The 71144-nt window shown below is 40.9% G+C and overlaps 3 protein-coding genes across 7 annotated transcripts in view; all 3 read left to right on the top strand.

Annotated features, from left to right (window-relative positions):
* Positions 1–578: 578 nt before the first annotated feature.
* Positions 579–22155, top strand: CDC16 (cell division cycle 16). Its single transcript, XM_071573871.1, has 18 exons — positions 579–694; positions 2186–2240; positions 3121–3218; positions 3718–3756; positions 4562–4702; positions 6539–6698; positions 7347–7441; positions 8075–8208; positions 9837–9916; positions 11505–11554; positions 12207–12280; positions 14634–14759; positions 15514–15666; positions 16231–16294; positions 17489–17550; positions 19980–20115; positions 20702–20792; positions 21865–22155. The coding sequence occupies exons 1-18, from the start codon at positions 647–649 to the stop codon at positions 22131–22133; spliced, it is 1875 nt and encodes a 624-aa protein (XP_071429972.1). The 5' UTR covers positions 579–646; the 3' UTR covers positions 22134–22155.
* Positions 22156–26622: 4467 nt separating this feature from the next.
* UPF3A (UPF3A regulator of nonsense mediated mRNA decay) lies at positions 26623–51564 on the top strand. Of its 4 annotated transcripts, none has more exons than XM_071574196.1 (10): positions 26623–26819; positions 28949–29055; positions 35407–35513; positions 37450–37548; positions 37644–37754; positions 41125–41180; positions 41272–41430; positions 43287–43447; positions 46998–47292; positions 50080–51564. In XM_071574196.1, exons 1-10 carry the CDS (start codon positions 26658–26660, stop codon positions 50251–50253), a joined length of 1431 nt encoding a protein of 476 aa, XP_071430297.1. In that variant the 5' UTR covers positions 26623–26657; the 3' UTR covers positions 50254–51564. The 4 variants fall into 4 exon arrangements, with proteins under 4 accessions (XP_071430297.1, XP_071430379.1, XP_071430459.1 ...); XM_071574278.1 differs by having other exon boundaries at positions 46998–47236; positions 50080–50240; XM_071574358.1 differs by having other exon boundaries at positions 46998–47072; positions 50080–50219.
* Positions 51565–58129: 6565 nt separating this feature from the next.
* Positions 58130–71144, top strand: part of CHAMP1 (chromosome alignment maintaining phosphoprotein 1) — a 16874-nt gene continuing 3859 nt past the window's right edge. Inside the window, exons 1-3 of one of the 2 annotated variants that reach the window (XM_071573998.1) lie at positions 58130–58219; positions 60653–60746; positions 71140–71144. The exon at positions 71140–71144 is cut by the window's right edge and continues 3859 nt beyond it. The gene's annotated coding sequence lies outside the window, so the exon portion shown is untranslated. The remainder of the gene's footprint in view (positions 58220–60652; positions 60747–71139) is intronic. The other variant, XM_071574066.1, reaches the window with a different exon arrangement.

Genomic DNA, 71144 nt, shown 5'->3' on the forward strand with positions numbered 1-71144 from the left:
TTTTAATCAAACTTGCTCCTGCAAATAGATCAAGAGAGGGCACGGGGACCCATTTTCCCCAGACAGAGGCTGTTTGTGACCAGCAGCCATCTCCGAGGCCTTCTGCACCCTGAAATCCTGACACAGCTCTGACAGCTCTTCCTGCTCCATGGGGCAAACACAGGGACTGCTCTCTCAGCCGCTGCACGATGGATCGGCCAGCACCTCAATTACTTCAATTAGGCAGTTTATTGGTTTATGCTGCTTGGCTTCCAGTGCAAGCTGACATGCATCAGCAGCGGAAAGTGATTCCCTAATCCGTGCGGTACCAAAGATGCGCGGGGATGCAGGACCCGCAGTAGCCTCCTGACACTTCCATCGTGGCCGCCAAAGCCTGGCAAGTATTTGCACCTCAAGGCTGCGAAGCAGCCCCTCAGAATAACTTCGTCGGGGGATGGACAACAGAGAGGAGTCTCTTAACAAACTAATTCAGGGGGTGCGGGGCCAGCGGCGCAGGCGGGATGTGCCCTCCCGGCCCCGGCGCGCCCGGAACGCCGCGCTCGGGGCGCTGTTTCCGGCGGGAGGGCGGGGGGCGGTGTTGGGCGCTGCACCGGCGGGCGGCCCGCGGTCCCTCGGCGGCGCCGGGATCCGGGAAGGGCGGGAGAGGATGAACCTGGAGCGGCTCAGGAAGCGCGTGCGGCACTACATCGACCAGGTGAGCGCTCGGCGGGGGCTGTGCCGGGCAGGGGGCGGCGGCCCGCGGGCTTCCCCCGGAGAGAAGGCGCTGTCGGCGCGGCCCCGCGTGGAGGGAGCCTGGAGCGGGGCGGGCAGCGGCGCCGGGCTCGGTAGCGGCGGAGTGCGTGGTAATTTTGTCATTATGCCCCGTTTGCGCTGGAAGGGGAGGAAGTAGCAGCGGGAGAGGGTGCGGCAGGCTGGAAGCGCCGCCTGGGCGGTCTGCAGTGAGAGCCGCGGCCTCCTGGTGGGTTTTTCTGGTTCCTTCCCGTGGAGGAGAAGGTGGGGGAGGCCAGCCGGCTGCAGGGCAGCTGTGCAGCCAAGGCGCATTTGCAGGAGCCCACCCTGCCGGGTTTGCAGGCTGGGCCGTGCTCACCTGGGGCGAGGGCAGGCGGCCCCACTCTCACCAAGGGTGGTTCAGGTTGGGCATTAGAAAATCGTAGAATCATAGAATGGATTGGGTTGGAAAAGACCTCCGAGATCATCAAGTCCAACCCTTGGTCCAACTTCAGTCCCTTTACCAGATCATGGCACTCAGTGCCACGTCCAAGCTCAGTTTAAAAACCTCCAGGGATGGTGAATCCACCACCTCTCTGGGCAGCCCATTCCAATGCCTGATTACTCTCTCTGGAAAGAATTTTTTTCTGATCTCCAACTTAAATTTCCCCTGGCAGAGCTTGAGCCCGTGCCCCCTTGTCCTATTGCTGAGTGCCTGGGAGAAGAGACCAGCCCCCACCTGGCTAGAACTTCCCTTCAGGTAGTTATAGACAGTGATGAGGTCACCTCTGAGCCTCCTCTTCTCCAGGCTAAACAACCCCAGCTCCCTCAGCCTCTCCCCATAGGACTTGTGCTCCAGTCCCTTCACCAGCCTTGTTGCTCTTCTCTGGACTCGCTCCAGCACCTCAATATCCTTTCTGAACTGAGGGGCCCAGAACTGAACACAGTACTCAAGGTGTGGCCTCACCAACGCAGAATACAGGGGAAGGATCACTTCCCTGGTCCTGCTGGCCACGCTATTTTTGATACAGGACAGGAGCCCATCAAATCGCTTCACTGAGAGGGTGGTTCAGCATTGGAACCTTCCCCAGGGAAAGTGGCCAAGTCTCCATCCCTCGAAGTGTCCAAAACTCGAGTGGACAAGGCAGTTGGCGATGTTTAATTGTTGTGGTGGGATCTGTGCTTGCACTTGGTGGTCTCGGAAATCTTCTCCAACCTTAATGGTTGTATGAGCATTGCAAGGGGGAATGGATTCAAACTAAAAGAGATGAGGGTTAGGTCAGATATTAGGAAGAAATTTTTTGCTGTGAGGGAGGTGAGGCACTGGGACAGGTTGCCCAGAAAAGTTATGGATGCCCCATCCCTGAAAGAGTTCAAGGCCAGGTTGCATGGAGCTGTGATCAACCTGGTCTAGTCAAGATAATCCAGGAAAACTAACGCCAGAGGAATACTGATTATTTCTGTCATGCTTTTACAGCAGCAATACCAAAGTGCCCTGTTTTGGGCTGACAAAGTAGCGTCCCTCTCTCATGGTAAGTGGTTGCTCTCTACTTTGTTTTTTTTGTCAAGTTCTTTCTGATAGTGTTCTGTTTTGGTGGTTTTGTAACAAGTAGTTGGATAAATGTTGCCGTTTTGAGTTTGATGTAAGTTTTTTGTGACCTTCAGAATGCAATTTTTTGAAAATGACTAGAGCTCATCTTCCTTTCCTTTTGAGCTTTGTGTTAAAATTAATGTTTGGCCAAACCTTAAGGTTTGCCTACCTTAAGAAACAAAAAGCTAAAAAGCAAGAGCTACAAAAGACCATGGTGGTCTCCTACAGGACTTGTGGTTGCCCTGGGTCACAAGCAGACTGCAGGTTTACAGAGGGACGTGATGCTGATGGCCTGGGACATGAATGATTCAGGGAGCTTGATCCTACAAAAGCTTTGGTTGCCAGTAAAGTAGGAGGGTACTAAGCTGTGCTGCAATTGTGACTTCAAGCTGCAGAAGCCTAGTGCTTTCACTGTTGTTAGATTCCCACTAATCTTTTTTTTTTTTTTTTTGAGAAAGACAATTTTGGGTTGTTTTTTTCTGTTCTATGTCCAAGGGCAAGGTAACTTGCAACTGCTACTTTGTTGAATCTGTATCATTGTATCACTGCCTCCTTCTCATGTCACACCTCTAGGGTAACATTCTTTGTAGTCACTGTCTAGTGCACTGTCTGATGTCTTCAAAGTTAAAATCTGTTTATTTTTTCATTTGAATCTATCATCTCATTGATAGATAAGTTTATGCATATTTATATATAAAAATAAGACTATCACTCATTAGGGGAAAAATACTTCTCTAGTGAAGCAAAAGTGAATATTCTGTAAGAAAGAGTTTAAACATGCATTGTAAAATAATGGTTATTAATTTGTTCTTTTATTTTAGAGGAACCACAAGATATCTACTGGTTGGCCCAATGTCTTTACCTGACAGCTCAGTATCACAGGGCAGCACATGCCCTTCGATCACGCAAGTTGGATAAGGTAAGGCATTGTAGTCAAAGACTGATAGCCCTCCTCTAAACCTCTGCTGCTGAACACAGGGACTTCTTCACCATCAGAGCTTAATGTTTATGGGAAAAGTACTTAAAAACCTGCATGATGTAGTTTATATGGCCCTGTGTTCAATTGGTAAGATTGAACGTGTTGTCCCCAGATAGGGTTACAGAAAAGAGAAGGGGTGTGAGGATGTAACTGCAGCAGGTATGGGAAGGTGGAGTGCAGCTTCAGCTGTAGTTGTTTCCATTGTCCCTCCACTCTGATAAGGAGTGGTGAAGGCAAGAGTGAAACAACAAGTGCCCTTTGAAAGTTTAGTTGTACAGAAAATGTTACAGATTTAGTCATGTTGGTCAGGAAGGATGTGTGGTGGTGAAAGGGGTGAAGAAGCCATAGAAATGAAAAAGGAGAGAGGAGAATGGAGTCTGGCAGTGTAAGCAAACATGCTCTCTCTTTATAACTGTTATGTTTGAAACTTCTCTTCTAGTTGTATGAAGCCTGTCGCTACCTTGCAGCTCGATGTCATGTGAGTACACATTGCAAGCACTGTTGGAAACAAACCCAACCAAATCAAAGACACATCTTGGGAAAATTACCTGACAGGCAGCATAGATGTTTATGTTCTTTGGAATAACAAGTTTAAATTTCGTGACAATAAAGATTTCATTCTTTAATTTTCAGTATAGTTACTGTGGTATCCATTCTGATACTACTCTGAAGAAATCCAACTAACCTTTTATCCAGGAAATGCTCCTGTGATATTTTGTAGAAGAAGAATGTGAACTGGTTTTGTCTCATGTCTTCATGTTTACACTTTTAATTGGTAGGTTGTAATCTGACCAGAGGAGATGTGATTTATAGTTATATAATTATAGTTAACGGCTTTATACTTCTGTATGAATGTGATACATAAGTAGTGAAATGTGGTGCTTCCACAGTTAGCTGAACCAATTGGTGGATTAAATATAGAAATTTCAAATACAATAATGTGCAGCTTACAGATTAAGATGATGGTAGTTTATTAAAACTGTATTAACTGTTTCTAGGAGCATATCTGTTTTTCCAATTGCATAATGCTGAATAAGAGATTTTTCTGTAGGTGCTCATTTTATAACTTTTTGCATATTACGGGTGACCAATAAAAAGGTTGACTGCAATTATAAAATGACATGTGGCCAAATAAGAATATGCATGCATGAAAAACTTGCTGATAAAATTGTAACTGGTTGTTATAATCTATGCCTTTGAAACATGATGCTGTGTTTATTGGTGCTTTATGTACAGATTTTTCAAAACCCAACCTTGTTTTTCACATGTACATGTTTGGTTAGTATGCTGCAAAAGAGCATCAACAGGCCCTGGATATTCTTGATATGGAGGAGCCAATCAACAAACGACTTTTTGAAAAGTACTTGAAGGATGACAGTGGGTTGAAAGATTCTACCACAGACTGGGAGATGTCACAGTCCTCTGTAAGTGACATTATTTAAACAAATATTTTTGTAACTGAGAAGAAAATATGCGAAGTTAGAAAGTGATTTTACAGCTGTATGATCCGAAACTGCATTTAAGCTTTCTTTTTTTGGTTAACATAATTTTCAAAAATAGTGAATTATTTTCCTTTCAGTGACAAGTCATGTGTTAACTCGCCTGTCTGGAAGTAACTTGGTTTGTAAAAATAAAGAGTGCTTTTCAACAGCTTTCCATAAATCATTTGCAGACACTGCAGGAACTTCATGGTCTAGCATTGGTTTTTTAGTTTTTTTTATCTCTGTGCTGCAATTTCAGTGTTGATAGTATAAGATAACATTTCTTTCAATTGGGCTGCAGGTTCTGAGATAACAAAGCAAGTTTTCTTCTCCTCTGGTTATTTCTAATTAAATACTTCATAATCATGAAAGTGTTGTTTTTAGAGGAATGGTTTTTGATCACATTTGTGACCAGTACGTGACATGAAGGTGAAGCTTTTGAAGCTCAATGAAAAAATCCTGCATAGGCACACAGTTAGAAAGGGTTGGTACCACGTATGGGCTAAGGGTCTGTGAAGTCTTTAGTTTCAGAATTAGAAATTGAAATGTATCAGCTGAAATTACAGTGAAGATGATTAACTGGTGGTATTTCCTCTGTGAAACTGAAGTAGCAAAGTGGGTTAAATCATCGATGTGAACTGATTTTCAATGCTGATGTAATGGTCTTAAAGAAAAAGTAGTTGTTAAGACTAAGTGACTGTGGTACATCTATTTAATGCAAATACTTAAGCAAAGGAAGAAGTCCTCAGCTTTAGCTGTTCATTCTTACTCCCTGTTTCATGGTACTCTGGCCCTGGTGTTTGGATGGCTAATAATTGAAATAAATTTGGAAACTCTTCACTGAAAAATAATCCAGCCAAAACAATTGACTTTGTCAGTCTCTACCTTCAGAAATGCTTGTGATAACATAGTTCACTTACAAGAGAATGGGTTTGGCTTGCCAAAGGAGAGAACTACTGAAAGGAGTAGTGCCACAAGAAGTACTAGATGGAACTTTTCCCTGGTTTGCACAGGCGCCAGTTCCAGACAGAGTGACTGATCTCTGAGCTGGTTACAGTGTCACTGCCGTAGCATCAACTTGAGGTTTATTAGTTGGTGCAGCTGCTGTTTCTGGTGTGGTGACTCATCCTGAGAGAGTTGGGTCTGTGTATTTGGTCTGGTGGTAGAGATGTGTAATAGGCCCTTTCTCTTTTGCTGACACTTCTGGAACCTTCTGACTGACCTGAATTTTGAAAGAATATGTTGTGCTAATAATAATCTTTCACTGCTTTAATTTCTGGAACATCTTTTTTTTTTTTGATTGAAAGCAGAGATATTTTTTTGCTCAGAAAAGTTGAATCCATTGATTTGGCCTTTTTCGTTTCTGCTGTGGTCATTGTTGTCTTGCATTAAATATGTGGTTTAATGGTCAATGAAGAAGTTTATTGCTTTTGGAAGTGACAATTTCTCTCTGTTGACTATGAAGGGACTTTACTATGATTAGCTCACAAGTCAGTATCAGAGAGCTGGGTGCCAGAAGTAGAAAAGGTAAACTCTATCCTCCTGTTGCTTATTTCGAGCATGTGTTTCTTTGGCAGTGGATAACCTGACAAAGCATTCTTTTTGAAATTCTTCGAGAGAGCAGAGACAATTTTTTTATTTAAAGGCAGCACAAGAAAACAAAGTTCTATCGTGCATTAAATGCTTTTTACTTTCCAGTGAGCCTGTTTGATTAGTGCTCAAAACCAAATTGCAAACATTGATTCAAGTCTTTGACCTCCAGTCCTGCTTTCCCACCAGATCAAGAGCTCTATATGCCTTCTGCGAGGGAAGATCTATGATGCTTTGGATAACAGAACCCTGGCAACTTACAGCTACAAAGAGGCCTTGAAGCTTGATGTTTACTGCTTTGAAGCATTTGATCTTTTAACGTCACACCACATGCTGACAGCACAAGAAGGTCTGGATAGAAGTATTTCTCAAGTACAAATAAAATTTACCTGCTTTCTCAATATGCATTTTCCTTGATAAAAATTAAAGCAACAAGACAAGTAATAGACTTCAAAATAATAATTCAAATAATAGAAAAATGTATGGAATGAGTGAGGATCTGTGCAAATTCACATTTGAACTTTTATTTTTCAGTCTTGCAGTGCTAAGAGGTAAAAGAAACAAAGTAACCCAGCTGTCCTGTTTGTTAGCTCCTGAAGCTAATGCTCTTTGCCCAGCCTAAACAATGTTTTTTCCTGTGTTCTTAACTTCAAAAGCTTTGAATCCCTGAAACCCTACTGATGTTTGTTTAGTTATGCTAAGCGTTGGTTAGCAGAGCATTCTGAGGGATAAAATTTGACATAGAGTATATGAAAACAGTGGTGTGTTACATCTTCTTTATTAAATTTTATTTGAAAGTATAGAAGGAAAAACTTAAATTTTCAATCCTTAATTTCCATAATCAATAGTATTTTTTATTTTGGTGTATCTGTGCTATTATCTTCCTTGTAGTTGGGATGAGCATAAAGAAATTCTTTGCATTTTTAAGTTCTTAAAATGTTACATCTCACTGTTTTTTCTGTAATATGGCCACTTGATTTTTTTTTAATTCTTATAGAAAAAGAACTTCTTGAATCTCTACCTCTTAGTAGGCAATGTACAGAAGAAGAACAGGAATTGCTTCACTTTTTATTTGAGAATAAATTGAAAAAGGTAAATGTCAAAACTGACTAAAAGCTGGAGAATTGATTGAGTCTTGACTTTGGGTGTAAATGTTTTTGTATCCCTTATTGTGAACTTTGAAATAAATCAGGGCTTTGTAATTTCAGCTATTTTAAAATTTTTGATACAGTAGATACCACTCTATGGATTAGTATAACAGTGTTCTGTAACCTTATTTTCTGGTGTAGTGACAACTTGAAATTCTGATTTACGTTTTTAAGCTTCATTTCTTGAGAAACTTCTAGGTGGGGAAAAAGAACATTAGTAATATAGATAAAATGTCAGTTGCCTGAAAATACTAGGATATAGCAACATCATTCCAGGCTATTTTTTTGCCAAGATAATGTGAGAGTACTGAAAACCAACTATATTTGCTCAGTATTAACTACTACAGCCTATGCTTAAGATATTGACCCTGGCAAACATCTGTCATGTTCTAAATGAGGTTTTAAGTACATTATAAAGAAGCATTTTACCAAATACCCGCTTATGGACTTTCAGTTTAAAAATGTTAAGGACTTTAATGCTTCTTAAATATTCTTTTAGCACTAAAAGTATTAATACTTACACCATCTGATTTTTAGATTGGTTTTTATTTCACATGATGTTTCTTTTGTCTTTCAGTATAATAAGCCCAGTGAAACACTGATTCCTGAATCAGTAGATGGTCTCCAGGAAAACCTAGATGTGGTAGTATCCTTAGCTGAAAGACATTATTATAACTGTGATTTCAAAATGTGCTACAAGCTTACTTCAGTGTAAGTATACAAAGGAACTTGGAGGGAGATTTCCTCATATGGTGAAGTGTAATAATTTTTTCCTGAACTTACAGCCAATATTGTTGTTCAATGGATTGACATATAGAACCATGTCCTATGTATTTCAGTATATAGTTATATACGTTTTGGGTTTTTAAAACATGTGGTTTGTGTCTGGCAAGTCACATTATTTTTATAATTCGTAGCAGAGGTATCCAAAGCAAAACTCCACTTAATCAACACTGTGCTGCACTCCCCTTCATCCATCCTCTTCGTTTCTCTGGTACCTTCGGTTTTCTGTGCTCTTCACCTACTTCTTGTTTGGCCTTCAGAATGAACAGCTTTGAATCAGCTGGTTAGTTAGGAAGTATGATTTCTCTGGTGATTAAAAGTTATGAAGTTATTGATAAGCAAAAACGCCGCAAAAATAACTGCTAAGAGAAAGTTTTTTCTAATAGCAGCAAGGTACTTATGACAACGTTGGAGGCAAGCCAGTTCATACTGGGCAAAAACTTGCCTAACTTGTTTGTGTAAAATAAGCCATTTATAGCCTTAAGTTCATAGTTAACACCCTCTAATTTCCATATTAATAACTGGGCAAAATCTTGGGCGGAGCTTTTGGCTTCAAATTTGGGTAGTGGTCTCCTGACTTCATTCCTCGAAGTGGTCTTGAAGCATCTTCATCACTGTTGGACTTCTGCCTTTTCTTTGTTCAGTGACATGACCTGTCAAACTTGTAAAACCTTGGCTCCAACTTTCCAAAGTCTTGGATCTTTACCATTTCATCCTATTGCAATGTCTAGCTTAGTTTAATGTATGACTTCTAACTCATGGTACACTAGTTTATATAATTACTAGACAATTTGTCCTAGAGCAAAATGGCTTCTAGCACTTCATGCTGTTCAGCGACTTCACTGTGCAAACAACATTTTGCAAAGCATTGTTAGAAATCTCACAAAACTAGGGGGTTTTTGGTGTCTTTTATCTTTCAGTTACTACTACTAATAAAAAGATACTATTAATTTTTAAAGTTAGCATGTTATTTCTAATTTTGATGGGCCGAGTATTGTGCATCAGTTGTATAGCCTGGGCATACTCTGCTGCTTGGTTGTCAGGCGGGTCAGAACACCACCTTGGTTTGGTTCTGAGCTGTGGTAAATCTGAACACGTGGTTGTGTTTCTGAATGCCACAGGAAATGAAATTGTACAGCTGAGCAGAATGTGATTCCTGAGGCATACTGGCTGGTGCTAAGCTCAGGAAGTTAAGGACTACTGCTTGAAACTTGCTGTTAATATATATGAAAAAGATGAACAGAAATGTTGTTGCTTGCTGTCTGCTGGTTAAATCTGAAGTGACCTGCAAATAACAGTGCATTGTATTCTAATTTTCTAATTGTATATTCAGCTAGATACAATTTTCTGTTACCCTCTTTTGTTAAGCTAAATTAATTGTTATTTTTCTGGTCTGAAGAGAGCCTTTATTATGCTGTTAATAGTAAAAAATAGTTTTCTAATGCCTAAAGTGGTAATTAACTACCACATTGTGTACTATAAAAGCAGCTTCCATATAATACATTAAATTTTTTGAAATGTGCATTGGAGATTTTGATTTTTTTTTTCTTTTTCAGAGTGATGGAAAAAGATCCCTTCCATGCAAATTGTTTACCTGTACATATAGGGACACTTGTGGAGCTTAATAAAGCAAATGGTGAGAAACCCAACGTTTTAATATCAGTCAACAGGATACTGTAAAGCTTCAATTTTAATAAAGAATTAAAGATGCCAAGAAATCCCCTTTTGTACCATTTGAAACATTACATACATTTTTCCTCTTAACTGCAATTTCAAGAAAACAGGGGTAACTGGAAAACAAGGGAATTTCAGAGCTGACAGCAGGATTGGGGGGAAGTAGTTTTTGCAAACTGAATCCTTATTCTTTCATGGTCGTCATGAGTGTTGCTGTCTTTTAACCACTGCACTGTGTAGCCAGGAGGCCAGTGAGCTACACTGCCCATTCCTGTGCTTTGATTTCTGTTTCCAGGTGATCTGTGTAGAGTATCTGGCTGGACTTTTTCTGGTCAACAATAAGTTATATGAATTTAAACCAGAAAGGATTCTTCAGCAGTTGTGTTTGTGTAGGTGGACATGTTTATTCTGTGTTAGAAACAGTTCTAGTCTCTCCTTGCCTTTGCTGTTTTGAAAGCCTCACATTAGATCAAAGAAGTTAATAATCAAGCAACACCTTTGTTGGAATTACAGTAATAGCTTATTTGCAGTTGGGGAGTAGTTTTTCTTATTTCAGACTGCATATAAACCTCCAAATCAAAGCTTGAATACCCTTAAAACCAAATGGAAAATACAATAAAAAGAGCTCATATGATTTGCAGGCTCTCGGAGGATGGTGCATTATATGTATGCAAATAGATCATTAGGTGCACTCTTAATTCTTGGTGATCAGTGAATGTCCTTCTCAGTTATTTTACAGTTAATTACATCTGAAAATCAGGCCAATGATCTGATTGTTCTAAGTCTGCCTCAAGAAGCATTTTGCAAATAAGTTGATATTTTGTAAGCCAGTTTTAATATTTGATTTTTCTGGAGCTGAGACTTGATGCAAAGTGCTCCAGGACAATCTCATCAGTTTAAGAGCACTGTGCTCTGAAGAAATAGAAATTTTAGGTACCACAACGATATTTCTTTTGAAATTGCATAGGCAATAGAATTGTTACCCTGCATCTGATTAGTGCTGCTATTATTAGGAAATCTGTATTGTTATTCTAATAAGTAGAATTATTTTTATTAGTAAAGTAAGCATGTAGAATTATTCTAAATAATAAAATAATTTATTTGCTTTTGTCCTATTTTCAGCATATTAATGCACAGGACTCTGCTTTGAAATGGATCTAGCCAGTGTGTTATACCTTTTAGATGTAGGAAGTTCAATAGTGTTTTACCTTGACAAGATGCATTCAAGAGTAATACTACAGGCATTTATTTTATTGTATGTTAATGACCTAAGTTATGGCAGAATTCTTAAGGGGTGGAAAGTATAGCTGCTTCTCTGTGTACTGTGAAGACTTACGTGTTGTTTTGGCTGGGTATTTTTAGCTAATTGCAAAATTGAATCTATTTTGAGTCAGTTTGAAGCATTAACACTAAACAGAAAATATTTTTGTTTACTTGTGGATTAATAAGTTTGGATGTTCTGGATATTTTGTATGGAAAGCTAAAAGACTTGAAATATCTTAATGTTTTATCATGTTTTAATATTCTTTTCTTGTTTCTTCCCTATGTAGAGCTTTTCTATCTTTCTCACAAATTGGTGGACTTGTACCCAAATAATCCTGTAAGTTGTTCTAAGCTTTTTTAGATGAAAGCACATAAAAGTTGCAATGTAATAGTCAGTTCAAGCAATAGAATTCAAAATCTTTTTCTGGATGAAGCTTGTGAAAATGGCTCACTCCTTTTATTTTCTATGTATTGTAATGTTCTTATAGCAAGGTTCGTATTTTAAAATGAAGTAGCTGTAAAAGGATTTAATGCAAATTATTTACTTTAAATAATAATTTAAAACAAATGCTGCAGTAATAAAAATCTAAGTGTCTCAGAAGCCTTTTGTTTGATCACCTTCACAGTGAAAATTGGTTTTCCTTGACTTGATCTGAAGTTCTCATGTTGCAACTTGTACCCATTGCTTCCCATCCTATCCCTGCACCCCTGAGAAAAGTCTGGCTCTGTCTTCTGTATTCCCTATCATTAGATAACTGAAGACAGCAATAAGCTTTCCACTTCTCTCTTTGTAAGGCTGAACTCCCAGTTAGAGAGTTACATGCCAGCAGTTCTAGCTTGTCTGTATTATTAAATAATTTGAAGAGCTGAGTGCTATTTCAGGGAGAATGTTTTAACTTCTCTAATTATTATCTGTTCCTCTCTTTTGATGTTTCAATAGAATGACTGTGATAGTGCTAATAATATTCTGCTTTGAACTTAATGTGTAGGTATCATGGTTTGCTGTTGGATGCTACTATCTCATGGTTGGCCACAAAAATGAACACGCTAGAAGATATCTCAGGTAATTTTTTTTCTGTTGCTTTTTTGCTAAATAAATATTTAATATTTGTGATTGTTTGTAAGCTTATAAACAAAAGCCTCAATAACTGGTTATCAGTAAAATATTCCTTTTGTTGCCGCCCTTCTTCTGATATAGCAATTTTTATCTCATCTATCTACTTCAAAAATGAGGGAGACTTACGTGGCATGTCTTTTGGCAGTCACCTGCCTGTTCTGGTCAGGTGTAGTCCCTGCCAAGCTACCTGCAGCTGGGTAAGCAGGCCTCAGTTCTTCCTGTAAGGACACTCAGGCATTCTCCCAGGCCGGGTTTTGTATCTCAAAGGGAAGAATTAGATAGAAAATTCTGACATTTGGCTGTCTAGTTTTTTCTGTGCACAAGCAACCATGGACTCTTAAGGTTGGTCAATGCTCTTTTCTGTAGGTCTCCTGCATATGTAGTGAATATCAGCACTGGAGAGCAGGACTTTGCTGCGAAAGTAGGGCATTCATTTTGGTGCTGTAAGCTTAAACTGAGAAGGCATAAATCAACCTGTAAGACTTCCATTTTTATTCTTGAGACTTTTATAGTCAATAAAGGTAAAGATGGGTTAGTAGTTTAGACTTTTTAAATGCCTGGTTATTGTGAGTAAATTGTTTAAATTCCTGACAAGTATCACTGTGAAATTCTTTAAGAAGCTGTCCTGAGTGACATAGGTGGTTTTAGTGGTGAAATAAAAAACATCATTAGATCTACAAGCATCCTTAGCCAGGAATAAAGGGTCTATAGATATGTTGAAGAGAAAACAAACAAAAACCCTCACAAACCAAACGAATATCAGAATTCAGTGTAGTTCTGGCAAAAAGAAAAAGAGGACTGGCAAGAGTGAAATTGTAACAACAAGCTTAAATTTCTTGGAAAAGAGTGGTAGTGTGCAGCTAACAAGACTGGGACAAGTGTGGGCTGTGCAATGGTTTTTCAGAAAAGAAACTCGAAGACTCACTTGAGTACCCAAGTGTATCTTTCATTGCTGTCATGGTGGCAAGATGCAAATGTCTGAGTATGTGAAGTTTTGTCCCAGGAGACAGAGCACCAAACGTTCTCTAGGAGCTGTGATGAGAAATAATGAGTTTAACTGTGACAAACTCTAGATTAAATTTTAGGAAAAAATGAAGTGTCTCAGGATAGTTAAGCAATAAAATAGATTACTTGTGGAACACGTAGGATCTCCGTGTCAGAAGCTTACAAGAAAAGACTGGGCACATTTGTCATGAGCTATTTAATTGTCAATCCCCCTGCCTTCAGACTCAGAAATTAATCTGCACAGCTTTCTAATGTTCCTGTCAAGTCTGTCTTTCTGTGAAGACTCCAGGTTGCAGTTGTGATACTCAGGCTGCAGTTTTCAGCTTGAGACTTGAGTGACATTTTGTGTACTTTCGGATGCACGGCCTGTGATTGACAAGTACTCTTCTTCAGTGTTCAGTTCTGGGCCCCTCAGTTCAGGAAAGATATTGAGGGACTGGAGCACATGTCCTATGGGGAGAGGCTGAGGGAGCTGGGGTTGTTTAGCCTGGAGAAGAGGAGGCTCAGGGGTGACCTCATCACTGTCTAGAACTACCTGAAGGGAAGTTCTAGCCAGGTGGGGGCTGGTCTCTTCTCCCAGGCACTCAGCAATAGGACAAGGGGGCATGGGCTCAAGCTCTGCCAGGGGAAATTTAAGTTGGAGATCAGAAAAAAATTCTTTCCAGAGAGAGTAATCAGGCATTGGAATGGGCTGCCCAGAGAGGTGGTGGATTCACCATCCCTGGAGGTTTTTAAACTGAGCTTGGACGTGGCACTGAGTGCCATGATCTGGTAAAGTGACTGGAGTTGGACCAAGGGTTGGACTTGATGATCTCAGAGGTCTTTTCCAACCCTATCCATTCTATGATTCTGTGATTCTTCAAGACTAACACAATTATAAGGCAAAATTCAACACACAATACAACCTAAGTGTGTTCATTTGTTATTTTAATATCCTTCTTGAGAAACTTAGATTTTTTAGTTTATATTATTTTGAAATGTATAGCTAGGAGTTTGCAATACTTTGAGTCTCATTTTCTGTATTTCACTCAATTCATCTACTATATCATTGTTTATGTTCAGTAGTATGAAAATAATTGTGCTGTCTGTGAACAGTAGTAGAAATAATACAATAATAAATTCATGAAAATATGTGAAACTTCTAAGTCCTAAGTAGTTTGAACTTTTAAAATTAACATTGGTCATTACAGGTGATTTCTTAGTAGATGCCTAACTGTGTGGCATAGCATTGCTGTCTAAGCTGTCACCTGAAGCAGAAGAAATGTAATTTCAGATGTGTTTGCTTGTGTTTTAGCAAAGCCACTACACTTGAGCGCACCTATGGGCCTGCATGGATAGCATATGGGCATTCCTTTGCAGTTGAGAGCGAGCATGACCAAGCGATGGCTGCGTACTTCACAGCTGCACAGCTCATGAAAGGGTATGGATAGCTTGTCATGTTCAGCAATATCCGTATCCATAGAGAGTGTAGAATATTGACACATGTCCATTTAAACAATGCACAGCAGCAATCTATTTGCAATAATCATCTGTTTGAGAACAAGGGAGAAAGAAAACCAAAATAATTTAATAATCTGCACTTAGCTGCATTATTCATGATTAGTTTTGTGATTGTCTAAGTTCTAAAGTCAAGATTTATTTTTAAGTGATCTGTGAACCTGACAGTTCTCTGAAATATGTGAACCACAGTTATCACACCAGGTCATCAACTGCTATAAAGTAATATCCTGAACAGCTCTTTCATGCTGTGGGAGAAGATTGTAAAATGAGTCATGGACTAACTGTGTCATACTGCAAGTAAAACTATTGTATTTGATTGTGGTTGTTAGTAAATGTAGTCCCTTTAATTATTGCTTCTTCCATATTCTATTTGTAAATTAAATGTATGAAGGAAACTAGGAGGAAAAAACCTCAGAACTAACTTAAGCACTGAGAAAATACATGTAATTCCAGAGCAGGTTGTAATTATGTATTAAGAGTTCAAATTCTTGTAAATAACTAACAGATGTAAAATCTTCTAAACCTTCCCCATAGGTTAATAGTCCATTTAAATCAGCTTTTACTTAGATACATATACATATGCAAACACAATTGGCATTTCTTTTTATAGTTTGTGACTCCATTCCTGGTAACCACACAAAAACAAACATGCAGTTTGCTTTATGGTTTTTTAGGTGTCATTTGCCGATGCTCTATATTGGACTGGAATACGGTTTGACCAACAACTCCAAGTTAGCTGAACGGTTTTTCAGCCAAGCTTTAAGCATTGCCCCTGAAGATCCTTTTGTTATGCATGAAGTTGGAGTGGTAGCATTTCAAAATGGAGAGTAAGCTTGCAAAATAGGATGAAATACTATCTTAAACATGAATTATTCTGAATTATTATGTGCCACTATAACTGCTAAAGTATCTACTTTGAACCTGCTTTTGGTTCTAGTTGGGGTGGTGCTTACCCAAGCCTTTGCTTTCTACATTGTTCTTGTTTATGATGGAACAAAGACAGAATTTAATGCTTGCAGAGCATGCAGACATCAGTATTATCAGTGTGTAATTGTATGCCTGAAAAGGCATCTCTCTGCACACATCCTATAAAATTTTGTACAGCAAAACATCTTATAAGGTCAGAAAGTTCCGGATATACTCTGGAGAAAAAATTAACACATATATGAAATGTTTGGTCAATATTTTGATTTTTTTAACTTTGTCTTGGTAGCTCTTAGGACCACAATGCAAAATATAGCCAAATGTAAATTCCTGTCTTGTACATTGAATTCCACTCATGTGATGAAATAATGTCAAAGAACTCTTCCCTGTACTACAGTTTTCTCATACTGCTAATGAAAACTCTTCACTAACTTACTTTTCTTTTTCCCCACTCTCTCACTTCTTAGCTGGAAAACTGCAGAAAAGTGGTTCCTTGATGCACTGGAAAAAATCAAAGCTATTGGAAATGAGGTATTTTTTCTAATAACATACAGGATTATAAATTTGTAAAACTCCGGGGAATTCTGTAATATCTTGTGTCCATATATGTTGTGCTTATTTTAAGATAAAATATAAATACAATATAAATTTGACTTTAAAACTTGGACCATCTGCTTGTAATTGAGTGGCATCATCTTGTCTAAAGAAACATTGTACTGCCTTAATGAAAGCAGTACCACCTTGTGACAGGCTTCTTGTGAATTTTAAGATAGGTTTTCTTCATTTTTAGCTTAAATTTAGTTAATGAGGACACCACCTCATGCTTCTGTGTTAACAAAGCATTTCCTATCAAGATAAGGAAATAGCTTCTCAAAACTAAAAATCTTCATGTGGACAAGGCATGTATTTACTAAAACAAACTGCACAGATACTAGTTTATATGCTCACCAATATATAAAAGGACTTGCTCTGTTTTAATTAAAGCTGTAATGTCGTTCATGGAAATGCCATAAGCTTTGTAGATCAGACTTAAATTTACGTGTATGCATAAATTCTTTTCTGTGTGTCATTTTTCTTGTTTATCGAGAAGTAATAAATACCAGCAATCTGTAAACACACAAATGAACATTTAGAATTAGAGTGGGAACACCTAAAATTACTAGAGATGCAGAAGATAGTATTATATTATTATAAATCACAAATTCATAATCCCAAAGTCCAAATTATTTTTAATTTCAGTAAAAAACATTTTAAGGATTTTCTTGGCTTAGATTATCTTCTGTGTTCCTGATAAATGAACTAATTGATTTAGAGCAGATGAAGTTAGACCATGGAGAAGACAGCAAAAAGACCTTTGGTATTCATGACTACTTTACAAATACCTAATCTGGGGGGGGTCTTCAGTGCTCCCAGCAGAGACTTGACATGATGGGGTTTTTTTAATTAAGTGGAAAAAAAGTTTTGTTTGATTTGCATCCAAGTTTTAATATCATTGACCCTTTAAAGAAATTTAATTGGCTTTGAGGAGTGGATAAAAAAGTAGAAAAATGAGTTCTTGAATAAAGGTTATGAACTTAAAGTGTGTTTTGTAAAGAATTTAAAATGATGCTGATATTTTTCTTGGCCATTAATAAAATGCCTTATTTATTTGTATGTTTGATTTTTTTAAAATTTAGTTACAGTCTGAGAAGCTGCAAGTACTTGAATTGTTGCATTATTTTGCAGGTAACAGTTGATAAGTGGGAGCCTTTATTGAACAACTTAGGACATGTCTGCAGAAAACTCAAGTAAGCAGAGACTACTGAAGCAACATTTTTCTGCAGTGCTGCACAAATGTGTTTTCATTCTCATTTATATCAAGATTATGTACCACATAAAAGCAGTGTAGAAGTGCCCTATGTGAAGATTCTCTAAATCAGCTTGTGAACATAAATACATTAATTGCCCCTTATATCCCATGTACTACACACAAGTTAAAATCCTTAATATAAAAGCCTTTTCTTAAATATTGTTTCTTATTAGACAGAGAATTGGTCTTATGCTTTTAGGTCTTTGTATTGGTATGAATTTTAACTCTCTGCTGTCCTAGTTCCCACATACTGGAATATGTCCACTGATTTAATTAAAATAAAGGTAGTTTTGTGCTAATTAATTGCTTGGTTTAGTACTTAGTTTTCCTTATTGAAGTGAAATATTCCATGACATTAGCACAGCAAGGAAAGAATAATTTATGTTTTCTTAGAACAAAACTATTTCATATTTCCATTCCATGGACAGAAAAGGTGCAAAGTACCTATGCAAGCTTTAACAGCTTTAACATAGAGATGTATTTTCTCATTAATTACCTTCATCTGGCTTTCACCAGTGTTTTATTTTATTCAATCAGTGCCATATTTTTGTTGTTTCTTACTGTCACGCTTTTAATTGCCCAGTTGGTGTATACTGTATCTTTTTTTTCAAAGCTGCTAATGAGAATGTGATTATGATAGATGAAAGTTGTACTTCTGCTTTGGCTTTGGTAGTAATTGCTTTGTGCTCAAACTGCCAATTAATTTTCATTATGAAATAAGGACGTATAATTGTTACTCCTTGTGCCAAGATAAACAAAAGGCACTGCTTCTGCAATCTGTTTATAATTGCAGGCTTTTTTCAAATACTTGTTTTGTTTATAATGACTTTTGTATTTTTTTAAATTCCTTCAGTAAGTTGGTAACTGCTTACATCATGCTTTGTACAACTTGCATTGTAATATTTGCTCAGGCTCAGAAATCAAACCTAATATTTTTGCATTCTTCTAAACCATTTTTCAAGAAAAGTGAGTTGGGAATTTAGGTAGCTGTACATATGCTTTGAAAACTTAAAAAATTCTGTAGTAACTAATTTAGTAGTGTTTGTAATACATGATATGGCTGCTATTATGAAAAACTTCCTGGATATATGTCTACTCATGTGGTTACTCGTGTCTACTTAAGTGGCTGAAATTTGAAAGCAGCATATTAAAATACAGTGGTAGTCAATTGGACATGTGAATACTGTGAGTGAAAATAAAATTGCAGTCATGTGAAAGGTTTGTGCAGCAAGCAAACAGTTGCATGATTTTTCTGCCTCAGTTGTTACTTGATGCCCTCTAACAATTTCATGTGTTGCTGTTTACATAATTTCATTATCACTACGGTCATTAAAATTTGTTGTGAGTAGGCAGTTGCTATCTTTCTTTTTAACAATGTGGAACTTGGAGGTCAAATGTGACAATTTAATTTCTCAGTAATGTCATAGTGTACATTTAATGCTTTTTTTATAAAATAACAAATGTAATAATCTGTCTAAGGATGGTCCCATGGTGTAAAGGAGAGCACTCTGGACTCTGAATCCCAAGGACCTGAGTTCAAGTCTCAGTGGGGACTGTCCCCTGGCAGTTCAATGCCTCCCTGCCATCCCGTCCCGTCACATCTCGGATGCTCAGCAGGGTCAGCCCTGGTTAGTACCGGGTGCTGTGACAGTCCCGAGGACTTCACTGTCACTGTCCAAGCTCGCTCGGCCGTGGCAGATGGACCTCAGGACTTAAAGGGTGGGGCCAGTTCTGTGCACGCTGTGCCTCACCTAAAGAATCCACTGGGCAGGCTGGAAGGGCACACCCACGTGGGGAGAGCCCTGCCCAAATATGCATTTGCGAAGTCTGGCCATACATACATACCTACAATAATCTGTCTAATTAATAGATAATTTTCAGAGAAAGGGTGACTGGTATTTGGAAGAAATAACAGATACGTGTAAATCTCCTTTTCTGATAGAGAAAAGCAAAATGGAATTGACAAAAGTACCAGTGTATGCAACACAGGCTTGTGAAATTTCTGGCCAGAGAGCTTTTGTCAGTTTGAATGATGCATGATTTTGTCTCCTATTGCTCCATCGCTCCCTCAGGGAAGCAAATGAAAGCCACAGAAAGCACGTCAATGCTACAATGAGCAGCATTAAGCATCTAAAGCAATTTACCATATCAAATGGCTAAGATCATCTCCAAATGGGGCCTCCGTAGGCAGCTGTTTTGCTACATATGGAGAACAATGATTTCTCAATTATACTGAGGAAGAAAATTGTCAATATCCATGAATCTTTTGTACATTCTATTATGTTCAGAGTATAAAGCAGTAATTCTTAAGTTCTGGCACAATTATTTTCCACTTACTAATCAGTCTTCTGTATTTAACCCTAACAGGAAGTATGAAGAAGCACTGGAATACCATCGCCAGGCTCTAGTATTAATTCCTCAGAATGCTTCTACTTACTCTGCCATTGGCTACATACACAGCCTAATGGGCAATTTTGAAAGTGCAATCGACTATTTTCATACGGTATGTAACTGGCTTTGATTAAAGTGCTGGTCACACATTCTGTTGTTTACTTGTTTCACTCTGGCTTGGCTTTGGAACAGAGAACTAGCATTTTTTCCAGCCTTCAAACTGGTGTTTGTTTTGTAATCTTTTTTACAAAATATCTTCTAAAGTTTTCTGTTGATTAGGTAAAAAAATGGCCTCTTTGACAAACTTTGACTGTCAAATTGCAATTTACATTTTATGTACATAAGCTTGTCATGCAGCTCAAATAATTTTAAATACTCCCAACCAATGCCTTGAAGGAGAAATTTTACAGCAAGTAAACAGCAACATATCTTATATCTCATGATTTGTGAATGCTTCTCTCTCTGTATATATATCCTTTTCTGGTTTTGTGTTAGTGCTTTGCTTGCTTACTACTTCAGCCAGTTCCTGTGACAGTGTTATTTGAGTTGTGCAGTGTTCTGCTTTTACAGTGGAAGCCATGCTCACATAGCACTGTGGAACAAATAAGCAACATACTGAACCATTGCAGACTTAAGATGTAAATTTGCTACTGTTTTATTTGCTACCAAATACTTTTTACTGTTTTGTTTCTTAATAGGCCCTTGGTCTCAGGAGGGATGACACATTTTCGGTCACAATGCTTGGACATTGCATAGAAATGTACATTGGTGATTCTGAAGCCTACATTGGTAAGTCTTTAACTTAGTGACAATCATCAAGTCCTTTGAGAGGAGTGTTATTCTTATGTCAAGAAAGACTGACTATCACTAACTTGTTAACTTACAAAGTAGAGTGTGCTTTTGTTTGGGTTTTGTTGGTTTTTAAATGGCTAAATGATTCAGAATTTAACAGCAGTTGTAGATGACCACTGTTTTTTGTGAGCATCATGACAGTAAATTCTTACCAGCATAAAGAAAGAAAACACTTTTCATTGAAGGTGTTGGTGGGGTTTTTTTATTGAAAATACTGATTTGTGGCAGCTTAGACACTAAAGGCAAAAAAAAAATCAGAGATACAGAGTTAGGAAATCAGAGCACTAATGCTCACGCTGCTGTAGAGCAAGGCATGTTCACCATGTCAAAACTTGGCTTTGATAAATTCTTCTGATTGCAAAAATAGAGGTTTACATAGGGTAAAAAAAAGGGGCTTCATAACAATAAAACATTATATTGCCATAGTTTTAAATTTTCTGTGAAAGTTTGCTGCCCCTCCCAAACTACTTTATAGTGACAGATTTCTGCTTCATTGAACTTAGTTGTTTTATCTGTAGTGAACACAGTTGCTGTCCTGTCAAGCATGTTCAGAAGGCTGAAGCCTTAACAGTAAAAGCCATCTGTGTGCTCTAGTGCTTTTCCTGCAGTCGTTTTGCACAATTGAAGCAGATGTTTCTTCTCAGTATTGCCTTGCTCCATATGCAGCCATTTAACACATCTGGAAGAATATACAGCCATGTTATATGCATTAACACAAACCAAGCTGCGTGTAACTTAAACAGGAAAAAAAGGCCCTTGGAGAATTGGGAAAGGAATTGGCAGTTACTTCTCATAACAGGCTTTTGAATCTAAGTTCAGCTTCTTGTATTGTGCTTTTTTCAAAAAGGCAGCTGCTGGATTTTTTCAGAGCAACTCTATTCATCTTAAGTCATTAAGCAGCAACAGTTCTCTGATGGTCTGAAAAAGCAAAGGATTATAGTAGTTTCTTTGAGATACATTTTTTGGAGTGTTCATTTGTAATAAACTAATGGTGTGTCTGTTTTCCTAGGAACAGAGATCAAAGACAAATTAAGATGTTATGACTTTGATGTGCACACAGTGAAGACATTAAAGAACATAATTTCACCTCCCTGGGATTTCAGAGAATTCGACATAGAAAGACAAACTGTGGATGAAAGTAGTGGCATAGTAACACTAGAGACATCAAATCAAAGGAAAAGTAGTGATACCACTCGCCCATTGGAAGAAGCATTTGAGATTGAAATGAATGAAAGTGATATGATGTTAGAAACATCAATGTCAGACCATAGTACGTGACCATAAATACTGGTAGAGAGTTCATTTTGTCTAAGTGTATGTTTGTTTTAGCATTTTTGTTTTGGTGTTACACTTTCAAGAATTTGCTATTTTTTACATGAATTCAAATTACTGTATACTTAACACTGGGAGTTTTATACTTTATAAATATTCGTTCCTGATAGCACTCTGATGAATCCCCATCTGGATCAAGAAGACTTTATTTCATCAATGCAGGCCATATACATAGTGCTGTAGTATGCAGGGTACTGGCTATTTTGCACATGTCTGTGCATTACTGAACACGAGTTCAGCTTTTAGACACAGCTGCACTTTAAAATTCAAGGGTATCGAGTGGGGAAAAGCTCAGGGAGGAGTCTGTTTTTACAGCAATTGCACATGCTGTTGAAATCTGCACTCTTGAAATCTGGCTGAGTGCAGGCAGTCTCATCGCTTTCCTATGAGCACCAACACAGTAGTGTAGAGAAGTCTGGTCCTGTTCCAGTGACAGTGGGAATTGTGCTATGGCTTCACAGAGGGAATTGGAGGTGCCTGAGTTTTCCTTCTGTATGTTAAAACATAGGGATTGGGGTCTGCGTCGAGTGCAGAATTCAGTATCAGTCCTGTATAGTCTTAGACATTAGAAAGTGAGGTATACAAAAAATGTTTTACTTCGTAGTTCTGCTGAAGGACTTCACCCAAAGCTACATGTTCTCTTGAAAAACATGGGATGAGCCATGAGTCTTGGAAAAGTATCTAAGCAGACTGTTGGAAAAATGATTTACGAAGCATATGCATTTCCTGGCCAGAGTCAGATCTCTTCTTCTTCTGTGTGGCTGGCAAAAAAGTTCATATGGAAGAGTTTATTTTCTTTTGTAACCTGGTAATTTGTGTGTGGTTCAGGTGACTTCTTTGAGGTAAACTGGGGATTTTTCCTGGATACTCTTGAAGACTTCATAAAAATTTTCTCTCAACAGGTACTCTATTAGGCAGGTCTCATCCTCTAAAGGATCTTTTGATGGTTATTTTTACATCTCTGCTCACGTATCCTGAATGATTGTAGCCAAGACTATCTCATGCGTAAAGTGACAGCAAGGCTTGTTGCTGCACACAGAGCAGCCGGAAGGATATTGCCAATAGATTCTCAAAAGGCCAAACTCCTTTTTCTCTAGAACATTATTATTTTTAGTCCACTATATGTGAATCTAGTTTTCTAGTAAGATGTCATGGCAATGTTGACATGGAAGTTGGCAAAACAGTCGTCTTATCAAATCCAGCCTTTTGTCTACTGTCAGACACGGATATAAATCTTGCATTGTTTCCTTTTTTTCTATTTTCGTTGACAAAATAGTTTTAAAAATTGATAAAAATTCATATTTCTTCTTGCACTCTCCAATTATGACCTAATGGTATGTCAGCTGTGATGGCAGTGTTGGTTTATGGTGTTCTTGCCCTGCCTATAGGAATCTACTTACCCCGTGCTGCTTCCTCACTTGTGGTGATACAAGTATTTATGTGGTTATGTTGTGAATGAAATCAGGGAACCAGACCAGCATTTTAAAATATTTTCTAGATCTGATCAATTCTCAGGTTCAAAGACAGCAAGTCACTGCTGTGTTGTCATCAGTGGGGCAGAATGATAGGAGTGGCAAGAAAGATGAAGTAGTGACAATGGACATTGTTATAAAGGCAGCATATCATGACACTGTGCCTTGGCCAGTATCTGCTGGAGGCTTTTTGGATGGCTGTTGCTAGCCTTCATTTATTTGTATTAAAAGTTAGCTAGGAAGAAATGTGTGGAAAATGCCCTAGATTGTGAGTGACTTTCTTGTACATCAGAGGAATTCTTATAGCTTGGCTTGGTTCCCAACCCTTTAGGCAGCTACAGTTAAATTAGAGCTTATGGTTCCTGATGTGTGTCTCAGACAGGACTTTAGGGGAGGTTTCTCTCTCCTTATTTCTCTTCTGTTCAGTGTTTTGATCTGCTCTTGTTCTGCTCTAATCTTCTGCACCTCCCAGCACCTGCCCTGCTCCAGTCCTGCTCTTGCCTGGACTCTGCTTCCTGGATCGTGCTTTGTGCCTTTCTGGCTTATTATGATGTTCACCCTGGCTCTAGTTAAATTGAGTATTGTCTTTGTCCTCATGAGGTCTTTGGTTTTTATTTTGGCCTGACTTGACCTCATATTCTCAATTCTTGCTTCAAGTCATTGCCTCAACTTGGCTTTGACTGCTAGGTACAAGGGTCTGGGACTGTCAGATGGGGGTTTATCAGTATGACCCCAAAAGAGACATCCTTACTCTGTCCCATGACTTCATCTCTCTCTTGCAAGGATCAGTCTGGTCCTGGAGTGGGCAGACCAGGCTGTTGCCTTAAAAGTTTTCAGAATAGCTATGAAAACTCACAAAATATTTCTGCTGCAAATGGCTCCAACAGTTCTGTTGTAGGTACTGCTGCCTAAAGGATTTGAGGAGGAATAACACATTAGTTCAGTTGCTGAGAGCACAGTGCTAATAACACCAAGGGTGCAGGTTTGATCCCCATATGGGCCATTCACTTACAAGTTGGACTTGATGATCCATGTGGGTCTCACCAACTCAGAAGAGTGATTTCAGTTTCCTCAGCCAACCTGCTTTTATTATTCCACATCAGATCATGTATTTCCTTCCTGGACAGTCATTTGAGGACCAACAATGCAGCAGGATCTAAAGATTTGCAATGACCCTCTGTATCCTGATTAAATTGCAGGCATTTTTGTTCCTTCTTTTTAGTTTCTGTGGCTCTAGACGAGTCTGTCTGTTGGTAAATGTGTGACATATCCTTACTTTGGAGCTTGCCATACCTCTGCCACCAAGCCTGGGAGATGTAGTCCAAGATACTCCAACTCACACAGGAATTTCAAGAAACTTCTTGAATCTAGACATTGCAAAATTTGTGATTGCAGTCTAGAACTGAATAAGCCTTAGTCTGATTGTTGGGTCAGTACTTAGAATATAGAATCATAGAATGGTTTGGGTTGGAAACAGCTTTAAAGATCATCTAGTTCCTGCTCCGCTGCCATGGACAGGGACACCTTCAAATGGACTGGGTTTCTCAGAGCCCCAACCGTCCTGGCCTTGAAACTTCCAGAGATGGGGCATCCACAACTTCTCTAGGCAACCTGTTCCAGTGCCCCACCACCCTCACAGTAAAGAATGTCTTTCTTATATCTAATCTAAACTTACCCTCTTTCAGTTTGAATCTCTTCCCCCTTGTCCTGTTACTATATGCCCTTGTAAAAAGTCCCTCTCCAGCCTTCTTGTAGCCTCTCTTCAGGTACTGCAAGACTACAATTAGATCACCCTGAAGCTTTCTCTTTTCCAGGCTGAACAATCCCAATATTCTTAGCTTTTCCTCACTTCCAGACCAGCCACTGGGAAGACCAGTTTCCCCTGGAAGGTCTCAATTCAGGGACACCTTGCAGGTGAGAGGTTATTCTAATGCTGTATTGGGATATGCTTCCCATGGTTTTGCCCTTGTTACTGGTGACCTCCCCAGTGACTTGCCCCCACCAGAGACTGAGTCTGCAGCCACTCATAAGGCCTTATTTGATACGTTTCTCATACTTAAGATAAATCAGATGTCAGACATCTACCAGGATTTCACAAAAGCTGTTTGACAAAAGCTATTGGGGTTGATGCAGAAGACCACAGAGATAGGAGCAAAAGCAGCAGCTAAAATTTGGGAATCACAGAATGATGTTAAGGGTTGGAAGGGTCTTTAAAGATTATCAAGTCCCAATCCCCCTGCCATGGATAGTGACACCTCCCACTGGACCAGGTTACTCAAGGCTTATCCAGCCTGGCCTTTGACCTTGGCAGGGATGGGGCATCCGCAGCCTCCCCGGGCAGCCTGTTCCAGTGCCTCACCACCTTTGCAGGGAAGAATTTCTTCCAATTACCGAGACAAAATGTTCCCCTCTTTCCATGTGTACACCTTCTGCCTCGTCCTATCCCCACAGTTCCTGATGAAATCCGTCAGAAAGGCCGGGAAGTCTCGTCCAGAGCAGCTCCTGCTCCTCCTGCCCGGCCGCGGGGCTGGTGCGGCGGTGCCTCGTGCGGGTGCTGCTCCCCGTTTGGACAGAGACAGCGGAGTCGAGCTGAGGCAATTAATCAGTAATGGTCCCCTCCCTTTCCCCACTTTTCTCCCCAGGCCTTGGCTACCCCTCAGGCCCTGCATCCCAAGAGGGAGGATAACGCATCCCGGCGGGTCTGTGCCTATCCCGCCCTGCGGTCTGACAAGGCACCCCCGAGCATAGGGCGGGACGGTTAGAGGAGGGAAAGGGGCACATTTCCCCTCCTCCCCTGTCCGCTGGCACAGTGGGAGCCCCGCGGGGCTGCGGGAATTCCGCGGACGCAGCCCAGAACGGGAGCGCCCGCCCGGCCGCGGGGCGGTGCGCGCGAGCCTCGCGAGACGTCGGCGGCGCTGCGGGCAGTTCTCGCGAGGGTTCGGCGGGGCGGCCGAGACGGGCGGAGCGGGGCGGGGGCGGTGGCGGCGCCGGGCGGGCCATGGACATGGACACGGACGCGGCAGCGCAAAGGGAGTCGCCGCGCCGCGGCACCGACACCGACCCGCCCGGCCCCCTGCCCCCGCCGCCCGACCTGCCCTGCCCCCTGCCTCCGCCGGCGCCGGGTAAACAGCGGGAGGAGAAGAAAGCGGCGCTGAGCAAAGTGAGGGGGCGCGTGGGGCGAGCGGCGGCGGCTCCGGGGGCAGGCGGGGAGCGGGGAAATCGTCACCTTTAATTCTAAAGAAATCAAGGCTGGCCAGTGCTGTGGCCAAGCAGTTCTGCAAGGCCGAGAGCACGTCTCTCTTCCCAGGTTCTATTCGACCGTTTTTCAAATAATACTTGGAGAGTATAACAGGCTGCACAGGGAGGTCATGGAGTCTCTCTCTCCAAGGAGAGACATTCCAAACCCACCTGGATGCCTTCCTGTGCAACCTCCTCTAGGTGACCCTGTCTTGGCAAGGAGATTTGACTGAATGATCTCCAGAGGTCCCTTCCAACCCTGACAATCCTGTGATTCTGTGAGTAGCTTAAGATTTGATTTATTCCCATTTTCTTAAATTGGAAAACTGAAGCACTGAAAATCACTGTAACTTAAAGCTAAATCAAGTTAAATTCATATATTAAAATATTCAGAAATTAAAATGAATTGCCTGAAGCCACTGATGGCCATTTTACTGCTTTGTTTGCCGGCATCGTTCTCCCAGAGGCTTCTCTGCAGTTTCCTGGTCTTTATTATTGGGCAGTTTTCCTGAGCATGGCAGGTTGACGCCGGGTGGCTGCCACGTCCCCAGCAAGCTGCTCTTGCACTCCTTCCTCAGCAGGACAGGGGAGGAAGGTGTGATAGGAAAAACTCGCAGGTTTGGGATAAAGGCAGGGAGATCTCTCACGAAGCGCCATCACAGCAAAACCAGACACAGCTCAGGAGCGACCTCATAACAGATTCCTGCAGCTTCCTCATGAGAGGAAGTGGGATGGCAGGCACTGATCCCTTCTTTCTGGTGACCTGTGGCAGGAGCCAAGGGAGTGGCCTGAAGCGGTGTCAGGGAAGATTTAGATTGGATATTAGGAATGTTTTTCATCCAGAGTGTGATCAGGCACTGGAAGAGGCTCCCCAGGGAAGTGGTCAACAAGTGGCTGCCCAGGGACGTGGTTGACAGAGTTCCAGGAGCATTTGGGCAGCGCTTCCAGGCACACTCTTGGGACTGTTCTCTGCAGGGCCAGGAGTGGGACTCACTGATCCTGATGGGTCCTTTCCAACTCAGAGTATTCTATGATTGTAACTTGCTGAAAATAAATTTACTTTATTGCAAATTTAACAAAATAGAGTCAAATGGTGAGAAACAAAGATTAAAACTCCTTCCTTCCCACCCTCCCCCTCTCCCAGGCACTACCTCTTCTGCACCCAAGGAGTGCAGGAGGATGGCAAATGGGGGTTGCAGACAGGGCAAAATAGCTCCTGTGAGCTGCTCCTTTCTCCTCATACTCTTACCCTCCAGCCTGGGGCCCTGACGTGGGATACAGTGGGATACAATCCTTCATGAGTTGCTTCAGGGTAGTCCCCCTGCATGCTGCAGTTGTTCATGACCTGCTGCAGCCTGAGTCTCCTTCGTGGGCTGCAGTTCTTCAGGATAAACCTGCTTCAGTGTGGGCTGTGGGATGGGTCCTCCGTAGGCCGTGGGGGGACAGCGGTGCCCCACCATGATCTCCTGTGTGGGAATCTCTGCTTTGGCACTTGGAGCACCTCCTCCCCTCCTCCTCCTTTTCATTGGTGTCTGCAGGGCTGTTTGTCACGCTTCTTAGCCCTTACTCCTCTGCATCACCCACTGCTGTGCAGCCTTTTCTGCCCTTCAATTTTAAATACATTTCCTGGAGTCATCACCATCTTGGCTGAGTTGCTCAGCTGTGCCCTGGGCTGAAACCACTGGAACTGGCTGTGCCCAGCATGGGGCAGCCCCAGCGTGCCCTCAGAGGTTGCCCTGGAGCCCCTGCTTCGAGCACCTGGACAGAGAGACCTAATACACTAAAATACCACTGTAATAGAAGACTTAAAAATTAATTAAAATTATTTTAAAAAGAGATACTGCAGAAATTTTGTGTAATCAATATCTGGTTTTTGGTTTGGTTAAAATCCTGTGTTCTTGGTTAAATTGCCAGTGGTTCTCAGGCTTTTCATCAGAATACATCAGTGACCCTACAATTTTACAGGGCTTGCAGAAACTGAGGGAACTTGTTCCATCTGTTTGTACAGTATTTAGATAAAATACAAATCTCCATGTTCTTTTATATATGCAGGTGGTTATTCGAAGGCTTCCTCCTTGTCTAACCAAGGAGCAACTGGAGGAACAGCTACATCCTCTACCTGCCCATGATTATTTTGAGTTTTGCACTGCTGATCCCAGGTGAGGATGAGCTGTTTCTGTAGGTTTTCAGGTGCTTAAAACCTAATTAAGGCAACCGGGCCATTCCAAATCACATGTTTTTTCCCTTTTTATTGTGTTTGCTGGGTTACTTCAAGTATTTCTGAAAAGGAGCTTCGTATGCAAAGACTCCTGGCTGTTAATGGTGATTTTAAAATTCAATCCTGAGAAGTCAGAGAACAGATAATGAAAACATGGGAACATGAAAAGAAACTTTATGTTTCCTAATGAGAATGATTTGGAGAAGCTCCTCAGTGAAGAGAATCTGCTGGTTGGAAAGACACACAGATGTTTTGGGGCGGAACCAGACAAATTTGCCTTAAGAGCTGTAACATATCAATTTAACCACATCTGTGTATCTTTAGGTCACAGAAGTTTCTAAGAGCTCATTCATATTTCTGTAGAAGCTTTTCCACACAGCATTCTGTCCAACTGTAGAACTTGTCAGAAATTCATGCCACAAATGATGGATGATGAAAAAGGTTCAGGAGCAGTGGGACAAATACTTATTTAGACAAATATCATGAAAACCTATTAAACACAAGATACAAGTCCGGTATTGCAGAGTAACTGGGCTGCAAGTAACTGAAATTATGTACTGGATGAAGTGTCAGTGTGTACTTTCCCCTTTTTAATAAAATTTCTCTAAGCAACCTCTATTAGTTGCTGTCGGAAAGAAGACTAGAGAGGTCTAACTGTAGTGGTTTCTACATTTTATTTTCAAGGTCATCTCACCTTAGAGGAAAAAACAAACAAGATAGGCCTATCAACTACGGTTTCTCTGTTATTGCAATCTTTATATTTCTAATCTCTCTATTGTCTTTATATCATAAATGTTGAAGTTTACCATGTCCTATTAGAGGCAAAATGTAAAACATCTTAAAATTTCATGTGATTAGTGTCATTAATAATGTATAATGCTTTTTCAGTTGCATCCATTTCAGTAAAATCATTTCAGAAAGTGACTTGTGTTTCATTCGTTTTTCAGATTCATCTGATTCACTGCATTACATTTATTCTCTTACACATTAACATAAAAATACAAACAAAACACTGTTTATAGCTGATAAGAAGGACTCTGCCTTCCTGACAGATTATCCTGTACTCAGACTTCAAATATGAACTGTTTTTTCGAGATACTCTTTGTCTGCTTGTGAATATTTCCGAGTCTTCTAAAACTTGAGTCACGTGATTGAGCTCTGGTCCTGCAGGATTTGGGTCATCCCTTAGGACCGGCACTGCGTGCTGGGAGTTGTTAATCATGTTGTGAGGTTATAAATGTAAAGAGTCCTGAACAGGAGCTTGGCTCACATGAACTGGTCAAATAGAGCCATGCCATGTATCAGAGAGGGTGATAAAGCTTCTTGCAAAGCACCCTCCTCTTTTTCCCTCCGTCCCTTTTCACAACATTTTGCTGAGGGTTATTGTATATGTATGTATGGCCAGACTTTGCGAATGGAGATTTGGGCAGGGCTCTCCCCACGTGGGTGTGCCCTTCCAGCCTGCACAGTGGATTCTTTAGGTGAGGCACAGCGTGCACAGAACTGGCCCCACCGTTTAAGTCCTAAGGTCCATCTGCCACGGCCGAGCGAGCTTGGACAGTGACAGTGAAGTCCTCAGGACTGTCACAGCACCCGGTACTAACTGGGGCTGACCCTGCTGAGCATCCGAGATGTGACGGGATGGGATGGCAGGGAGGCATTGAACTGCCAGGGGACGGTCCCCACTGAGACTCGAACTCAGGTCCTTGGGATTCAGAGTCCAGAGTGCTCTCCTTTACACCATGGGACTGCCCTAGTGTTACTGTAGGTAAACAGCATCAATACTGTAAGGTGGAGGTTTCCACACAGGAATTGCAGCGTTGAAAGGGCAGTGCCTTTAGAGCTTCGAGGGAACCACCACTATTGTGTTCTGGGTGGAACAATTGACAGGCTTTGATTGACACAATTCTGTAATGTTTGTGCTTCTCTGTCAGGAAGGTTTTGTGCAGTAATAACTGCAGCAAGGAAAAACTAAGTAAATTTAAAATTATGCCAGTTCCATCCACCATGGAAGGTGACAAGGCTGAAGGCCAGGGAATTTTAGCTTGACATGGCAATGTAGATTATGAGTTAACCTCGTCAATTATTATGAGTGGGTGCAGGAGTTAGTTCACGCTCCAAAATTTACATATAGGTATCTATATTTATACACATGTAAGTATATATGTTTATAGATATACAGCCACCATAACTGATAAATATTTTACTAAGATGTGATAGCTGTTTTTATAGTTGCTGTTTATACTGTAGATAACAATTTAAAATTGCTTTCCTGTGTATCAATCTTTTTACACAATTGTGTTAAGATGCTTTATAGAAGTAAACAATTAGAATGTGTTTGTTGCTAAAGTTACTAGAAAAATAAAGGCTTAAAGAGATGATAGACTTAAGTATTCTAGAAACACATGGAACCTTGAAAGATTGAATACCCTGGAGTGCAGAGCAGAAAAGAAAGAAGCAGTGTGTTGGACTGAAGAAACGTGTCTGGTCAGACTCATCTGGGTTGTTTCCATAGAGATTGCTCTTGGTGATATCCCAGGGATGCCAGCATGTGCAGTGCATCTGTCCTGAACATTATACAGATGGAAAGCAACATTATAGACTGAAAACACAGGGCAAAATAGAACCAGCTGTCTGGTTAGGAAACTGAATTTCAGATCCTGAATGAAATCTGCTGGTAGATACTTAACAACAGGAGACACACCAGTGTTCAGGGGCCCTTCTGTAGAACTCAGCTGGAAGGCAAAATCCCGAAGAGCAGGAGCAGTATTTTAGCCAATAACTGCTAAATACAAAGGACAAAAGTAAAGCAGGAGTGTTTCTTCCTGGGAGAGGTCATTGGCCTCAGAGTGCCTGTGGCCCTGTGAAGAGGTTCTGTGCATTCTTTGCTGCACAGTAATGCTGTTGAGTTCTCAGTGTGTAGGTGAAGAGGGAACCCAGGGTGGAGAGCAGCAGCTGGAAGTCAGATGTCTGAAACCCAGAGTAAGAGTATTCTATATGCAGGCCAGTGCTAAGTGTTTCCAGTTTGCTAGGTTTGGTTAGCTTCCCACTTAGAATGTTAATTTTATGCACCTTTTAAGGCACACTGCATACTTTGCTGGGTAAGAAGTCTTAGGCAAGGGTGAAACACTCACTGGTGAGGTTTTTACACACTGAACACCAAGAGCTGACTTGCATGTGAATGATAACCAGTTCTCTATTTGTAGAAGTTGCTCCATCACAGAAGGGACCTGTAATTCCTAAGCTTTGTCACAGCTCTGTCTGCAACCTTCTACCCTGATAGATAGGAACAATAATGGACAGAGAGTTGCATTTTATTGTGCTGTGGTGCACATTAATATCCTGTTGTGCTCAAGCATTCTTTCACATTTTTGTGTGTTTCTGCTAATGAGTATGAAGTTCTTGAAGATGTTAATAACACACAGCAATAACACTGGATCCCTTATTTGCAAGGTGTATGCTAAATCTCTGCTTTCCACTCTCCTGTTTATACATTTCACTGTTCTTTTCCTACTAGTAAATGCTTAATAACTGTATTAAATGTTCCTCTGTTTTGAACGATACTCTAAGCTGAAAAAAACTAGAAAAATATGTTGTGTTCTAGGAAAAGAATATATTGCCAAAACAGATAAAAGAAATGGCATTGATATACCAGCTAAAGGAAATGTGGAAGGAATAAGTCTTGTGGTTTTTTTCAGTTTTGCTTCATCATGATTCTGTGTCCAACCATAATGTTCTACGTTAATAGGGGAAAGAGAAAATCCAGCTATCTGATGCAGCTGTTTGCTGTGCACTGAGGCAGAGAAGTGGCTGAAAAATAACAGTGCCTCCAGATTCCTGGTTTTGTCTGGTGAATCTTCAAGTATCAATTGTATCAATCTCTAATATCAGGCCTCATTCAATTTAAGCATCAAAGAACATACACCATAAGAATAGTCCTGCTATTATGACAGAGAAGGAAGTTTTGCTTCTTCCTGGGAGCTGCCAGTTATCAGAGAGTCAGGGAGTTCTTAACTGTTACAACCATTAGGCAGCACAGACACATTTCTTATAGCACAGTTGACTCAATAAAATCCCTCCTTTACTTACACTTGTATGGCTTTTTAAAATTCATTTTTAATTGTATGTAGTAATTATGAAAAGTGTTAAGATTCATCCTTTTTTTTCTCTGAAACCACTGAGAAGGAAGCTGGCTTGTTACATCTGCTTTGCATGTTGGTGGTAACTCAACAACCACCCTGTAGCATCTTTCAGCCTTGGCCATGCCCCAGCAGGCATTTTTGCAGTTATCTGCTTACAGTTGACTCAGTGCTATTCCCATCCTAGAACATCAAAATATTGTGGGTATATGTGGGTACAATAGCTCTTCCTTAGAAATAGAGAGTTCATACTTTCATGCTGTAGAAACACTCCATATTTGCAAAACATCTGTTACAGGTTCAGGAGGATTCCCACGCACAAAATAAAAGATGCTAAAACACAACTGAGGTAGCAAAGCACATTTATTGGTAAGCAAAGCAAATGTATCCCGTTACTTGTGATAGAAAATCGTACATACCAACCCTTGGAATCTTAACAAGCCACTGAGCAGGAGAAGGAGATGGAGCACGGTACTCAGCAGGAGGGGCAAGTAGGCAGTGCACCTTCAGGGCATCCCCTGGATCAAAACGATGTACATCTGGTTCTCCTCACCCCCCCAGCCCAGGTCCACTCCTTACATCTCCTCTTTCTGGAGTGGAATCTCGTCAGCTGCAGCATCAGTCTGTGCGTGGCCATCGCAGGAGCCGAGGCTGCCGCAGCTCAGGGTGCTGACTCCAGACCAACAACGGCTCTATTCTTTATTGTTCCTTTGTTAAAAGCTAAGTTCTCAGCAGTTTGATGTTGCGCTACTATTTCTTTCTCCAGGGTTGAGTTTTCCACAGTGAAACTACACAGTATTTTCTCATAGCACATCAACAAACACAAACATGGACCAAATATGACGGCCCTAAACACGACTCTGGTCCCTGACACATCTAAATGAAAAAAGCCCACTAGTATTTTTAAACATTTTCCCTGGCTGCAGGATCCAACACAAATTTGGTGGGTTTACAAAGTCATTGGTTAGTGACAGCACTGCTCTTTATGGTCTGCTTTTAACACTGGCAGTGGAATCCATATGAATGCATATTTTCAAAAGAAAAAATTACTTGGGAACAGGGTTCCTTTGAGCTGCCACATTCGTGGATGCTGTGATCCAACCCATATTTTTGTTCTTTCTCACTAATTGTGAAATTAATTCTGAAATAGGTATGGGATTGAAACACTATTGCATCTGTGTATAGTCTCCTGCTGCTGGTGATGAGTTGGTCTGAAGGCAGGCTGTGCGTGCCAATAATATATGAACATAGGGATTTAAAGTTACGGACTTGTGTTAAGATTTGTTCAAAACCTGATGTAATATGCAGCCATCATTAAGACAGTTTCAAACAGGTTGTTTTGTATTGCAGTTGAAGGGGTTTCAAGCATGGAAATGCCATGACTCATATAACTCAGCTTGATGGGTGCTAATTCATTAAATTATCTCAGTTTCATTGTGGTTGTGGTGTGCCAGCCCTGAGGTTTTTATCAGGCACGTTAAACAATTGCCCTTGAAGTGGGATCTATGTCACTTTTTTGAAGAATCAAAATTATTTTAAGTAAGTACCTGTTTCTTTTGCTAGAAATGATTTGGATTTTCACAGTAGCTGTTCATCACAACTAGACAGTGTGTGTATATTGATAACACGTGAATGATAATTTATTAATTTGTGTGTAATTCAGTGGATTATCTTGCTAACTATTAGGTTATTTATTCTTTCTTAAAGATGGAAGTATCTTAAACACAGTGGCAGCTTGGAAACTGCCCCTTCACTGTGGTCTTTTACTTACCTTTGCCTGTTTCAGTGACAGAAGCCTTTTCTTAACATGCCCAAGAAGTTCCCCCAAAGCACTGCTGTTACTCATATCTCTTAAATCATGCAATATTAAAGTTTTGATCCTGTGCAATTGGAATGGTATTCTCTGGAATTTAGGGCAACAAAACAAACTAGAAATATTTGTCTTAGTTCAGAATAAATTTCAGTTGCATACAGAACTCAGTTGTTCAGTTCCTTATTCTCATATATATAAATCAATATGTATGTGTAAAGACTGCATAAGGTAGCAGTTTCTCAAAGATGAGAATAACAGTGTGATCCTTCTAGTTTTTCTTTTTTCCCTTGTCCTGAACAGAATAATAAATAACAGTAAATAAAATTGTTTCTTATTGCAGCCTTTATCCTCATCTTTACTCAAGAGCATACATTAACTTTAGAAATCCTGAGGACATTCTTCTTTTTAGAGATCGCTTTGATGGCTATGTCTTCATTGATAATAAAGGTTGGACTATTTGTAAGATATGAAGTGTATATATTTACATACAGCATTTTAGAACATTGTTTTACTTCATTTTTGCTAATTATGTCAATTTTTTTCTTCAATATGTTGTTAATTAAATTAAAATATGTTAACATTTAGCACTTAAAGTGCAAAATGTATTTGCCCATGCAGTCTTGCTTGTCTATGTGGTGTGCATGCTTTGTGTGCATTTGTGTGCATTCTTACCTTAGGCAATGCACTGTCACGATGCTTTGATTACCTTATGCAAGCTTAACAGCATGAATGCATCTTCAATGTGTTTCTGTGAGATAAACTTGTGCCACTTCCTACTGTTTTGAAAAGGCAAGAGGAAACCTTCAACATTTTGGTTGCCCACTTTTAAGATATGTTGAACTTGAAATTTTAGGGCCTTTGCAGACATCTTGAGTTGAATTTCCAGAACAAGAACAACACAATTTATTGCCAGCTTTAAAATCTTCAGTCTGAAAATGTTTGCCCAACAGTAGCGAAAAAGTCTGTAATGTAGATGTGGACAAATCCAGGTCTCACAGTAGTGTGAAACTGCCATCACCATGAAGTGGTTTAGCAGAACTTCAGTAGTTCCTTGCCTCATTCAGTCATACCTTCTGTAAAAAATAGCGTAGGTTGTATAAAACAGACATAGATGTGTGGGTCTCTTGTATAGACATAGTCTATTCTGTGCACTCAGTGTGTTGCAGAGGTCCTGCAAAACCTGCCCACTATTACTAGAGATTGATCTCTAAAGAAACTCTCTCTCAAGCTTAATAATTCCTCTTCAGCATTTCCTACCTGAGATATTTTGTGTGCTTCTAACATCCATCAGATTTGGATTGTTTTTGTTGAGATGGAGAACAGTGTGTGATTCCCAGATTTCAGATTCTGGGGTTTTTTAAGATGAAAAACCAGAAAGAATTTATGATTCTGCTGACTTCACTTTGCCTAAATTGAGCAGGTTTTTCAGTGTTAGTGCTGTATTGAAGCCAGAATACTCAGTTCTGGATATTCTGGGGGAAAAAAACTGAGTTTGGACACAGCTGGCAGTTTGGTGTGACTGTGCAAATAAAGAGCACAAGGTTTGATCACAGGTGCCCTCTGGTGAAGCTTGTGGCAGCATTGCTCTTAGGAGGCTAAAACTGGAACAAGGACTAGCAGGTTCAATATGGTTAACAAATGTTCTAACAGATTTAAGACAAATTTTCAGTGGACTGGAGCTAAGTGTGATCTTGAACCTGCTGTGAAACCAGATGAAATTCAAAAACTACACACAGTTCTGACTCCAGTCTGAAGAAGAATCCAGTATTTAAGGCAGAATTCAAAGCAAAGAATCCCTGCCAGTTAACACAGGCAGGAAGTTGCATAGTCCATCATAAACTGAAAGAAGTTTCATACAGTTCTACGTGCTGAGTTTTACCGTTCTGGTTCTGAAAGGAGATGCTATGTTGTTTTATTGAATATTATCCAGCCTTTATTTATTAATTAAACTTTCAGGCAACAAAGCTTTAGGAAACCACTGAACAGTTTCAGATTCCTTTCCCAGTAGGACTTAATCACTTGTCAGACTGAGATTTTGGGGTAGATTTTTCTAACCAATATCTGTGAATAATTAAAAGGGAATTATAAATCATAATACAAGCATTTTATTTTGCAACAATAGTCATCTTCATTTTGACAGTCTTGTTAACATATCTAAGAATATTTAATGTTTATGTATATCATTAAAATATAAATGTATTTTGGCTTGAATTTAAAATACCTCTACATGTAACTTTTCATTAGAAGTGTAGAAGTTATAGAAACATTCACCTTTGATTTCACTTAAAAGTGCCCAACACATGTTTCCAGAGTTTTGAAAATCTTACTTGAATTTTGGGAATGTTTCTCCCTCTCAGAGAATTAAGTTTTGATCTCTTTTAAGGTTTGGAGTATCCTGCAGTGGTTGAATTTGCTCCATTCCAGAAGATTTCAAAAAAGAAGCTGAAGAAGAAAGATGCTAGAGCCGGGAGCATTGAAGATGGTAAACATATTTTCTTGGCATCACAGTGGAAAATACATTGTCTTTCTGCTATGCATTGCAAAGTGTTAACATCACTCAAAAATTTTTCTTCACAGATCCAGAATATAAGAAATTTTTAGAGAGTTATTGCGCTGATGAAGAGAAAATCTGTGCCAATCCTGAGATTCTTTTGGGAGAGATTGAGACCAAAACAAGGGAACTTATTGGTCTGTTTTCTTCATTTTTCTTATTATTGAGAGTATTAATTATTTTACTTTTATATCTTTATATTACCTGCAAGAGCTGACCTGTTCAGTTTGGCAGATTTAGATTACCACGTTTAAATTTTTGTTACCCAGCCGAATAGGAGGGGTGTTTGCCTGCTCTCTGAAGTGTCTATGCATGGAATCAACTTGGCTTCACCCAAACTATTGCATGCAGAGTGGCTTCAGAAAATTCTGAATACTTAGAGATGTATTAATAGATGGAATCTTTATTTTGAAAATATACAGTAGCTGAACACTTAACAATTTATCCCTCGTATTTAGCTGCTTTTCTTAAGAAATATGAAATGATCACTCTTTGTTCTCTCGGTCAAGATTCTGGAAAAGCTCTGAAAGTAAGGCAACACTTGTTTTCTGTATGCATGCAGCATGACTTTCCCAGTCCCACAGGGCATTTGAAGTGAGGTCAGCTCTGAGGGCTTCAGTGCTGGTGTGCAGCTTTCAGGATGACATGGAATATTGATGTGCAGACTCTTCATGTGACAACATGCAGAACACTTAGTCCTTCCCTAGGTGTGACAACTGAGTAGGAAAAAAAAAGACCTTTGCTGTTACTTCTGTAGTGTAGAAGTAGCCACCTCTTTTGATTAGAATAATAGAATCCTTTAGGTTGGAAAAGACTTTTGAGAACATCAAGTGCAACCATTAACTGAGCAGTGCCAAGTCCACCACTAAACTGTGTCTCCAAGTGCCACATCCGTAGGTCTTTTAAATACCACCAGGGATGATGACTCCACCATTTCCCTGGGCAGCCTGTTTGAGTGTTTGGCAATCTTTTAGTGAAGAAGTTATTCCTAATATCCAATGTAAACCTGCTCTGATGCAACTTGAGGCTATTTCCTCTTGTCCTGTCACTTGTTACTGCTGTTTGAGAGTTGACTGGAGGGATTTGGAACTTCTCCAATTTAGAGGAAATGGAAATTTTAGTACTATGGACATTTAGGTAATAGAGCTTGTTTGTTGCTGTTCTAGATAGGGAAATTACACAATAATATTTGTTTATCCCAAATCCTCCTTAGTATTTGACAGGAGACTCAAAATCTTCTTGGAAATTTAGAATTTCCAAAAAGTTTCTGACTTCAAGAAAGATTTATTAACTTAAAAATACTCTAACAATGAAAATTCCTAGTCTTGAGACTTGCAGATTTCAGAGTAGCAATATTGGCTCAAGGCAGATTTACATTAAGAATTTCAGTGTTTTGTTTATGTTAAATCTCAGGAAACCAAATTATTTGCTTTATTTTTTTCTGCCATTCAAAGCTATGGCCATTACTATCCATATTGAAACAAAGATAACTTCAGTGGGTGACATGTTTGTAGCAAAATTATGTACAGGTTTAGTTGTGTGTCCAGTTGCAAAGATGTTACTCCTACTGATGTCAACGAAGGACATGCCCAGGACTTTGCTGGCAGAACTGAGCCTCACATGCTCATCTTTTCTCCATGTAGAGTTAATGTGAACCAGCATATTTTCTGCAGCATTGTCACATGTGTCAGCTAATCAGTTTCAGTGTGACAGAGAGATATAAATGAGATTTTCTCAGTAACAAGATGAAAGTAAGCTCATTTTTCTGTCTTGTTTGTAGAGAGCAAGATAAAATGTAAAAACTTGTGCAGACACACATCTTCATTTAGCACTTTATTTTCTTTTGAAATTTCCTATACATTTTAAGAAAAACATCTTAGATTTTTATTTGCAGTAGGGCCCATAAATAAAATGGGTAAGATTCAGGTTTGATAAACATTCTTTTTTCCCTCCTCTTTTGATAGTACTTATGACACTGCCTCTCTCATTAAACCTCTTGCACCGCAGCCTTAGTCATGACTAGGGGAAAGTTCTGGACTCTTAGTGCAGCTTATCCTTTCCCCAGACCTTCCAGTTACAGTTTGTGGTCTGTTTCAGCACGTCAAAGTGCCCAGAGGCAGACACTGCTCAGGGGAACTTAGAGGGGCAGGAGAGAGGGGCAAAGCTGCAGATCTGAGGGACTGGAAGGGAGGGTTCTGGGAACCTGAAGCTTGTGAAAAATTATGGGCATGTGAGGAGGGTGGGGCAGCATGGGAAATCCAGGGATGGAGAGAGGAAAATGGCAAATCAACAATCTTTTTTGGTTATTGCTTTTGAACACTGATATTTACTAAACACAAATACTGAATCAACCTTCCTGTCGGTGTTTTCATAACTGCATAACAAAGTTTTTTTATTTATGAATGGGTTGCCTCCAGCATATTCTGACTTTCAAGGCAAAAAGATTTAAATGTTTTGGGGATATGAATTGTATCTAGATTTTGGTTATGCCATTTCAAATTTGTTGTAAACTCTGTTTTTATTTCTTCCTCTTTTCTTTTATTGTTTCTTTTTTCTTCCAAATCCTGTCATGCATTCCACTAGTGAATATTTTTTCTGGTTTGAGGCAGAATCCTATACGTAACTTTAGAGCAATTTCAAGTAGCAAACATTTTCTGTCCTGGGACATCTAAGACTGACAAAGTTTGTTGTAACTAGTCCCAGCTGTAAGTACATGAATTCAAGTCTAAATTCAGTGCTAGTCTATGAATAAAATGAATGTGATAAAAAATTCGATGATGTCCTCCAACATTTTGTAGCATTTGGGAATGGTTCAGGCAGGTGACTTGATTCAGAGTGTGGAGACAGCTCTGTAACATACGAATGGCTGTGTGATCCAGTAGTTAAACATTTTCCTTGTTATTTGGGAAGGCAGAGTTATTGAATCTGATGATACTTTGCTGTGTAACCTGGGACAAACTGCTTATCTCTTCCTATTTCTCTATGGAGAGATGAATGCTAATTTTGGATAAATGGAAATGTTATACTAGATTGAAAATGTTTACTTCATGATGTACTTTGACATTTGGGACTGAAAAATGCTATGTGAGATTACAGTAGTATGGGCTGTATATGAACAACATATAGCTAGGTTTTGATGTACTAAAGTGAAAAATAAAGGAGTAGATTCTGCACACATTTTTTTTTTCTTTTTGGTCAAATAATCATTCAATGAGCAAGAGAGAAAAGCCATTCTCTTGAACTGAAAAGATAGGATCTTTAATTAAACATTAAATAATCATGCTGTGTATTTCTGTTGCTTCTAACGCTAACAGCAAAAAAAAGCAACAAAGTGTTTCTAAAGCAGAATGATGGGAATACTTTCAAAAATAAGTGAAACAAATAGGTTTATCAATGATTTAGCTCCCTTTTGGATAAATCTAATAAAAAGGGGGTTAGTGCTAAAGTAAAGAAATGAGTACATATTTTAGGAGTTGAACACTATATCCCAAATTTTTTGTGTTTTAGCTAGAAGAACAACACCCCTTTTGGAATATATTAAAAATAGAAAATTAGAAAAGCAGGTACGTTCAGACTTTTGCCTGAAGTTCAACATTTATGTTTCATGTGGTTTTCTGTTGGACAATTTACAATTAATCATTTTGAACTCTTCAGAGAATACGAGAAGAGAAAAGAGAAGAACGAAGGCGGAGAGAATTGGAGAAGAAACGTCTGCGGGAGGAAGAGAAAAGGAAGCGCAGAGAAGAAGAAAGACGTAAAAGAAAAGAAGTGGAGAAGCAAAAGAAAATCTCTGAAAAAGAAATAAGGATCAAGGTAATGTAATGAAAGAAAGATTGTTCTTCTTTTTTAAGTTATCTAGAAGTTCTCTGGGATCTCAATGTTTCTTTAGTGTATGATAGCACAGTGTGGAGATACTAAACCAGTTTTGACTGCAAGGGAAGGTAATGTGGGGCTTTGACTAAGTAGTGTTGTTTGAAAGTGTAGCTAGTGGCTTTAGGGACAGTGATCTGCTGGTGCAGTTATACAACAGTGCTGCATTCTGTGCCATAATTACCTGACAGAACCAAATTTTTTTTGTGTCAGCATGTTGAAAGATTATCACAGGTTCGATTCCTGTATGGGCCATTCATTTAAGAGTTGGACTTGATGTTCCTCCTGTGTCCCTTCCACCTCAATATTCTGGGATTCTGTGTTCCTGTGAAATAGGGTTTTCACACTTGCTGTTATGTGACTCTCCATCTGGCCACATGTGCAGAGAGTTTTTTGTGTTTATGCCAAGAATGAATATATTTTAATAGTATTAAAGTATTTAATAGTATTCAAGCTTTAACCGAGTTACAACAAAGATTTGCTAACTTCAGGCTGCACTGCCTTGCAACAGTATGAATGGATTTTAATGACATCAGTTAGGAGGACGTGACTTGTGCTATGAAGCTGGAACATATAAGCCCTTATTTGTTTCAGATGACATAGATAAAAACTACTCATCTGAACTTAATTTTGTGATATTGGAAGAGATTTATAGGCTGTTTTGAAGAGAAAAATTGGTGTAAGAGTGTAGCATAACGCAAGGACAGAGACTGACTCCAGATCTTGTGGTGATCAGAAGCCACTGAACTGTGGACTTCTTTCCTCTTTTCTTCTTGGAAAACAGTTTCCTTCATCTGGAAGTACAGAACAGTAAATTCTGAAGCTGAATTACATATTTTTCATATTTCAGCATAAAGAAAAACACTCCAGAAGTTCAGAAGAAAAGAGACTTAATCCTTAAAATACGTTACCCAAAACTGGTTGTCCAAAAAACCCCAGTATTTATGACATATCAGTGGTGATATGACCTTGAAACCTAGTTCTATTTCTGAAAGAAGAGGAAAATATTTCCTAAGATAAACATTATAGAAGTTTCAAATATTGGAAAAAACTACCTGTGCTTGTTTCAGAAAATCTGGTGAGTGAAAAGACTGAGGAAATGTTCTGCTTAGTCCTGATATGTGAGGGTAGTAGTTCAAGACAGTCGGTCCTGCTATAAAGACTGTTCTGTAATGCTAGACACTGCTCAAGCCCTGTGTATGTTATTATGAAAGGAACAGTCTTCTTGAAAGTCCTTGCCTTCAAGGTGAAAGTATAATGAGATCTTTTCTGCTAGCATCAAGTTTTAACTCAGTCTGTATTTGTGTCAGGATGTACTAAGCACCTACTTATACATGGTGGTCTATCCCAAGTAGTTCCTGTGACACACATTTTATATATAACATTTCAAGACGTGAAGTTTTAACCCTGCTCTCTTTGTAGTATTGTAGAGGTTCTGCTTCTTATTTTATTGGCCATGACATTGAGCTCTGTTCCATGATCTCTAAGAAACCATAGGCCATAACAATATCTTTATATATAAAACTCCAGAGAGAAGAGTAGGTAAGTGCTTTCTTCAGTATTCTTAGCATATTTAAAAATGTGCAGTTGAATGCCTGTTAATGACTGTCACTCCTTAGCAAAAGTAAACTGCCCTTTCTAAATAACTTTAAATTTCATACTTTGTAAAATACATTCCTAGCATTTAAATAAGGTATCTCCAATCTCAGCATGTTGCTGCTATATTTAATACTTGTCAAAATGTCTGTTACAACAGAGAAGAATAATTTTACATCATAATATAAACAACTATTTCTTAGCTTCTCAAGAAGCCTGAAAAAGGAGATGAACTGGCCAGTGAAAAGCACAAAGAAAAAGGTGAAGAAGCTGACATTGAGGAAAACAAATGGGATAAATCACCTGGATCTGGGAGTATAAAATCCAAGACTTTGGAGAGTTCACTAAAAGAACTTAAGGAAAAGTAAGTAATATTTATATTTTAGACTTCAGTTTAGATCATAAATGCTTTCATCTCACAGCTTCTATTTAAGTGGTGCATTGACAAGATGTTCTGACCCCAAAGAACTGATTTTATTCTGTGTGTGAACAAATCTCTTACTGTCCTTTTGGGAAAAGGTGTTTTGTAACAATTTCCTGGAGGTTTTTAAACTGAGATTGGACATGGCACTGAGTGCCATGATCTAGTAAACGGACTGGAATTGGACCAAGGGCTGGACTTGATAATCTAGGAGATCTCTTTTCCAACCCAATCGATTCTATGATTCTATGATTCCTGACTGGAGGGCAGTATCAGTGGATGCAATTTCTTATTTGTGAAATGCTATGAAATCCCAGATTGGAAGGATTTCTGCGTGAAATTCCTTCAGTGTTTCATTGTTATTTCACCTGTTCCCCATCAAGAGCTCAGGTAAGGTCCTTCTTCCGTTATGGATGTCAAAGCCTAAATTGACTTGGATGCCATACTCTTCCTTCACACTTGGGTTTGCTGCAATAAACACATAACTGTGTTTGATAGATGAGATAATGGCAGGAGGGTTGTGGTGTCAATGACAGGCTTATGGTAGTACATGCAGAAGGCTGTCTATCTCCCACTGCCTTTTGTGTTACGTTTGTACTAGTAGGAACAAGAAAGTACGGCTGTAACTTGGGAATATATTGTCTTACAAGTGTTTTTCTCAGCAGTTGGTTCTCTCTCTTGTCCTCTGGTACGTGTGTCTCATTGCAAGCAGGATTCACCCACAAGATATGTAAGATGCACAACTAAGAATAAGATGCTGCTGAGATACACAGCCTTTTGTCCTTCAACTGAGTTTTCTGGCTAAGCTCTCAAAAGTGCTTTGCAGTACAGAAGGACAAGCTTTAACATTTAAATAAGTTACCTAAGGTATTACATATAAAATGTGAGAGGAAGTTTGGAATTATGCTTTGGGAACCTATTCTGAGTAGTTTGAATTTTACTTTTGTCCACATAGATTCTCAGGTTTTTTGAGACATACGTAGGAGCTGCAAATGTTCTTCTAATGGCAAATAGAACAATAAAGGAACTTCTAAAACTGGAAAATAAAGTAACTGAATTTACTAATTGGATAAATGGGTCGCCAATAATATCCTACATGCATTATTCATCCTTTTTTTATTTCTGACTAAGGATTTCAAGCATGGGCTCAGTGTTTCAACATGTAGAATAGGTCCTGAAAGTGGAAGTTCCTGAAACCTTCCATGTCCTAATCTCTAATGAAAATTGAAAATATTCAGAAACTCCTTTGCTGATGTTCTTCAACAATGGAAACAGAACAGGGTCAACAGAAACAGCTGCAGGGACAAGTCAGTTGTTTGCTAATCATAGAATCGTTTAGGGTTGAAAAGATCCTTACGATCATCAAGTCCAGCTGTTAACCTGGTACTGCCAAGTCCACCACTAAAACATGTCCCTAAACACCACATCTACACAACTTTTAAATACCTCCAGGGATGGTGACTCCACCACTTCCCTGGGTTTTTACACAGTAAGCTTATGGTGTTGTCATATTACATTGTTTACTATTGATTTTATAAGTTTAATAAGGCATTAATGTAGATTTTCCAGGTGTTAAACAGCATCCTTTTGGCTGCACAGTTACAGTAAGTGTTACCTTGTGTTTCCAAGTGGTCATTTCATTGTGACTAGTGGTTAGGTAGCAAGCTATGAGCTGTTTTGGCTGGATCAAGGTTTAAAGTTGAAACTACTTTGTCACTGATTCAGATATCAATATTAAATTTCCAACCCTATATGCAGGAGACTGAATTGTGTGTTTGAAACTACTTTTAAAGCTCAGTAGCAATAGCTTTCTACCACAAAGCAAAATCTCAGTAGGTGCATAAGTGTACATGGTCACATATGGATTTGAAACTATACCAAAAAGTATGATTCCATTCCCTTTATTTCCATTCATTTCTGCTTTCTCTGGCTGTGTAACTTTCTCTTCTACCTCTGCTTTGTAATTGCTTATCCCATCATTTCCACTCTTGCCTATCTGTTGACTGTGACTGAATTTTAGGATGCTCCTTTAGCCACTCTTGAACTGGAGTTTGTATCCCTATCACTTCCCTTCCTCCAAGGGCATCCATTCCTTCCTCACACACAATAACAGGCAAGGGAAGAGACAACCACTAGACAATGCTACACCAACAAATCGAGGGGGGTCTTTCTGACTTTATGGCAGGTCATGCCCTGAATCTTCCTAGGACTAAGAGTTAACGTCTAGAGTAGCATATCAAATGTGAAACAAAGCAATTTACAACCACATACCCCATGAGAGCTAACTCAGTGTATGTGTGTCTATGCTACAGGTACAGTATCTCTGTAATTGTAATTGAGTCGACTGTCTGGGACAGCTGGGACATCGCTTCCACTTGGTGAATGTGTTCTGCTGGCACCAGCTCAGTCTTGTGAAATACTGAATAACTCACGCTCACTCAGGTTTTGTTGTGACCTCCAGCTCCTCCTGAGATAGGGCCCCCTTGTCTTAGCAGCCCCACCAATGCCCAAGTTCATGGCAGATGCTAACAATTTTCACAGTTCTGTTACTTTTAAAAAGAAGTGATATAGAAAGATATACTTTTATTGATATTAAATAACTCTAAATGAAAAACATATCACTACTTGATCACTGCACAATACAAAATCTCCATCCTCAAGTAACTCGCTTTTTCAAGTATTTATACACGTATAGTATATAAAAAGAAACTGCCTGGTTTTGTTAATTTTAAAGTTCATTCTGTTCTGTAATATTTCTTCATTATTTGCAGTTTGGCTGTATGAGAGAAGCGTGTGCTTGCTGAACTGAAACAATGAAGTGAATAAGAGAGCTGGGAATTTTATCAGACAGGCAGCAAAATGTTACAAATAGTCTTTATAATATAGACTCATTGCAGCGTAGCAGCAATTAAGTCTTATATTGTGGTAATGCAATGGTCTTTCTCCTAAATAAAATTTGCAAAGGCAGGCTAGATTACTTGGAGACACAATGAACAAAAGCCTAGAACCTAAATATTCATTTTCACAAATGTCTTCTGCAAGTTGCAATGTCAGTGAATAATTTTTGTTAAGAGTTAAACTTTACAAATTAATATGTGATGCCTGCACAATTCCTTCGGGCCTTGAATGTTCCTGTGCAAAGAATTACTTATATGCATGACTCACCTCAAGACCAAGCCACAAGAGCTAATAATGCAGCATGTGTTTATGTGAAGGGTATTGGGGAGCTATTGGTAGGATTTCAAAGAGGGATAGAAGGTGAAGAATGGGCCTTCTACAACAGTTGCACAAAACTCTGATTTTGCTTGCAAAGCGTTATCTTCTATTCTGAACTGAATGCCTGGTCAAGGGCCAGACATACATGGATAAGACTATCAGCAAAATTGCATATAACCCCTTTTTAATGAGAAGAAAACCTTTGTATTGTATCCTTCAGCAGCTCTGTTTTACTGTTAATTTCTTGGATTTTCTTTCTTTTTATACGTACTCATAGGTCACAAAATGATAGTGACAAAGAGCAAAGAGATTTGGAGAGAAGATTTCGAGAAAAAGAACCTGAAAGACAAAGGTATCGATTGGATGATGGCAGAAAGCATAGAACTCACTATGAGTTTGACAAGTTTATGAGAAGGAATGAAGAAGAGCTGAAATGGGGGAAAGGATACAACCAAGACAGAGGAAAGAAAGGGAACTACAACTACAGCTTCACTGTGGAGGCAGTAGACAAACTGGGTAAAGAGGACAAGTGTGATGACATGGCATCCAAAAAGGAGCGCATAAGAAATAAGGTTCTTTTATTCATTTAGGATAATCTTTCATTAGTTAAATGTGCTTCAAGATCACAGGTTTTAACTTTTGCAAACTCAGCATAAAGATGCTTTTTCTGAAAAAGTTCTTTACCTCATTTTCAGTAAAACCCAGACTTTGTTCTGGGTTGTTGTCAGAGGACAACTGTCAAAATAAGTTAAGGTTACAGGTCTGTGCTCATTCATATTCACAGTATGTAGAAGACTTTCTGTCTTCCTTTCAAGCCTATCATTTTTACAACACTATTCTTGGAGCCTTGCATTTTATAAGTGTATTAAAAGTTATTACACTTCCGATCTGTAATGAAAGTTAAAAACTGTGGCATGTTAGTATTTTAAAAATGTACTTCCATTACCCAGCTCATAAGTAATTATATTATGGATTTGCCAGATATTGCTTGGTTGAGCAACTCTAAGGACTTGGAGCTAATTCAGAGACCATTGTAGTTAGAGGGTGTAAATATATGGATTCTTCAGTATTACATACCTGCCAGTATGAAAAGGCTGTCATCTCATTAGGATAAATTTATCCTCATAGCTGTTGTCAGGGAAAGAGCAGATGCAAAACCAATGCAAGCAGGGCCTGTAGCAGGGTTTGTAGTAGAGCTGTCCCTTATTGCCTCCCAGAGATATGGGCATCGTTTCTCTCAGGCTCTCTGATTTCATGGATGTGCCAAACTCTTTTCAGGGTGTGGCTCTCCTTGTCACCCTCATTCTCTCTTTCTTGTGATCCTGGATTTTCCACAAAAGGTGAGCCAAACACTGTTTTGGGTAGTAGTTTATTCCACATGTGAAACTCTTTCAAACTAAGTGACTGAGCTGTGGTGTGGGCTGAGGCTGAGCAGAGTAGACTGGTCATGTGCAGAGTGAGTCTGTATGGAGTGTGCACAGAGCAAGTGCAAGTGGGCTCATTGTGTGTGTGTCGAGAAAGTCCTGTGGTGCAAACACAGACAGCCTGGTGTGCCCCACTGTTTGTTTATGCAAATATCAGCTGGGCAGGATGAGTGAGGTTTATCTGCATATCCACATTAGCCACTTTCCACATCCATCAGTGGCTCAAACTGTGGAACAGTCAGAAAAATGGCTAGTTCAGAAACAGGAAAATGGGAAAAACAGTTTTTCCTCATGCTTGCCAGGCTGTTCTTGCAATCTGGTATATTGGGGACCTTTTGGCAAGAGTTAAGAAGCTGCCTGCTTTTTATTTCTTTGCATTATGCTTCTGGTAGCTTGCTGAGTCTCTGGATTTGTCCACACTTCAAGTGGTAGATTTGTTCCCTAAACAAAAATAAGCTCTATCAGTGAAGTATTTTGCATTCTGGTGACATTTTCCTTAGAGTATTTATCATGTAAGTAAGAATAGGGGCTGAGTTTTACAACTTAGTATAGACTTGACAATGCCAACACAAATTTTTAAGTCAGTGATTGAGCTTCTTTCTGAAGTTTGTAAGAATTGATTAGTAAATGGGAAACTTCCAGTATAAATAACGTTGTGCCAGCTTTCATGCAAGCTGTAGGGTACAGAGTCTGTGGTAAGAAGAGCTATTTGAACCCTTTATCATGAACTTTCTAATGAGCACTGCTTGTCAGAAGATCTAATTTTATGCAACTGTTTGTGATATAGAAAAGTGTGTGTTATGCATTTCATACCACACTACAAAGCACTAAATAGAATGATCTAGTCGTAAGACCCAAGAGAGAATCTTGAAAACTGGTCTAAAGAGAAGGAGAAAAAAATTGAATGAATGAACAAAATACCAGAATTACTTAATATTATGATAGCAGTTGAAAATTAGTATAGTTGACTGTAGGACAATTTCAGTGCTCTGCCACTGTCTTCAAATAGGGGATTTGGTAAACTTAACATGACACTTTGATCAAATCTCAGGTTCTGGTGAGCTTTCATTTCTTCATAACATTAAAAATTGGTATTTATGAGAGTAAAATACGCTTTCTAGTAAACAACTTCTTAAGCAGAGTTTCTAAACAATATGTTTCAAGGTTAAAAAGTACTCTCAAGAGCTATGAAGTATCACCATTTACAAGTTTGAGGTGTCTTTTCCTTGTCCACTGCCTCCTTCTTCCATTTTCCCATGATCAGATCAGCATATATATGGTTGGGTCACTCACACAGACTGCCCATGCCCAAATTGTACTTACTTTGTTTATTACCAGTGAATGAATTCCCTGCTCTCCTACTCAGTGTGGAAGGCATGATGAAGTAGGGCAATAACTGCAATTTTTATTTTGATGTGTGTAACTCAAATGTGCTTTGAGTGTTTAAATTATGCTAATATTTGATGGTCAGTTGAGGATCATTTTCTCATTGCTACCTGCTACCCTGGTTTATCTTGGGCTTTTATGCTTCTATTTAGTGTTTGTCATTCATCTGCAGAGTTGCAAGTGCACAGGCTATTGCTGTTCTCAGTTTACGTTAGTGAAGGTAACAACATTTTTCTTGTTTTACTTGTAATACCATGTTTGGTAATTGTGTGCAGGATTTCTTCTTGTTTATGTCAAATGTATCATAGGGTCTTTCATTTTTACAGTTTTCAGCACTGATTCAAAATGCTTGGTTCCCAAGAATAGTGTTATAAAACAATACAAATATCAAATATTCATTCTATTTTCATTACACTCCTTTTTTTTTCCTGGCTCTTATGAACTGTAACACAAAATCTACTTTCTTCATAAAGATTCAAAACTTTAAAATCCCACATTATGTGTCTCACAGGGGTTTCTCAAGTGTTAACCACATCTCCTTCCTTCCAGGATCGCCCAGCCATGCAGTTGTACCAGCCAGGAGCTCGCATCCGAACACATGTGAGACCTACAAGTAAAATCTATGACTGCAGTGGGAAATCCTTTGAAGATGCTCTTGATAAGAAGTATGAGGCAGATCATTCAGTTGGAGCTGGTTCTGAGAAGACTGAAGAAGGAGAATAAAACAAACTGGAGGAAAGTCTTTGAAAAGGGATGAATTTAAGATTCAGTGTCATCACAAAAAAATCTGTTGGGCTGTTTCAGAACTCCACAGGCAATTGCACCAACAAAATTACAATAGCTCTGCCTTTTACTTTCCATAAAATAAAGGGAAGAGTGACTGGAGATACATAAAATACCTTACAGCAAAGGAATATTGTTGCTTTTTTACAAAAAGCAGCACAGACACTATTTGCCTAATTCCAGAGCAGTTCAAATATTTTATTAGATTTGCCTTGAAAAAGAAAACCTCTAACAATTTTAAACGAGTATTTATGTAAGACTTTACTCAAGCTATTTCACCTTTTCAGCTCTAAAGAAATGAAATGTAAATTTGCATCAGTTTGAAATCTAAGGCACTTTAAATATGTTTGGTGCATGACATGAGGTCACAGGACCTCCTCCTGCAAGTGCAGCACCAGGGGCTGCTGCTGGGGCTGTAGTTGGACTCAGTGTGACTGGCCCTGTGAGGAAGCTCTGGAGCCGGTGGTGTTTGTGGGATGAGGCCCAATTTGCACAGTTGTGAGGAATGTCTATTGGTATCTGTACCTCATCGTGTTTACATTGTTTTTCAATTAACTATATCATCAGATAAATGTTGGTAAAGCTACAAGTATGTTGTTAAAGACATTGTCATTTTCTGAGACACTTTTGCCTTTTCGTTTTTAATCGATTTCTTGTGCTTGAAACAGAAGGAAGTTAATGCTAACCTCAGCACTTAAAACAATATATCTGGTTTTAATGAATTCGCTGTTTTTTATGGGTTTGACACTGACTTTTGAAAAAAAAAAAAGTGGTTGTACATTGACGACATTTTATATGCTAATGTTTCATATAAGTTATGGTTACAGGACTTGGAAAATGTATGATACATGAACATTCTGGAGTTCTATTTGTTGACAAATTAAATACACATGAATGCTAATTGCAAACTACCATTTTGTAAGATTTAGGACAAATTCTGCCCTCTGATGCAGGCACATATACATATATATATTTATATATGTATATGTATATATATATCTTCCATTGGTTTCCATCATAGCCACGGGTTTATGGAAGGGCAGAATATATTAATTTATCTTTCATGGTGAAAATTTCTCAGTTTTCTAAAGCTGAGACCTGCATTGTCATTGAAGTTAAATAGTAAGATATTAATTTATTTATACATCTTCTTTGAACATTTTACTATTAAGCGTAACATCTAATTGTTCTAGACTAAAAAATTATTTATTGTATTTTCCCAGATATTAAACATTAAATAAAATAAAAGCAAAAAAGAATTTTACTATGATTTTGAGATGTTATATTCTTCTAGTTTTTCCTACTCAAAAAAAAATTAAGATGCTATTGTGCTGCTTTGTATGCTTCAAAAGCAGGTAAAAATACAGTTGAGGAGAATTTTAATATCAAGCTATCTAAGTGAGCTGCTAACTAAAATTACTTCAAGATTAAGTAAAATTGCTGCTAGATAATCATTTGGGTTTAGCTCCGTTCAAAGTTTATCTCATTTGCAAAATTTGTTCTGACTGCAGAGAAAGGATTTTGTCTTTGTGTCCTGCCTGAGCCAGACAGTGTCAGCACTGGGAAGACAGGCTTCTCCCTCAGCAAAAGGGCCCAGCTTGATCCAAGGACACTTGACAGGGCATTCTCCTGCAGGTGACCTGGGCAGAGGTGGGATCTTCACTAGATTAAGATCTGCTCAAAAGTATTTCCCATCTTTTTGGAGGTCCTGTGGAGGCTGGAGGTGGGTGTGTGTCTCACCTGTGAGTAGGACTGGCAGGACACAGAAGAGCAGTGATTCTGCATGTGCTCACAAACTCAAGCTCAGAATCTTTCGGCTTTCAGGCTACTCCCCGACCTGCACCCAAGTGCCTGGGTTATGAACACCTCTTGATAGCATTATATGTGAATAACTAAGAACTAAACACAGTTTGCTTAATACTAATTTTCCATTTGGAACTTCTTGTTCAAACCTCGACTCAGTCAAAACTATCAGAGTGTAAACATCCATGTCTGTTGGGTCAAGCTGGGATGTCCTCACTGACAGGGATTCCTGCAGCCTTTTTTTTGACTAATTTTTGTGTTCTTGTGAATGCAGCCTCCTGCCCAGAGGGGCAGAGAGCCTGTCCTTTGACTTCTATATTCACATGGAAGGCATGTTCAGGACATTGGAATTTGCATGTGGAGAGTGCACAGGACAGCATCTGCCTGAGCTGCACTCTGAGGAGCCCCAGCTGCCTGATGGCTTGGCAGTGCCACTTAAGGAACTCTTGGAACAACCTCCTTATTCAGCAGGTACTGGCATTTACTCCTTTTGCATCTCAGGGGGGCAGTAGAAGGTACTGGCCACAAGCATTTCTATAGGCAACCACACCTGCCACAAGCAGCTCAGGAGAGATGGGAACAGCAAGGCAGCCCTGGGGACACCAGGAGCCCAGGGTGGATGGGAGTGATGCCTGCAGGCTCTCTGCTAAAGTGCGACCCCGGGTTGATGAGAAATGCATCCTGCCAACAGAGGAAACACCTTCCCTGAGCTTCTCCTTTGTGCTCACAGCCATCCCGCGCAGTGCCAGGAGGATGGCATGTGCCTGTGGGAGCAGGGATCAGCTTTGGGATGGGAACTTGGACAGCTGGCCATATCTTCAGGGAAGACTGCCTACTGGAATCGAGCATGTACCTCATGGTAATACTGCAAAATACAACGACTAAAGAAGTAGAACGCTTTTCTAAGTCCGCGATCCAGTCTCTCCTGCACAGGAATGCAGCAGGACCTGAGCCTGCTTCCCTTGCTGGGGCAGCAGGGCAGGAGGAGCTGCCACCTGCTCTGTGCTCACTCCTTCCTTTATGCTTCTCCCGATGACATCAAATAAATGCATGCTCACAGTCTGCCTTTGTGCAAGCTCAGCATGCTGTGAGAGCTTCATTGCCACAATAGTAACTTTGTTTTGCAAATTCAGCTTAGCTGAAAGTAGAGACAGCACTCCACAGAATGGGAATTGTGTCTGGTTACATTGCAGCTGACTTCACTGTCGTCTGTTTTCTTGCCTTTAAAATATTATGTTGTACATTTAATAATTTAATAACTTAAAATATAATGTTCTGCATTTAATATCACCCACTTGATAGCTCCACTAAATTTCTGCTGCCCTGCTTCTTATTGAGTCCCAAGGTCATTGTCATTTAGGAATATGGAAATCATCCTGTCTGTCAAATGGAGATTGGGCTTAATTCCATCATGAGCTATTGGGGAAACTGATGTGGAATGTCAATATTCAGTAAATAAACCTGCATTTGTGCCTTTTGCAGTTTTAAATAGAAGCTTATTCAACTCCAAAACATTGTACTTAAAATGTCACAGTCAGTTTTTAAATACATTCTGTCACTTCTTTTCATTTAAAACCCAATGGCTGTAAGTTGTTTTCAGAGTCTTTAGAGGTCAGTGGCTCATCTCACCAACCAGCCGTGGTTAAGCCAACAATGCTTTTTGTGCTGCAGTTTCCCTGCTGGCCTCTACTTGCAGCATTAGTTCTAAACAGCGCCAACAAAAGCCAGAAATATTAACGTGACAAAACCCACTTGCCTATGCACAAATTATATTGAACATCAGAATAAAACATGCTTTTAAAAAGTACTTCCCTCCCCAAACCTGATGGGAAATATGAGTTGGTGCTGTTTGAGTCTTGGATGATGAGAGGAGAAACTTAAAAGTTATTTTTTACTTATTTATAACCATTTTATTTGAAAGAAAGAATATGTGAAACAAATGGGAAACCTATTGAGTCTTATCTGTTAATTTCCAAGTGACTTAAAGGCATGCATTTTTTCTTCCCTGTATCCACTTTTCATAGAAGTTCTTCTTGAAGACTGAAAATGTCATCTTCCTATTACCAACTGTTGGCTTCCCATTTAACAGTTTAACTCTCCCAAACCTCTTCACTGCTACGTAACTAAAAAAATAAATATTTTCCAGATATATATTTTTTGTTTACACTTCATTAGGCCACATCCCAATCTCCTGAATATATCCGATTTGCATATCTCATCTACAGTTAGGTAAATGTTATTAGAGGCTCATTACTGTTACATATATAAATATTATAGTGTTTTAATTCAAATTGATACAGACACAGAAGACATTGGAGTGCAGTGGTCTTTGCTCAATTCCAATTAGCAGCCTTGATTAGAAAAACCCAAATACTCTCCAAGAGGGTAAAGGCTAACTTCAGAGAGGGATTTACATGATGGTACAAAAATGGCAGGTTCAGTCATGATCCATGAAGGATCTATAAACACCTCCCAGTGCGTGCAGAAGGCAAGAGATAGAAAAACATGCAGAAATGGAAGGTTCTTTTTTTTCCATATCTTTAAAAATGTTTATATATTCCAAAGTGAAATATTAATATTCTGCATAAAACTTGAAGTGGTTTTTTTAGGGTCTTCCAGCATGAAGGGTCTGGCCTGTTACTACTGATCTGTGACCTGGTCTCTGTGTTGTGCCGCTTTCCACCTCTGGTTATGCAGAAATGCAGATGGTTCTACAGAATGAAACTGAAGGGAAGCTGCAGCTCACATTGTTGCTTAACAGTGAACTTGAATACAGGCACCAGTACCTGATATTACTTGCTGGAAGTTCTTGCATGTTTTTGGCAGCTGTTGAAGCTCATTAGCATCCAAAAGCAACAGTATAAATATAATTATGTTCTAAGGGATTCAGACAAGAAAATCGGGATTCCAAAGTCAAAATGGAAACACTTCCAGAGCTGAATAGACTCAGGATTGCTTCCTTAACCTATAATACTATCCTGCAATACAAACATTAAAGTTGATTGTATTTTGGAAACTTTTAAATTCCTTAAATAGAGATCAAATAGGGAGGAAGAAAACACTTGGGAATATGTTACATAAGGTAGAAATGTATTCACAAGGCATTTAAGACATACCTCAAATGAATTGTGAGCTCTCCATAGCTACAATATTAGGTAACAGGTGGGTTGCTCTATTAGTTACATGCAGTATTTCATAGTAAGAAGAAAAGGGCAATTTCCTAAAGTAATTTAGAGGCCTAAGGGAAAGAATGAAATGAAACAAAATAGCTGTCTTGTGTGATTATTCTCCATGCCTTCAAACTGTTTGACATTTTCCCGGGGAGACTTCACAGGTGAGTATGATCTTTTTTTACAATTTGCTTATGCAAAAAAAGACAATCTAGCACTGCAAGCTATATTCAGGTATCTTTCAGAATAATATTAACTGAAAGGGAGCAGACCTATGGAATTTTAACATGATTTCATAAATCAAAAGAAATCCCTAGATGTAGAGAAAAAATTAGTTCTTAACAAGTTAGAAAAAAGTTTAACCATACAGTACAAAACCTGCATGTATATATATATTTAAAAAGTTATTCACTGAAGTTGAGGTGGCTTCTAACACTTTATGTGTTTTCTATCTGTTTTCTAGTGCAATACTTGCTTTGTATCTGCTAATCTAGGGAAAATCTGCATGGAGTTTCTTCGCCTTCTGTAGGAAAACCTTCTGGCTAGGTTGAAAGGAAATCCTTCAAGTACTCCAAAACACCTACAGGTATCCACAGCAAGAAGAAAGGAGTTTACTGAGTGTGGTCAAGAAGAAATGTAGTCAGTGGGGTAAACCTGATTTATTTGGAATTTAATTACGTGTTTGAGTCCACGCTAAATGGAAATTCTTAGATGAACTACAAAGATAGAGATTAATTAAAAACCTGTGAGCTCTGTGAAAGAGCTGGCAAACCAGAAAAAGACTAAAAACTCAGGATGAAATGAGAACAACAGTGAAAACAGATTATTAGCTGGCTTTGGGTTGACTTTACACACTATTTCTGCAAATGACCAAGGCAGGAGTCAGCTAGTGGCATTTTCAGTAACAAAATACAAATAAAATACAAGTACTGGAGGGATAAGTAGCAAGTGTGCTCTTAACTGAAGACCTGGATGAAAACAACCAGTTGCTTTTTAAGTTAGTCATGGGAAAACTATGATAAGTTGAGGTTCTGGGTAAGTCAATTACTGTCTTCTGGTGTGTAAGGCAGGATGAGTCCCAGGGATACAGGAAAAACCTATACCTTCACAACATGCCCCTGAGACCTCCCCTAGAACACCCAAAAAGGTACCTAGCACCATTCAGGGAAGATGCTTTCAGGCTGTCAGAAAGGAAGAGATCAGGACAGAGAGGTAGGGAAGACTGGGCAAGCTGCTGTTCCCCAAGAGCACATCACACAGGAGATGGCTGAAACCAGGGAACAAGAATGGTGGGTTTAAACTAAAGGACATGGCAACGATGAATGTATAACCTGTAGTAAAAGGGAGATGAGTCTGGGACATGACTACACAGAAGAACAGGCAGGTACCCAGCCTGTGGTACTAGGTTTCTCCATGGGATCTAGAGGTGGAGTAAAGAAAAAAAATCTTCATCAGACAGTAATTGTGGTTGATCACTATACTTTCACTACATTTTCACAGCATTTGAGGGATTGATTTTCTTGAAAACTTAGCCAAAACTGCTGACAAATACTGCTTCTAGCCAAGTAGCCGGTGAGGTGCAGCAGATCATGGATAAATGCTGCCTGACACAGCAGCTGATCAGAGACCAACATCTTGGCAAGGAAATGCTTCCAAATGTCCAGTCTGAACCTTCCTGGGGCAGCTCTGAGCAATTCCCATTGCATCCTTTCACTGGGCACCAGGGAGAAGAGCTCAGCACCTCCCTCTCCACTTCCTCTCCTTGCAAAACTTTAGAGAGCATTGAGGTCACTGCTGAGGCTCCAGGGGATTTTTCCATCCCTGGAGGTGTTTTAAGGAAAGACCAGGCATGGTACTTATTGTCCTGGTCTAGTTGATGTGGTGATCTGAGTCATAGGGTGGACTAGATGATCTCAGGGGTCTTTTCCAACCTCATCGATTTTCCTATTCTTTTCACACCGCACAAAAAGCACAGTAAAAAAAAAAAAAAAAAAACAAAAACAAAAAAAAAAACCCAACAAAAACCCCCCAAAGACCAAAGGCAGTTCCTGAACTGAGAGGCCCAGAACTGGACAGAGTACTTGAGGTGTGGCCTACTCAGCACTGGGGAGGCCACACCTTGGATCCCGTGTCCAGTTCTGAGCCCCTCAGTTCAGGAAGGACACGCAGGTGATGGAGCATGTCCAGAGAAGGGCAATGAGGCTGGTAAAGGGTCTGGAGCACAAATCTTGTGAGGAGCAGCTGAGGGACCTGGGGGTGTTTAGCCTGGAGAAAAGGAGGCTGGGAGGGGGCCATGTCACTCTCTACAACTACCTGAACGGAGGTCGTAGCCAGGGGTGGTCTCTTCTCCCACGCAACCAGTGATAGGATGAGAGGACATAGTCTCAAGCAGTACCAGCAGAGGTTTAGGATGGACATTAGGAAGAAATTCTTCATAGGAAGGGTGATTAGATGCTGGAACGGGCTGACCAGGGGGGTGATGAAGTCACCGTGCCTGGAGGTGTTTAAGGAAAGACTGGCTGTGGCACTGAGTGCGATGGTTGGGTTGACAAGGTGTTGTTTGGCCGCAGTTTGGACTGGATGATCTCAGAGGTCGTGTCTGCCCCGACCTGTGGCCGTGCCTCCTTTTCCGCGCCCCAGGCCCGTCCCCACGCAGGGCACCCCCGCTCGTGCCCGGGGCATCTCCCTCGTACCGGGGGCACGGGCGGGGGTACCCCGGCACGAGGGGTGGATGCCCCGGGCACGAGCGGGGGCTCCCCCGGGCGGCAGCGCCCCCTGCCGGCGGGCCGGGTGCGGCGCGGCCTGGCCCCGCCCCGTCTGTGCCGCCGCCGCCGCGCACGTGACCGGCACCGCCCCCGCCGCCGCCGCCGCCGCCATTGGCGGGGGAGCCCGGCCCGGCCCCCGGCCCGCGCCGCCGCCGCCGCTGCCCGCCGGTGAGTGCGGCCCGCGGGGCCCCGCAGACCCGGCCCGCCCGCCGCGTCCCCCGCCCCGCCCGCGGGCGCCGGGCCCGGGCCTTCTCCTTGGCCGGCCCCCGGGGGTGGCGGCGACGGCGGTGCCGGCGCGGGGGGAAACAAAACCGGTGGGGCCGCGCACGGGCGGGACAGAGGGAGGGAGAGGGGAGGCGGCGAGGGAGAGCGGCCGGCGGGCCGGGGAGGGGATGAATGGGCTGGGGGCGCGGCCCTGGGAGGGCCGGGCAGCACGGAGCCGGCGGCCCCGGGAGCGCCGGGCCCGCAGGCACCCCCTGCCCGCGGGAAAGTTGCGGCGGGGCCGGCGGAGCGGGGAGCGGGATGGACACGCTGCCAGACTGGCTGCCCTGAGATAGTGAGTTCGGCACGGGTCGTGTCTCCGCCAGGACCGGGACCGGGACCGGGACCGGGCCCTTCCCCGGTGCCAGAAAGAGCGGCCGGGAGCGGGTGCGTCGCACGTGGGACGGGAAGCAGGTGCAGCCCCGGGGCTCGGCGTGCACCGCTCGGGAGCGTGTCCTGGGAGGAGCGGCTGGGGGAGCTGGGGATGTTCAGCCTGCAGAAGAGGAGGCTCAGGAGTGAGTGAGGTTATCACTCTCTGGAACCACCTGAAGGGAGGTTGTAGCCCAGGTCGGCCTCTTTTCCCAGGCAACTAGTGGCAGGATGAGAGGACATCGTCTCAAATAGCACCATGGTGGTTTAGGTTGGACATTAGGAGGAATTTCTTCACAGAAGGGGTGATTAGGTGCTGGAATGGGCTGCCCAGGGAGGTGATGGAGTTACCGTCCCTGGAGGTGTTTAATGAAAGACTGGCACTGAGTGCCATGGTTTGGTTGACATCGTGATGTTCAATCATAGGTTGCACTCAGTGATCTCAGAGGTCTTTTCCAACCGAATTGATTCTCTGATTCAGTGAATTGTTTATAAGTGAGGAATGCAGAAACTTCGGATTTAATTTTTCTCTTCCATAATCTCCCCTTGAATCCCACCAACTTTCAGGAATATAAGTGGAATTATAAGGCTGGTGTCACCAAGGTTTACAACATTAATTCACAGTTCCTGACAATATTGAATGGTGTGTCCACTGGTGCTCATTAGCTCAGGTTCAGCACTGCAGCAGTAACGTTTCTGGGGCCATTTTTGGAAGCCATTTATGTGGAATTGTGAACTTGCAGTTAGAAAGCCTTGTCAGAAGTACATGGAATTAATTGTTTTCTATCCTGAATGTCACAGGAACACTGATTTTACTCTGCACTTTAGACTGTTACTAGATCTTTTATTGAGAACTAATATTGTTTTAACAAGAGAAGTGTCATTCTCTTAACAAAGATTGAAATCTTGCAAAATAGCTCCACTTCTGGCCACTTTGTTTCATAAATCATTTTCATGTGCATCAAATGTTGTCACTGTGCAGCTCTCCTGTGACTTGAACCTTTCCTGAAAACATGGGACTTCATAATACAGCCATTTCCTTCCTGGATCTGGTGTCTCCTGTGTTCTTGGCATATCATAGCGTTTCAGTGGTTGGTTGGGTCAGAGAGGTTGTGCCTCATTTACATGTGTAATTTTAAAAGACCTGGTTCAGCAATTGCTGCTCATGGAACTTGTTAACCAAGACAGAACTTAACCTGAATAGACTGGCTGGTACCTGGGAGTTCAGATGTGAAGATACAGTCAGATTCCTGTGGACACTGTTGGATCAGCAGGAGCACAGTTCTGCCTGTCTTGCTCATGGTGTATTGGAAGTGACCCACTTGCCTGCAATGTTTGTTGTGAAGTGCCTGCTCTGCCACGCTGTGAGGATGTTTCTGTGGAGCTTTCTCTAGGAGCTGAACTTCTGTTTGTCAGTCACAACACAAGGATGTAGCTTCAAGAGAAGCATCATGCTGCCACCAGACTGCCATTTACTTTTTGGCACTGCAAGAACGTGTCTCTTTTGCTTAAACACAGCAATAGTCTGGATCTGCTCCTGCCAGCAGAGGCAGTGAAGCAACTGTATCCAGCTTTCTTTTGCTGGCAACAAGCTTAAATCTCTTCACTGATAGAGGATAGGGCTGATCTGTTTCTCTCTGAGAAATTTCTGAGATTGATGACAAGGAGCAGTGGTCCATACTGTGCAGGAAATAGAGGGAATCCAGCGTGCTTGTAGAGCATTGCAGAAGGTCATGGGGTTTTCTTCTGGAGGGCTTTCCCAGCTGTGTTGGTGTCATTGGTGCGTGTTGCGTTTCCACTGTCTGCTTGAGTCTTATCAGGCTTGTTTGTTTATTGAGAGGAAAAGAGCTATAGATCCTTCTGCCACTGAGAAGCAATTTGATTTTGAACAATATGACAGACTACTTGTTGCTGTGTTCTGAAATTCTTTGTGGAATATTAAAAGTAACCTGTAGTTTTCTGTGTTCACAGGCAGCCTAGATCTTTAGCTTTGAGCCCTTCGTTGCTTCCCTCTGGTGCTGCCTCATGACAGTTACAGCTTAACCTCTGTAGAGGAAAGATGCAGGTATGTAGTATATGTTAAATGTTGCAACGCTGAGTATAGAGTGTGTTTATTAAAAAATACCAGGAATGATTGGTAGACTTGTAGCTATGAAATTGGAATGGAGTTGAGAAGTGGAGACAGGTTGTTTGCTGACAGAGTTGGTGTTGTGCCATCCCCTGCGTGGATTCCTTTTTATATGTAATATCTCCTATGTATATCTTTTTTTCCACTGGGAGGTTTTTGAGAGGCTGCAGGAATTATGGCTTAATCTTTAGTGGGATCCTCATGGAAAAAAGGATGCGGAATCCAGGAGCTGTCTCTGAAATGCCTACATGTATTGATTGGCTGGGAAGACATCAGGAGATCTCTCCGCTCTGTGCATTAGCTTAGGAAAGTCCTATTGCTCAATCTAACATGAGCTCAGCAGAGTTTTCTGATGCTCTTTGGCTCTGCTCTGTGGTTGCCCTGCAATACATAACCAACTTTTGGTTAAATTTGCATTTATGTCATTGCCTCTGACTTCTTGGGTGCTTTTTCTCGCTGCCAAATCATGACTTTAAACTCTTGGGTGCTGAGAACCAAGCAAGAAAAGTAGTGATAGTTGTTCTTTTCTCAGGTAGATATGTGTCCTCATTACCAATCCTTTTGCCCTTCTGTTTTTCTGTTCTTCCTGTGGTGGAGGAGGTTATGGCCAGGACGGTAGCACAGGGAACAAGGAATTGGTGTAAGGATCTCCAGCATCTCTGTGGAGAGCTGAGAGGGCTGGTGGTAGGAACCTTTGTATGTAGGTTCTAGACGTGTGAAAAAAGAGGAGTGGGAAGAGGTGGCTGATGGAGCAGCAGAGACCTGTGGTCCCACTGCTGAGACTTCTGTGTCTCTTCAAGAAGCTCATAATGTGAGCGATGGACATTGATCTGTGTCACTTCAGGCCATCTAAGAACTGAGTGGGTGCTGATGCTGTTACTGTGCTTGATATCTGTAGGTATAGTGAGCTTGTAGACAGAAGCACTTAGCTGTTCAGGTGGATTTCAGTGGAAAACTTCCCATCTTAGGAAGACTAAAAGAGTTTTTTCTGCCATAAGTTAAAGTTTAGTATTGCAAGCTCCAGAATCTTAGTTGAATCATAGTATTTAGTCTTGAAGTGGAGCCAGGATGCAGACACAGGACAAGCATAAATGCTGGAGTTCAGTCTTCTGCTTCGATTGTAATGTGTTCTCAGAACAGATAATTAGTTCTTTTTGGCTGCATCTGTATTTGTTTTCTCAGTGTTGCAGCCATGAAAAGTGAGAAAAGTAGGAGGGGATGCAGAAGGAGCAAATAAGGAATGCAGTTGTGCTTTGTAGTGTTCAAGTGGCACGAAACCTCAGCTGTAGCCACTGCTGCACAGCACATCCTGTAACTGAGAGTTTGAGTAGGGGCAGTGTTCGTGTCCTTTCTACCAAAGAGGTAAGGCCTGGCAGAGTGTTCAGCAAAACAGAGTGGCCTGAGGCCTGCACAACAGTTACCTGTATCTGCATGGGTGGCAGCTTCTTTGTCTCTCCGAGGAGCATTCAAACAGGCCTGAGACGTACCTGGTGGCCATATCCCTTCTGCTTTTTTTCATGGGGGACCTGTTGCTCATGACAATTTGATCTTCATCCCTCAAATTCATACTCTTCCTCAAAGGGCTTCAGAGCACTAGAATGAAGTTTGGATTTAGTACTTGGTCCAGTTCTCTGCAGTGCTCATGGAGCACCCTGACAGATTGCTCACACCAGTTGTTTTCCTTACCCTTTTTATGGATTTGAGTTGGAGCGGTGCAGATCTAGTCCCCTCTCATGTCTGTAATAATGCCTTTACACTGAGGGAGCACGGTCCATCTCTCTTTGTGTTGCCAAAAAGATGCTGTTGAGCACAGATTGCATAAGAGTTCATGCAGGTCCAAAGCTATGAGGACCTGGTTACTGAGCACAGGGTTTCTAGACTGGCTGGCTCTGCTGGTGTGGGACTGTTGAAAAAGCAGTGACATGTTGTTCCTTACACGTTCACCCAAATACAGGACCCACTGTAGAACAATTCTGGTGCAGGAGTTGATGGCAAGGAGCAATGTGAAGCAGAAGTTACTGGTGTGATAAACCTGAGTGTAGAGGAGGGCAGTAACCAGAGTCATGTAGAGACAGTGGCACTGGAGCTCCAAGAGAGAAGCGATCAGAAGGGATTGACAAGAAAATTTTTCAGACTCAGCCATGTGTGTATGTTGAGGCAGTTAAATGCCACCCTGACACCCAATCCTGTCAGATCTCGGAAGCTCAGCAGGGTCAGGCCTGGTTAGTACTTGGATGGGGGACCTCAGACTAGCTTTTTAGATATGTGCTAAGTGAACCACCAACATCTCAGAGTTTATTGCGTCCGAAGTGTTTCAGCAAACTTAAATTGACAGCGTGAGTTAGTAGTGGCTCAGCACTGTTGAGGTTTGTTACTGATCTCACAGTAACTATTCTAAAACTAGATTTACTATTCCATGAACTTGTGCCTAAGGTGCTGCAATAACAAAGAGTTGAGTTGCTCAGTAGTATGCCTCAATTAATTAGAGATTTCAGCAGAAGAGGCAGCTCCTTCAGTGACAGCCAGCTATGGTGGGGTGAAGTTACAGAACTACAAATGTGGAGAGAGCAGGGTGAGAACTCTTTAATGTTATTTCTTATGTTGAAGGCTTGAATGCCAGGACCTTTGGATGTCTGAACTGTGCCTATAACTTTTTCGGTTCCAAAATAATCTCATGGTTAAAAAAAGCTTAGAAGCAATTTGGACAATTTGTGTAAAGGAGCCAGGGCCTTCTTGTCACTTGTATTTGGAAAGAAAATGGAACTGTTCATCATTAAGTAAGATAAAACTGACTAAAAGGAGAGAATAGGAGGTGGGGTGAAGTGTAGTTGAGTTAATTACAGAAAGCTGCAGAAAGGGCAAAAGTTAGGTAGTGTGCAGAGGGGAGGGAAGTTTTGAAGAGGGCAGAAAAGATTGTCTGGTAATGTTTGATGTAAACTGTGATAAATTCAATTTGGAAAATCCTTTTTTTGTTTCCTAGAGAGAAGAATAATTCAGGATTACCACCAATTTTGGAATTGACAAAATCCCTTTCAAGTTTAAAAATGTGATTAGTGCACAATCTCCTTATTGTCCTAATTATGTTCTGCTGTGATTTGGTAAAAAAACCCCTCCTTTATGTTTAACTGAACAATTCAGAATTTTTGGCTTTCAAATTGAAATCTTCCTTTCCTCCCATCATGACAAATCCCCCAAACATAAACTGTAATTCATAAAGACTTGAAGGTCTTTTGGAGTGTTAAGTAAGACATGACATGCTTTGGGTTTTTACAATTGGCAAGTTATTTGCTGTTGCAGAGCTATAGACCACTGAACACTTCTGTTATCTTTCTGTGTTGTTTTATCTTTTACAGAAATAAAAAGTTTGTTTTAAGATGTTGAGAAGTGTTTCATGAATGTGGTGTGGACTACATTTTTGAGGTGTCTCTTGTATGGCTGCCAGTAGTGTAAGAAACTGCAAATTATACCCCAAACGTCCTTCCACTTCAGTGTTTGTAGAGCAGTTCACTTACTTCTCATCCATAGCCAGACTGCAGTCAGATGCTGTGTTTGTCTCATAGTTGTAAAGCAGGATCCTTCTTAAAGCTGTGTCTGTGGTCCCGCCCTGCTTCCTGACTGGAAACCTACCTGTTCCTGTGACTTAATGGGAAGTGTGTATGCAGAGTGCATGCAAAGAGGTTGTTCCATGAGTGGCTGAGCTAGTGAACATTTATTTCTTAGGGATTTGTGCCCTCTGCTTCTCAGCCTGTCCCTCTTTCCTGTTTTATTGCTATATCCCTTTAGCAGCATTGCTCATTTGCTTTCATTATTTTTTTGCTCCAAACCAAAAGCATCTCACTGCTGTAGGGTTTTTAATTCTGTCTCTCTCTCCCTAATTACAAGCTGAATCAGAAGCTGCTTGTTCGGTGTGTTTTTGCATACGGACCATTTGTGTAGAAGCTAAACAGAACCAGGCACTGTTAAGTGATGTATCGGCTGTAGCCTCAGTGGAGCATTGCTTTCATTCCCCACTTGGTTCCTGATTTTCATGAAATGTGTAGAAATGTAAAACAAGGCTGGATTGCTTTGTCTGGTTTGATTGGCATTGACTATAGGACAATGTGTTTGTGTAAGCCTCATTTCCATGAGAAACCTGGGTGAAAATGCTTCAGGAATAAATGGATGAAAACTTGCATGAATGTATATTTTTAGATTTGTTGTAAGTCTAATATATATTTAGACAGGAAAATTAATGTTAAAATGACACAAAAATTTTGAGTGTTTTGAAGCAGTATGTTTTACAAGACCCCCCAAAATTAGTTTGATAGCTTAGCGTGATAATCATGTAACAACTGTTTTAATTTCAACCTACAAGAAAAAACCGTATGGATTTCACTTAAATGTCCAAATATTCCTTCCACTCTTATGTGAATAGAACTTCGAGAATATGGTTTTCTGCTTATTGCAGAAGCTAATCCAGGTAAGTTCTGTTGGAAACAGTGGAATCTAGCCAGATCATTAAAAGATACGTGCAATTCAGATGCTGCATTTCTGGTTGTGTTGGGTTTTTATGTGTTGGTTTTTGGGATGCTTGTTGGTTGGTTTGTTTTGTGGTTGGAGTTATTTTGTTTGTTAGTTTGTTTTTTAAGGTCGCACAAAACCAATAATTTTGGGAGATTTCCATCTTTCTCTTTGGAGTGAGGAAAAAAATACTTGGAATACAGAGGACTATCAACTACACCAACTGGAAAAATAACCCTGTTGCTTTTCTTAAATAGTATTTTTGTTATTAGGGCAGCAGATGAAATAATGGAATGGGAAAAATTCTTTGCATAATGGATAAAGTTCTTATGATCAGCAATATTTGTTTTTCATGTACTTAGTGAAAGGAAAACTATTTAACAGGTGAAAACAGGGCCTAGGATTTAGGCTGGTATTTTCTTGAATGGTTTGGTGGTGGGGGGGGGGAGGTTTATCTTTCTCAAAACCTGCTAATTTGTTTCAAAATGTAATGATGAAGATCTGTTTTTGAAATGTCTTCACCTCAGTAAGAGTATTTCAAAGTACTTTTTATTTTCAATTTACATATCTAATAGAGAAAGCAAGTCACGTTTATCAAATGAAATGCAAATTTTGCTCTTCATCACCTGGGTTCTTTTTTTATCATAGAATTGATTGGGCTGGAAAAGACCTCCAAGATCATCAAGTCTAATCCTTGATCCAACTCCAGTCCCTTTACCAGATCATGGCACTCAGTGCCACATCCACTCTCAGTTTAAAAACCTCCAGGGATGGTGAATCCACCACCTCTCCGGGCAGCCCATTCCAATGCCTGATTACTCTCTCTGGAAAGAATTTTTTTCTGATATCCAACTTAAATTTCCCCTGGCAGAGCTTAAGCCTGTGCCCCCTTGTCCTATTGCTGAGTGCCTGGGAGAAGAGACCAGCCCCCACCTGGCTAGAACTTCCCTTCAGGTAGTTCTAGACAGTGATGAGGTCACCCCTGAGCCTCCTCTTCTCCAGGCTAAACAACCCCAGCTCCCTCAGCCTCTCCCCACAGGGCTTGTGCTCCAGTCCCTTCACCAGCCTTGTTGCTCTTCTCTGGACCCGCTCCAGCACCTCAATATCCTTTCTGAACTGAGGGGTCTAAAACTGAACACAGTACTCAAGGTGTGGCCTCACCAACGCAGAGTACAGGGCAAGGATCACTTCCCTGGTCCTGCTGGCCACGCTATTTTTGATACAGGACAGGATCCCATTGGCCTTCTTGGCCACCTGGGCACACTGTTGGCTCATGTTGAGCTTCCTGTCAATTAGTACTCCAAGGTCCCTTTCTGCCTGGCTGCTCTCTAGCCACTCTGTGCCCAGCCTGTAGCGCTGCAGGGGGTTGTTGTGGCCAAAGTGCAGGACCCGGCACTTGGCCTTATTGAACTTCATCCCATTGGGATCAGCTCATCTCTCAAGTCTATCCAGATCCCTCTGCAGAGCCCTCCTGCCTTCCAGCAGATCGACACTCCCTCCCAGCTTGGTGTCATCAGCAAATTTGCTGATGATGGACTCAATCCCCTCATCTAAATCATCAGTAAAGATGTTAAACAGGACTGGACCCAACACAGACCCCTGGGGAACACCACTGGTGACCGGCCGCCAGCTGGATGCAGCTTCGTTCACCAGCACTCTCTGGGCCCGACCCTCCAGCCAGCTCTTAATCCAGGAGAGGGTACACTTGTCCAGGCCATGGGCTACCAGCTTTTCCAGGAGTATATTATGGGAGACAGTGTCAAAGGCCTTGCTGAAGTCCAGATAGACACATCCACAGCCTTCCCTTCATCCACCAGGTGGGTCACCTGATCGTAAAAAGAGATCAGGTTGGTCAGACAGGACCTGCCCCTCCTAAACCCATGCTGGCTGGGTCTAATCCCTTGTCCACCCTGAAGGTGCTGTGTGATTGCACTCAGGATGAACTGCTCCATAACCCTGCCAGGCACGGAGGTCAGGCTGACAGGCCTGTAGTTGCCAGGGTCCTGCTTGCAGCCCTTTTTGTGGATTGGGGTGACATTGGCCAACCTCCAATCATCTGGGACGTCCCCAGAGAGCCAGGACTGTTGGAAGATGATGGAGAGTGGTTTGGCAAGCTCTTCTGCCAGCTCCCTCATCAACCTGGGATGGATCCCATCTGGTCCCATAGACTTGTTAGGATCCAGCTGGCTCAGTAAGTCAGTAACTGTATCCTCCTGGAATACAGGAGGGCTATTCAGCTCCCTCTCCCTGTCCACCAGCTCCAGAGGCCAGTTGTCTTGAGGGCCACCTGTCTTACTGGTGAAAACTGAGGCAAAGTAGGTGTTAAGTACCTCAGCCTTCTCCTCATCTTCCTTAACTATATTTCCCTCCAAGTCCAACAGAGAATTGAGGTTTTCCTTGCCCCTCTTTTTGTTATTAATGTATTTATAGAAGGACTTTTTCTTATCCCTAACAGAAATAGCCAAATTAACTTCAAATTCCACTTTTCTTTCCCTGATTTTTTTCCTGCATGACCTAGCTATCTTCATAAATTCTTCGTAAGTAGCCAGACCTTTTTTCCACAGTCTGTAAACTTTCTTTTTATCCCTGATTTCTTTCAGAATCTCCCTATTTAACCAAGCTGGCCGTTTTCCCCTCCGGCTGGCCTTTTGGCACACTGGGACAGCCTGTTGCTGTGCACTCAAAATTTCCTGCATGAAACATGTCCATCCCTCCTGGACCCCCTTGCCTTTAAGGGTTGTTTCCCAGGGTATGCTCTGAATTAGTCTTTTGAATAGGCCAAAACCTGCCCTCCCGAAGTCCAGTGTAGAGGTTTTAATGGTGGCTCTCCTTACATCCCTGAGGACTGAAAATTCTATTATTTCATGGTCACTATGCCCCAGGCGGCCTCCAACCACTACATCATCTACCAGCCCCTCTCTGTTTGTAATCAGTAGGTCTAGAGGGGCCTTACCCCTGGTAAGCTGGTTTACCAGTTGATGAAGGAAATTGTCCTCTATACACTCCAGGAACCTCCTTGACTGCCTCTTCTCTGCAGTATGAAGCTCCCAGCAGATATCTGGCAGGTTAAAGTCACCCACAAGAACAAGGGCTGGAGATTTTGAGACATCTGCCGGCTGCCTGTAGAATAATTCATCTCCTTCATCATCCTGGTTGGGCGGTCTGTAACAGACTCCCACAAGGGTGTCAGCCTTGTTGGCCTTCCCCCTGATTCTGGTCCACAGGCACTCAACCTTGTCATTGCACTCAAGTTCAACAGAGTCAAGAGACTCTCTAACATATAAAGCCACCCCTCCACCTCTCCTTCCCTGCCTGTCCTTTCTGAAGAGCTTGTAGCCCCCCATAGCAGCACTTCAGTCGTGTGAGTCATCCCACCACGTTTCTGTGATAGCAACTACGTCAAAGCTTTCCTGTTGCCCTATGGCTTCCAGCTCCTCTTGTTTGTTGCCCATACTGCGTGCATTGGTGTACATGCGCCTGAGGTGGGCTGCTGATTTCAGTCTTAACTCAGGCTTTCCTTAATCTGTTCTTTGGAGAGCCCGGTTTCAATCCCTTCCCCCTTCAAATCCAGTTTAAAGCCCTCCTAATTAGCCCTGCCAAATTATGGCCTACAGTCCTCTTGCTCTTCCTAGAAGGATGAAGCACATGTGGTTTGGGAGACTTGGTACCGTGGAGTTTGCCCCATGGTCAAAAAAACCCAAAAGTTTGATGGTGGCACCAGTCCTTTAGCCACCTGTTGATGAGATGAGCTTTTCTACTCCTCTTATTATTTAACTCGTCATCCATCCCAGATAGCACAGGAACTGAGGCAAATATCACCTGTGCTCCTGTCCCATGAACTGACCGACCCAGTGCTTTAAAGTCTTTTTTAGTTATCCTGGCACTTCTTTCATCAATGTCCTTGCTGCCAGCTTGGACTACTAACAGGGGATAATAGTCTGAGGGCTGAATTAGCTCAGGAAGTCTCTACTAATATCCCTTACCCTGGCCCCAGGAAAGCGGCAGACCTCCATGTGGGATGGGTCTGGACAACATACAGGGCCCTCTGTTTCCCTCAGAAGGGAGTCACCGACTACAACCACCCTTCTTTTTTTCCTTATAGCTGTAGTTATAATCCATCTTGTCAGTGGTGTCGAGCCAGGAGGGTCTCCAGGCAAATCTTCTTGGCTGTTCTTTGCCTGACTTTCTGGGTTCAGGGCCTCATATCTATTCTTTAAGGGCACCCAGGGTGATGATGGAGTTCAAGAGAGGGTTCTTTTACCTCTGTGATCAGGGACCTGTTTCCATTTTCCCCCATCAATTTGGTCTGCTCCACCTGCCTTATGACAGGAGGGGCAGGGCTTTGCTACCTCTTGTTGGACTCCCTGAGCCATCAAAAGGGTTTGACTCCACCAGTCAATTTCCTTTTCACTCTGTCCTGGGTTGAGCCGGCAAAATGCCAAGTGTCCAGGACAGGGTGAAAAGGGTTCCTCCTCCCCCCAACCAACTAAGGGAAAAAGAAGAGGGAGAGGAAAGAAAAACCTTCAAACCAGGTTTATGCTGGAACTAACTACATGTATTTATACAGAAAAGAGAAAATTAAGAGATATAACACACACTTACACAAGTTATGCATATATAACAAGGAATAACTTCCCACTCCCCAATTAATACAAAGCCCATTACTCTAAATTCATAAGCACTCCAAAAGACACTCAGCAAGAAAGTATAACAGCAAAATATTTCTACTTCCCTGAATGCAAACAAAATGCAAGCAGAGCCAACAGGAGCAGGGCCTGGCATAGTAGAGGAGCTGCCAGATGTCCTCCTCTTAGTGCAGCCATGATGGAACTAACTAAGCCACTCCCACACACTGGATTTTACCCCCTTTGAGATGATGTATTATGGTATGGAATACAATATTATTGGCTAGAAGAGGTCAGCTGTTAGCTAACTCAGCCCAGCTTAAATTAGCTGACAATCCTAGGCCTAGCTGACCTTTAAAACCTAAGTTTAGGCCCACCTGGCTAAACCCATAACATGCACCTTAGTCTCCCTACCTCTTCCTTAAGCTCTGCCAGTGGGCACAGCGAGTCATTGACCTGCTTACATCGTACACAGGTGCCTCCCATACCATTCTCTGGTGCCAATGCCACGCTCAGACACTCTGCACTACATCCTTCTTGGAGTGTTGTGTCTGTGTAGACACACTCCTTGTATTAACAGCAGCAATGTCTTTCATTTTTCTGGAAACCATTACTAGCTTTGGTTAAGTTGGGGAGAGAGGGAAAAGAAACAAACAAACAAAAAACCATAAACAACCACCACCAACAACAAAACAAACAAAAAAAACAAACCAGAAAAACCCCAACAATAAACTCACCTATGAGAGCTGGTTGTACCCTGTCTGCTAGCCCTGCCACATCCCAGTTTGCCCACTCCTGTTGGGTGCACAAGCAACAGCAGTCCCTCCTGCTCCTTTGGAGGCTCTTACATAGTCTCCCCTAGCACCTGCTAATAAGCCTGACTCACCCCTCACTTACCTGAATTGGTTTCTGAGGAGTAGCCACGCCCAGGCAGGAGATATTTTCTGCTTCCAGATTTTTTACATAGGTGGGAAGGCCTGTTGCTAAATGTAAGTTTTGGTTTTTCAAGTTCAACTGATGTAAAGTGACTTTCAGAAGTTGGAGAGACCTATGTTTATATATAAGTCCTTAGAACTTGTGCAAAACTTAGACTTTTTTAAAAAGGAGGGTGTGGGGCAGGGAAGTGCTCATTATTATTTAGGAATGAAAGAGAGTTGCAATTAACATGGACAGCTAACTATACAGATTTTTTTTGTTTATTGCAGGAACT

Source organism: Pithys albifrons, chromosome 1, assembly GCF_047495875.1.
Source record: "Pithys albifrons albifrons isolate INPA30051 chromosome 1, PitAlb_v1, whole genome shotgun sequence".
Classification (NCBI taxonomy): Eukaryota; Metazoa; Chordata; class Aves; order Passeriformes; family Thamnophilidae; genus Pithys; species Pithys albifrons.

Excerpts from the sequence above, each read along its gene's own strand:
- CDC16 (XM_071573871.1), top strand. The coding sequence starts at position 647 with ATGAACCTGGAGCGGCTCAGGAAGCGCGTGCGGCACTACATCGACCAG. Across the intron at positions 7,442-8,074 it reads TTGAGAATAAATTGAAAAAG|TATAATAAGCCCAGTGAAAC; the intron begins GTAAATGTCAAA and ends TTTGTCTTTCAG. Across the intron at positions 14,760-15,513 it reads GCTGCACAGCTCATGAAAGG|GTGTCATTTGCCGATGCTCT; the intron begins GTATGGATAGCT and ends ATGGTTTTTTAG.
- UPF3A (XM_071574196.1), top strand. The coding sequence starts at position 26,658 with ATGGACATGGACACGGACGCGGCAGCGCAAAGGGAGTCGCCGCGCCGC. Across the intron at positions 37,549-37,643 it reads AGCCGGGAGCATTGAAGATG|ATCCAGAATATAAGAAATTT; the intron begins GTAAACATATTT and ends TTTTCTTCACAG. Across the intron at positions 43,448-46,997 it reads CTAAAAGAACTTAAGGAAAA|GTCACAAAATGATAGTGACA; the intron begins GTAAGTAATATT and ends ACGTACTCATAG.